This window comes from Terrapene carolina, unplaced genomic scaffold (assembly GCF_002925995.2).
Source record: "Terrapene carolina triunguis isolate 2854851 unplaced genomic scaffold, T_m_triunguis-2.0 Scaffold67, whole genome shotgun sequence".
NCBI lineage: Eukaryota > Metazoa > Chordata > Testudines > Emydidae > Terrapene > Terrapene triunguis.
In genome coordinates, this window is record NW_020664418.1 from 5,236,213 (window position 1) to 5,306,430 (window position 70,218).

The 70,218-nt window shown below is 50.6% G+C and overlaps 3 protein-coding genes across 4 annotated transcripts in view; 2 read left to right on the forward strand and 1 right to left on the reverse strand.

Annotated features, from left to right (window-relative positions):
- Positions 1 to 4,606: 4,606 nt before the first annotated feature.
- Positions 4,607 to 41,868, reverse strand: LOC112117220 (protein PML-like). Of its 2 annotated transcripts, none has more exons than XM_024215139.2 (9): positions 41,745 to 41,868; positions 38,628 to 39,112; positions 33,421 to 34,001; positions 32,180 to 32,241; positions 26,511 to 26,597; positions 25,022 to 25,277; positions 21,706 to 21,758; positions 6,355 to 6,502; positions 4,607 to 5,489 (listed from the first exon to the last, which is right to left on the reverse strand). In XM_024215139.2, the coding sequence occupies exons 1-9, from the start codon at positions 41,748 to 41,750 to the stop codon at positions 4,915 to 4,917; spliced, it is 2,253 nt and encodes a 750-aa protein (XP_024070907.1). In that variant the 5' UTR covers positions 41,751 to 41,868; the 3' UTR covers positions 4,607 to 4,914. The 2 variants fall into 2 exon arrangements, with proteins under 2 accessions (XP_024070907.1, XP_024070906.1); XM_024215138.2 differs by having other exon boundaries at positions 33,421 to 34,004.
- A 9,011-nt stretch (positions 41,869 to 50,879) lies between these two features.
- On the forward strand, positions 50,880 to 60,725 carry STOML1 (stomatin like 1). The gene is made up of 6 exons (XM_024215147.1): positions 50,880 to 51,057; positions 51,766 to 51,872; positions 56,262 to 56,465; positions 57,043 to 57,237; positions 58,070 to 58,328; positions 60,074 to 60,725. Exons 1-6 carry the CDS (start codon positions 50,910 to 50,912, stop codon positions 60,274 to 60,276), a joined length of 1,116 nt encoding a protein of 371 aa, XP_024070915.1. The 5' UTR covers positions 50,880 to 50,909; the 3' UTR covers positions 60,277 to 60,725.
- Positions 60,726 to 68,758: 8,033 nt separating this feature from the next.
- LOC112117222 (protein PML-like) overlaps positions 68,759 to 70,218 on the forward strand; it is a 23,203-nt gene continuing 21,743 nt past the window's right edge. The window contains exons 1-2 of the mRNA XM_029910733.1: positions 68,759 to 69,234; positions 70,217 to 70,218. The exon at positions 70,217 to 70,218 is cut by the window's right edge and continues 579 nt beyond it. Of these exons, the coding sequence (XP_029766593.1) occupies positions 68,759 to 69,234; positions 70,217 to 70,218 (478 nt within the window). The remainder of the gene's footprint in view (positions 69,235 to 70,216) is intronic.

The following is a 70,218-nucleotide window of genomic DNA, read 5'->3' on the forward strand; positions in this document are numbered from 1 at the left end:
TCAGAGGTAATTTCAGCACATCAGGTGAGAGTTCCAAGGGGGTCTCTGTGACCAAACCCATCACACCCAGCTTCTGGCAACAATGACCTTCACGTTAACTCATTGGGGTTATCTGTGCCTCTCAACAACTTTAATTTTGGTTCAATATTCATTTTAATCAGCCCCAGGAAGGCTAGGCTGGGCCTGCTAATGATTTATCTTGGGTGTTAATGCATTGCAAATGAGGCCTGCCATCTTCTCCCTATCATGCCTCTTCCCATCCCTGATCTTGGGCCCGATCCTTGAACTCCTGAGAACCTTCAACTGCTACTGATTCCAGCATGGCATGGGGGCTGCTGGATGCACTTGGGACATCCCAGCTGTGTTCTGTATTCCACTTGGGGGTACTTCTCTGAAATATCCATGATGGCTCAGATGGGGCTACCCCATCTCCTTCCCTGTTCCCCAGCTGCTGGCTCTCTCGTGACCTCTGTTGCAGCCAACAACCAAGTGTGCCTGTCTCTGTGCAATGGAAGGAAGTGGGGGGGGGGGGTCATTGGCTGTGGTTTGAAGCCAGGAAGGACATCTCACTGCAGCTGGGCAGTGGCTTGCTTGGTTTGCTTTAGTGTTTTATTTCTCTACACATGACTCTGTTTTCAGTTCTTGTTAATACTCATATTCCCCCCCCCAGTGCTGATGTACTGCACCCTTCCCTCTTGCTACCGCCCCTGCTCTGCTTGTACATGCCAGTTCTAACCTTCAACACTGCTATTCTAGCCCACTCCACCCTCCCCACACACAGCTCTGCTGCTGCCCCTCAATCTTGACCTGCATCTCCCTGCCATTCCAGCCCCAGGTGCTCTCGCTGCTGTGCCATTCCCCCTCAGTGCTGACCTGAAGGCCTGCCTGCTATCCCAGTCCTGGACTCCACCCTGCCCCCAGTTCGGCCAGTGCATCTCATTCTAGAGCTGGGTGGGAAATTGCTCTCTTTGAGATTTTAAAAAACAAATGTTCCCATCCCAAACTGGGATAAAAGCTGAAACCTCACATTTTTCCATGACCTGATATTCTGACAACAGCTTCAGGGCAGGTCAATCAAAACATTTCATTTTAACCGTTTTTTGAAATGTTTTGGTTTGATTTCAATCTTTTACATTTTTAACCTTTTAAAAGAACATCAGAACAGCCATACTGGGTCAGACCAATGGTCCATCTAGCCCAATATCCTGTCTTCCAACCGTGGCCAATTGCCTGCATGCCCCCAGAGGGAATGAACAGAATAGGTAATGATCAAGTGATCAATCCCCTGTTGCTCATTCCCAGCTTCTGGCAAACAGAGGCTAGGGACACCATCCCTGCCCATCCTGGCTAATAGCCATTGATGGACCTATCCTTTTAGTGTAAATCAACTAACATTTGGAAAAATCGTTTCAGACTGAAACTACACTTTTTATTCTGAAACTTTTGTTGAAACCATCCCTTTTCCTGCCCACAATTTTGCCCCCGAAGTAGTGGCGGAGCCCCCCTGCAATTCCCACCCTACATTTTCCCATCCGCACCCCCCGCTCTACCAATGCACCTCCAACCTAGCCTGCAGCCCCCCTGCTATTCCTGCCCTATACTGACTGGATGCGATCTCCTTACAGTGCAATATTCTCCCAGGGAGGGGATCCCTGACTGCAATCCTGCAGACCATCCTACCTAGCTTTCTCTCCTTCCGTTAGAGAGCAGTATGACTTGCATTAAGGTGGTGCCTAGAGGCTCTAACTGAGATGCGGGCCCCATTATACTGGGTGCTGTACATACACACTGAGACAGTCTCTGCCCCAGAGAGTTTTAAATCTAAATAGCTATGACAGAGAGAGGATGGCTCATTATTTCCCCATTTCACAGCTGGGGATTTGAGAGATCAAATGACTTTACCAAGGTCATACAGACAGTCTGTGGCTGAATCAGGAATTGAAGCACGGTCTCCTGAGTCCCCATGCAATGTCTGCACCACACACCATCTTTCCTCTCTAAGCAAGTGAGTGTGGCCCACATTCTGCTCTTGATTGTATCAGAGGAATTCAGTAACTGCATAGATCTTTAGTGGAATTGCTCAGGAATTATACCTCTGTAACTGAACAGAGTCTGATTGGGGAGCAGGATAGACACTAGAAAAAACCTAATATGGGATAGTAAATCTCGTATCAGATGCTTGTTAATTTCAGAGAGTCATGTTTAGGGCAAGAAGCAGGTTTTTAAATGAATCAGTGCAAATAAAAATAGGAAACTGAGGGCTGTCTGGTTTACATGGCCCTTTACCACCCGTACTGTCCACTGTGGATCTGGCCTGGGATTTTCTCTAGGAGCTACTGTGCTTTGTGCCTCACTAGGATATGGACCAAGACAGCTGGGACCTAATCTGGGTCAGATCCTTGTTGGCTGGTGGATTGGCTCACTGTACTATGCAGTTCCTTCCACAGACTATCACTTCTCCAGGAGATGGCCTGCCCTTTGCAAAGGCTCAGTGATGAGTGCCTCAGTAGTTTCACAACATCTAATATATGACTCATCTAGGGTTGCCAACTTTCTACTCGCACAAAACCAAACACCCTTGCCCCGCCCCCTGCTCCGCCCCTTCTCTGAGGTCCCACCCATGTCCCACCCTTCTCCAAGGCCCCGTCCCCACTCACTCCATCCACCCCTTCCTCTGTCTCTCGCTCTCCCCACGCTACTCACTTGCTCATTTTCATCGGGCTGGGGAGTGGAGCTGAGGGGTTCAGAGTATGGGAGGCGGCTCCGGGCTAAGGAGGGGGTTGGGGTATGGGAGGAGGTACAGGCTCTGGGCTGGGGGTGTGGGTTCTGGGGTGGGGCCAGAAATGAGGGCTTCAGGGTGCAGGAGGAGGCTCTGGGCTGGGGCAGAAGGTTAAGGGTGCGGGGTGGGGGGGGATGAGGGCTCCAGCTTGAGGTGCAGACTCTGGGGTGGGGCTGGGGGGTTTGGAGGGTGGGATGGGGATCAGGGCAGGAGGTTGGGGTGCAGGAGGGAGTCAGGGGTGCAGGCTCTGGGCAGCGCTTACCTCAAGCAGCTCCTGGAAGCAGCGGCATATCCCCCCTCTGGCTCCCAGGCGGAGACGCGGCCAGGTGGCTCTGCGCGCTGCCCCGTCCGCAGGCACCACCCCCGCAGCTCCCATTGGCCGCATTTCCGGTGCTGACTGGAGCCATCAGGATCCCTTTTCAACTGGGTGTTCCCATCAAAAATTGGACACCTGGTCACCCTAGAGTCATCCAGGCATCAGCAATAAATGAGTCAGCCTCTCTGCTCTTCCTTAGCTAAACAGGAGAAGAGAGGTGGTGATATCCCTGTGGGATGGAAGGAATAGGGCCATGGGGTGGCATCCACTTCCCCCAGGTTTGAATTTGAAGCAAGAGCAGATGGGATCAAATGTTCATCCTGAAGAAACCAGCTCAGTGCTGGTGCAGTGCCATGGGAGAGACTCTGTGTAGAGATATGGCCAATGCCAGCTATGACTTACCCATGCCTGTGGCACTGAAGATAGAATGCAGCAGGTTTAGCCCTCAGAGCATTTGATCGGGCCTACTGTTTGAGCTGGCAGAGGCATGTTTCAGCCAGTGCTTTGCGACACTCCCCTTCAGCTAGGTCACGCTCCTCCTCAATCGTCTGGAGTTCACATCCAGAGCTGGACATCAGTCTGCAGTGACTTCTCGACTCCTGACCTGGTGAAATGCACAGGGGGATTGTGGGCATAAAATCCCAGCTCTCTAGGGCTGCCACTGGAGCTCAAGGAGTGTCTCCATGTGTATGAAAGCTAGGAGCCTCCCACTACCAGACGGCAATGTGATAGGCACCCAGACACCATGCTGATGGGCATTATAAGATGGATGGAGAAAAAGGTTTGAACCCATGTTCATTTACCATTCCATCCAACAGGGGGTCGCAGCAGCAAATGCTCACTAGCCAGGACATTGCAGGACCTACTGGAGGGTCCCCCTCAGAAGGTTGGTGACCACCGTGAGGCCTTTAGGCAGGGAAAGAGAGACTGAGGACCTACAAGGCCACGTCACCCATGTGGAGTAAATGTTCCCCAAGGTTCCCAGAAGAATTATCACATCCTGTGGCGGGTGAGGCAGGCTCTGCAGGCTCACATCTTTGCAATCAGCTGCTTCCTCATTCCAGGTGCAGCAGATGATGCAAAACACAGGTCCTGAGAATCCTGTATGTAGGGAGGTAGGATAATGGCTGGGACTAATTGTACAAGAGAGACACCAATATGCCAAATTTGGGAACAGGCCTGAGAGCTTGATAAAGGTAATCACAGCTCTCTCTGGCTCATACTGTCCTCCCAGGTAATGCCTCCTCTGTCTCTTTGGATGACAAAGGAAGATGCTATCACTCCCCTCATCTAAAGAGAAGAAAGGGGGAGTGGGGTTACATGAATATTTCAATTGAATGGCAGTCTGTCTAGGGGGAAAATGGCTTTTGCTGATCCTGCCAGATTTCCAAAGGTGTGTGTAGCAAATAGGCCCCTCTACAGTTGTGACATGAGTTAGATTACAACCAGGAACATCTTAAAGACTCTCTTAGTTTTAAAAGTAGTTTAATCATACATGACAGATAGAGCACTAGGACAGTCTGGTGACTGACATGCTAAAAGCACCTAAGGATAGGGAGCTCAGTAATGGCCTCAAGCTGCAGCTTGTTGCACTCTTGCTAGGAAAAGGGAGAGCTGTTTTTAGCTGTTTAGCAGCTTCTTCCCAGGTGCCCATCGGGAATACAGAGCTCGATCCATAGCACAGATACGCTGACAGTTGACGGCACCAGTAGAAGCAGGTCGACCGTCAGCAGCAGCACTGAATAATAATATAACTTATCACTCAGAGCTTCAGGCTGATCACGGAGAGACCTGAAGTCACTGGCAGCCCTCTCTCCTGCTATGACTCCTGCAGTTCACAGAGGACCATACTGCGCATTGCCAGAGTCTTTGCGGCAGACCTGGTGAGCAATTTCTCCTGCAGCAAAGGCTGGAGGGAAGTGTAAGATTCGAGGTTGCAATGAGAGAGTACAGGCCTCGGATCTGGATCTGTGTGGATCTCCAGAAGTTTACACAGATCCCTTAGGGCCTTCGCCGATGCCAGAGCGCTGCTGTCGTTCAGTGGCTTCTGCAGGTACATTCTCACCAGGTTCTTCATTTTATAAAGACCAAATGTGGGAATCTTTTCCTTAATTAAGGGCAGGGTGTCCAGGTAACCACAGACAGTTGTGCAGAAGTCCCATTTCTTGGCAAAAGAATCCAAGGCTTTAAAGAGAACAGTGAGCTCCGATGTCCAGAAGTTATATACAACTAAGACGGGCTTGGGAACAGAGCGGAGGTAGCAGAGAAAGTGCTCTAGCCCTGTCTCAAGGGAGACGCCTTGTGAAATCAAACTGAGCACAGACTCTGGGGTTTGTATCACAGCCTTAAAGCTGTTTTCTCCATTTGCTGCAGCCAGCTGAGTGATCATCTGTGCTGGAGTAGGAAAATGGCAGAATCAGGAACTTTAGAGACATCATATAGCATCAGTAATGCAGAGAGAACTGGGATATGAGGAGCTGAGAGAAAGGGGTCAGAGGGCCCAGTGATCTCTTAGTTCTTGTCAAACTCTGGTATTGTAGGGACCCCCTGCCTACTAGCTGGAGATCTTTGCCTTCTGTAAGTGATGCCTGGGTGTAAAGGCAGCATTGGGGGAGGAGGTTCCCAGCTAGTCCATCCTGCTGTCTCCTTTCCAAGCAGATGAGAATGCTTGTTCATAGAGCTAAGCGAGGTCCTGATCAGAGAAGGCTTAGATTCCAATTATTTATTCACCTGATGTAACACACTAGCAAAGTGTGTTTCTTTGTTCCTCTAGTGGCAGGCAAATATAAGAGGATATCAGCCCTGCTGCTGCCTCCTGCTAATGGAGTTAGTCCTTTAGTGCAAGTGGCAGGGGCCTGTGCTTTGGAGCTAGATGGCTCAGGTTCAGTGAAGACTCAGCTATGGTCATTACAATAGTCATTGGGTTGCTCTGTAAAGCACTTTGTCCCCATAGTGATTGGCACTATAGAAATATCACGGGTAGAAGGATAAACAAGGGGGAGTGGATCTGGGCCTAGCCAGAGAGTGAAAGGCTCAGGATTTTCTTGATGCTGGGGGCTGATTTGTTTGAAGCCCTGTATGACTGCACGTGTCTAACCTGAACTGGATTTGGAGTTTGTAGGAACTCCAGAAGGAAGATCTGCTCTGGATTGGTTAATAGCAGAGCAGGAGCAGGAGCTGCTATAGAAGCTCCTATCCCCTGCCCATACCACGCAGGTTATCTGCTAACAGAGATTCTCAATGAGCAAAGCAGACTCACTGTCTTTGTTGACCTTCATGTCGAAGAACACCAGCGTGCTTCCCCCAAAGTCAGCGCTGGCCACGACCCCAGAGCCTGGCGCACTGCTTTCCCATTCGAACTGCAGGTATGAGGAGGAGTCCTTGCTGCCCTCTAGCACGCTGGAGAGCTGCAACAGAAAACCAGAGAGAATGCACCATGCTCCCAGTAGTGCCAAGAATCAGCCGGGTTCACCTGCACTAGGAGGAAGCCCTGTGCATATGCTGAGAAGTGGAAAAGGAGGCTAGGCAAAGGTGGCTGAGCCGGTGGGTAGAGGAGTGGCCGAGTTTAAAGTCTGTGCTCTAATGCCTGTCTAGGTAACCACCTTGACACTGGTGTGAGCTTGGGACCGTCCCACCCCCCCCAAGGGAAAGGAGAAGGAGGAGGCAGAAAAGTCTTGTTCCATGGTCTTGTCTGATTTCTCCATACTCATCTCTAATGCTGTGGGAGCCAGATGAAAAACAAAAAAGTGGATGGGAATGGATGATGCTTCCTTTTCATATTCTTTTTCTCCAGGTTTTCACTGGCACCTCACAATTTTGAAATGTCACCTGACGTGAAATATGTTGACCTACTTTGCAGTTGTTTGAAAAATGGGGGCACATATTTTGAAATGAATGAAAAAATTCTCCATGCTTTATTGTTTTTTCTTGGTTTTCAGCAAAATTTGAAAATGTTTTGGGCAGAATTTTGAGACATTTCTGATAATTTCTCCTCTCTCTTTGTCTCTCTCACCCTCTTGGTATTTATGAAGCACTCAGACTAAGCACTGTAAGGCTCTGTACTCCTTGGACAAATGCAGGGTTGCATCCTATGTGACATTCTCCAATCCTCTTTCCATTACAGATGTGCCTGCACTTCTGCCATTCTGCTTGGGAGACTAGTCTGGAGTTTAATAGATCTGCAGCTTAGGAAATTGTTGTGTCTTGTAAACACAATCTGCAAAAACCACCCTGTTGAGTCAGGTCCCAAATAATTGTGGTTACTAAATATATCTTAACAGGCAGGGCTACACTCCACACAGCTGGCTGGTTGGGCTCTGGTGGCTTCTAGAACATGGTGAACGCCACTGGAGGGCTCACCAGTTATTTAAAGGGACACTACCCTTTTCCAATAGACTACAGAAATATTGCCTGCTGTCCAGCTTACATAATCTTCTTCTGCTCAGTTTCATTTAATTCATGCGAGTTTATACCCCTTGAAACAATTCTTCTCTCTCCTTTGCATACTAGGAACACATTGTATGTCAGGGCTTGATTCTGCTCTCGCTTACACTGGTATAAATCAGAAGGAAGTTCATAATCAATGGAGTTACCCAAGGTCAAAAGCACTGTGCTGACTTTTCCTTTCTATTCACAGCAGTTGAGAGGCTAGGTCTTGCTGCCACTCCCCTGGAATGAGAAATCAGTTGTTCTGCTTCCACTTTTCCACAGAAGGTATCCTGCGTATGAAAGATCCCAGAGTTTGTGCCATCAACTGCCCACAGCAAACTAGCCCTTGCTGCATCATATCTAAACAGAGGTGTGGGCCAGGGGTCAGACCCAGAGCTCTCGAATTCCTATCTAGGGTCTGACACTGGCACCTTGTGTGTGCTGGGATACAACTGCTGTCCCTTGCTGTGTCTCAGTTTTCCCACCTGCAAACGGAGAGTGATGGCTTTAAGCACTCTACTGGGCTGCAGGAAATGTGGGTTCAATTTCTGGTTCTGCCATGGGACTGCAAGGTGACATTGGGCAAGCCACTTCCCTCCCATCTGGACAATGGAGACACTGATACTGACCGTTGAGATCTTCTGCTCTCTATATAGTCATCAGCACCACCCTTCTACAGAAGGGGAACTGAGGCACAGAGAGATGTGATGTGCCCAAGGTCATGCAGCTGGCCAATGGCAGAGCCACAAACAGAACCCAGCTCTCACAAGGGGAGAAGGGATAAATACCAGGGAAGGAAAGGCGTTATTTAAGTTTAGGGCCAATGTTGGCATAAAAATGAATGAATATGAAATGGCCATCAGCAATTTAAGGCTCGAAATTAGATCAAGATTTCTAACAATAAGAGGAATGACAATCTGGAGCAGCCTCCCAAGGGGAGCAGTGGGGGCAAAAAATCTAACTGGTTTCAAGACTGAGCTTGATAAGTTTATGGAGGGATGGAATAATGAGACTGCCTATAATGGCATGTGGCCCATCAGCGACTGCTAAGTAGTAAATATCCCCAATGGCTGCTGATGGGACAGTAGATGGGGAGAGCTCTGAGTTACTACAGCAAATTCGTTCCTAGGTGTCTGGCTGGTGCATCTCGCGCACATGCTTAGGGTCCAACAGTCTGCCATATTTGGGGTTAGGAAGGACTCCCCCCTCCCCCACCCAGGTCACATTGGCTGAAGCCATGGAGCTTTTCGCCTTCCTCTGCAGCATGCAGTCACTTGCAAGTTTAAACTAGTGCAAATGGCAGATTCTCTGTAACTTGAAGTCTTTAAATCATGATTTGAGGACTTCAGTAGCTCAGCCAGAGGTTCAGGGTCTATTACAGGAGTGGGTGGGTGAGGTTCTGTGGCCTACAGGGTGCAGGAAGTCAGACTAAATGATCACAACGGTCCGTTCTGGCCTTAAAGTCTATGAGTCTAAGTCCCAGTCCAGTGCTCTAGCCAGAGCCGTAACCAAGGCAGGGCGAATGGGAAGGCACCCAGGCCACAAAGCTGCGGAGGCGGAAAAATGGGGCAGAAACAGAGGTGACATGTAAAGCCCCAGGTGGCAAGGCTTGGGCGGACCAGCCTCACGCACCAGGGTTAGGGAGAGAGTGCCATCTCCAGCCCCTGACTCTCCTCAGTGAGCCACCCAGCCTGTCTGTGTTAAGGTTGGGGGGGGAGGGAGTAGCAAAAATCTCGGGGGCATGTGACTGATAGCAGAGAAATTCCATTTGGGGTTGAGGTTGCCAACTTTCTAATCCCACAAATCTGAACACCCTAGCCACGCCCCTTCCCTGCGCCTTCCCTGAGGCCCCGCCCCGCTCACTACATTCCCCCTCCCTTGGTGGCTCACTCTCCCCCACCCTCACTCACTTTCACTGGGCTGGGGCAAGGGGTTGGGGTGTGTGTGTTGGGGGGGTGAGGGCTCTGGCTGGGGGTGGGGCTGGGGCAGAGGGGTTCAGGGTGTGGGAGGGAGTTCTGGGCTGGTGCAGAGGAGGTAAGGGCTCTGGGGTGGCGCTGCAGATGAGGGGTTTGGGATGCAGGAGGGGGCTCCAAGCTGGGAAGTGGGGTGGAGGGGTTCAGGATGTGGGAGGAGGCTCTGGACTTGGGCAGGGAGTTGGGGTGCAGGTGGGTGAAGGCTCCGTCTGGGGGTGCAGGCCCTGTGGTAGGGTGGGGGAGGAGGGCTTTGGGGTACAGGAGGGGGCTCTGGGTTTGGGGGGGGCTCAAGGCTGGGGCGCCAGGGGGGCTAAGGCAGGCTTCCTCCCTGTCCTGGCACCACGGACCGTGCTGTACCCCAGAAGCAGCCAGTAGCAGATCCAGCTCCTAAGCGGAGGCGCGGCAGGCGGCTCTGCGCGCTGCTCTCGCTCACAGGCACTACCCCCGCAGCTTCCTTTGGCCACGGTTACCAGCCAATGGCAGTGCGGAGCTGGTGCTCGCGGTGGGGGTAGGGAGTGCGGAGCCAGGACAGGTAGGGACTAGCCTGCCTTAGCCCTGTAGCACTGCCAACCAGACTTTTAACTGCCTGGTGGGCAGTGCTGACCAGAGCCACCGGGTGTTCTGCTCAAAAACCGGACACCTGGTCACCTTATTTGGGGGGGTTGCCAGATTCCATTTTATATTCCTGGTTTCCATTTTGAATAAGCAAGAGTCACTCCACCATTAGAAGCTGCAGGTCACAGAACATGAAAAACAGAATTGGTGGGAAAAACAAATTGGCGGGAAAAAGGTGGTGAACAACAATGCTAAAAATAGAAGAAGATCATACCACTGTCAGGTAAATAATGATCCCAGGCTAAAAATAGAATTAACAGTTTAGAATGTTGACAGCTGGCATGTGTCCAAGAAGGATCTGACAGGAAGGTATTGACAGAAGTGTATAGAAAGGATCTGACCGGTATAAAGGTCAGTGTGTCAGTTGAGTTGGATTGAGAGCTGGTGGGAGTCGAGAGCTGACGGTTGAGAGAGCTGGCAGAGAGAGAAGGAGAGCAGCAGAGGGAGCCCTGCCCTGCCACTGGAGTGCACAGAGAGAGAGAAAGAGAGATAAGAAGCAGAGACCTGAGGAGAAGAGGCAGAGAGAGAGCGTGCAGGACAGTGCAGCAGAGTAAGTTTATCAGACAAAGTTCTAGTTCTGGTATAGTATAGTGTTAGTGTATATGTGTGTGGATGGGTTTATAAAGATCTATTTGCGTGTGGTAATTGTAAAAGGAATTTATACATGTAGGACCTAAAAATGTATTTAAAAACTGGTGTCAGTGACCTGTGAACAACTGATCACCAAAATCAAGGTGCATCACTTAGCATCACTTTGTACTGTAAAGCAATATAGTTTGGGGTGCTCTTTAACTTGTGGAAGGGATTTGTGTCTTATAAGATCAATAAGGGATTTGTGACAGGGACTGGGTTTATAACATCTATAAGAGGTGTTAATATTAAGAAAGGGTGATCTTTAGCTTGTTGTGAGGAATAACATCAATAAAGGGTGCCTTGTTTAAAACACGGCTTGTGTCACTCATTTATCGGAGGGCTGTATCCATGCCCTCTAAGATTTTTCCTTAACCACCCTGGAGACCCATATCTAATGAGAACAGATTAGTCATCTCAGGGTACCCAAATTCTGTTTTTGGGGTATCAATCCCGTGTGCCCCCCACCCCAAACCCTGTCACTTGTGAGTGGAAAAAAGATGAAAAAAATTGGTAGGGGCACAAATATGCTTGCTCGCCTCAGGCGCTAAAATGCCCAGTTATGTCTCTGGTTCTAGTCCCTAGGCCATAATTGTGCCTATGTCCCAGGGCTGCTGGAAGGATTACTTAGGTACTATATGTGCCATGCTGTGAAGTTGAAATGTTCTCTGCATTACTGCCATGGTGGCTGCTGCTGACTGAAATTGAATTGAAATCTGGGGGGCTTCTGTGAGATTAGAATTCTCCTGCCAAATCTGAGGGCTCACAGGAAATTGTGGCTTCTGCTGTGCCATTTTTCAACTAGTGGAACAGATTGTTTGCTCAGTCAGGGAACATGAACTCAGCTCCCTGCCAGACAGGAAATGGAGGAGGCCTTGCATAAAAACCCAGCAGCTGGCCCCTCTCCCCACCAGTCACATTTCCTGTCAGTGCCGGAGTATCCCCAGTGTCCTCAGGAACGAAAAACCACTCAGGGAAACTCTCTTACTGTTAACTGTTGCTACAGCCCAGCCAAGCACATCTGCACATTGTTACTGTGTAGTAACACACAGAGATAGCCCCAAGCTGTGAAATTTTGGGGGGAAAATTTCCTAAAGTGCCTATGTGACTCAGGAGCATAAATTCCATCTACAAAAGTGACTTAAGAACCTAAACCCCACTGATTGTTAATGGGATATAGGCTCCTAAATCCAGGTCCCCCACGATATTTAGGTGCCTGCCATTGAAATCAATGAGAGTTAGGTGCCAAAATACCTTTGAGGATCTGGGCCTGAGTGACAAAAAGTCACTTCTGAAAATGGGACTTAGGCAACTTTTGAAAATTCAACTCCTGATTGGGATTAAGATCTGAATCTGAACTTTCCTAAAGTTTGGGGGTCGGGTTTCAGAGATTCCACGGCCAGAAGGGACCATTGTAATCATCTAGTCTGACCTCCTGTATAGCACAGGCCAGAGAACCCCCCCAAAATAATTCCTAGCACAAATCTTTTAGAAAAACATCCAATCTTGATTTTAAAATGATCAGTGATGGAGAATCCACCACGACCCTTGGTAAACTATTCCAATGGGTAATTCCTCTCACTATTAAAAATGTATGCCTTATTTCCAGTCTGAATTTGTTTAGCTTCAACTTCCAGCCATTGGATCGTGTTCTAGTTGGGCATTGACTTGGGGGTCCAGTTCCCCTGTTTCCAAACCAACCCACTGTTGATAATTTTGGGCAGGGGAGTTAAGGGGGAGAGAATCACCAAATGACCAAGACAGAGATTGAGACCAAGTAATCTGTGAACTACACAATCTGTATGTGAGGTCAGTTGTCTCTAGTTAGAGAATTCACAGCACACCTGGACTCTGTTGCTAGCCCATACACTAAAGGCAACAATTCTAGGTCTTAGCTTCTCCTCTTACACTACTGTTACACTGACGTAACCCCGCTGATAATGGTGGAGTTACTCCTGATTTACACTGATGTAAATGGGGAGATTCAGGACACAGTCATAAGAGGAAGTTACTTACCTGTAACTGGAGGTTCCTTGAGATGTGTGGTCCCTATCTGTATTCCAAACGTGGGTGTGCATGCCCGCCACACGCCGGAAGGTTTTCCTAGCAGTGTCCGTTGATGTGCACGTGCATCGTGCGTCGTCTTGTACTCCCAGCTGGGGCTATATTAGGCCATGTGGATTGACGCCACTCCAGTGACACTCTTAACACTGAGTAGTGCAGTCCACAACTGAGGGGATGGATGGCACACCTCTTCAAGACCCTCCAGTTACAGGTAAGTAGCCTCCTCTTCTTCTTTGAGTGATGGTCCCTATATTTATTCCAAACATGAGTAAGTACCGAGCAGTGATCAGTGTGGAGAGGGGTGTGAGGATGCGAGAGGCAGTGCAGTGTGTAGTATGGTGCATCCCACTGACGCATTGTCAGCCCCCCCTTGGGCAACGGCATAATGGGATGTGAATATGTGCATGGAGCACCATGTCGCTGCTCAACATGTGACTTGCCAGAAGACATCCATCAGGCAGGCGGATGTGGTTGCTTGCGCTTGTGTAGAGTGCACCATAATTCTGTCAGGCGGTGGCATGTTGGTTTGGGACGGAAGACAAGGAAATGAACAGACTGATTGAGGTGGAACTGCAAAACCAACTATGGGAGGAACTTAGCATGCAGCTGTCAATAAATTTTATCCTTGTGAAATACTGTGTGTGTGTGGGGTGGGGGTCAGCGATCATGGCTGCTAGTTCGATGACCCATCTAGCCGACGTTATAGCCACTAGGAATATTGCTTTCAGGGAGAGATGGGAGAGGGAGCATGTCGCCATTGGCTCGAAGAATGGCTTCGTGAGGGCAGATAGAAGAAGGGTAAGGTCCCATGGGGGCATGGGCTTAAGTACTGTGAGGAAACTGTTGAGGAGACGTTTTATGAAATGAATGGTGGTAGGGTGCGTGAACACGAGCTGCCATCCACGGCGGGAAAAGGCACTAAGTGTGGCCAGGTGGACCCATACAGAGCTGAGAGCAAGGCCCAACATTTAGAGTTTGAGGAGATAATTGAGGATGATAGGTATAGGTATTGGTCTCAGGTGATGGTGATGGTCATCAGGACATGAGGTGAAGCATTTACATTTAGCTCAGTAGTAGGTCCTGGGGCATGGTGCTGGGTGAAGGGGGTACAGACCAGGACCTTGGAAGGGTCAGTCCACCAGGTAAGGGAAGGCCAGAACCATCTTTGGGACAATGATTTTGGCATCCAACTGGTCCCTTGTAGGGTCTGTAAATGGAAAGGAGCCACATTTGGAGGCAACGCATGTGCAGACATGCATGTGATATCACATAGGTGCAGGCTGCCATGTGCCAGCGGAGGGAGAGGAAATGGCGGACCGTTGTGCGAGGGCTGCAGCGTAAGTCCACAACTATGGCTGTCAACATCCCAAAGCGGTCTGCTGGAAGGAAGGCCCATGTCACAATGGGTTTGAGCCGTGCCCCATTGAAACTGATTGTCTGAGTAGGTACAAGCACGGATTTCTCCTCCCAGGTAGGGTACATTAAGTGGCCAATGCAGAACATCGGTGCTGCCACTGCCATCACAATGCCGAATGGGAGCACTCCAAACTGTTATTGGTGTTGTCTCACCCGGAAACGGAGAAATTTTAAAGTGGATGGGTGACTGTCAATGTGGAAAGAGGCGTCCTTCATGTCAAGAGCTGCGAACCAGGCCCTGTGGGAAAGGGAGGAGATAATAGATGCCAGTGTCATCAGGAGCCGAAAATTAGGTATGGGGAGGTGCCCTCCGCCCTTCTATGAAAGGAGGAAGTACAGGGAGTAAAACCACCTGCCTGCGAAGGGAGGTCTCATGGGCTCTACTGTGCCCTTTGAAAGAAAAGCATCTGCTTCTTGCTGTAGTAGACATTGCTGGGAAGGATCCCCGGGAAGTGGGGGCAGTGGGGAGGAAAAGAAAGAAATTCTATGGAGTATCCTCCAATACCCAACGGTCCATCGTGATCTTGCCCCAATTGTGGGCGAACAGGGCAATCTGGTCCCCAGAGATGACCTGGGGGGCCGCAGGTGGCAACGGGGACGGTTCGCAGTTCTCAACCATGATGTCAAACCTGTGTCTTGGTTTGTTGGTGGGCCAGGGTGGAGGAGGTGGCCATGACAGACACTGTGGGTGGCTGTCACTGGGGTTGGTGGTGCCTACGGGTGTGTGTGTGTGTGTGTGCCGCTGATACTAGGCCAGGTAGGGTGCATATGGCTGGGGATGGAATGATTGGTGCTGCTGTTTGCGTTGGAGAGCTAGGGTATAGATCCCCATGGAGCACAAAGTTGCTCTAGAGTCTTTAAGCGAGTGAAGGGACTAGTCTGTTTTGGCAGAGAACAACTTGTCCTCGTCAAAGGAGAGGTTTGGACCTCCCGAGGAAAGCCGGAGGACTGCAGTCAGGAATCTTGTCACACCCATGGCAAGGGAGCGCAAAGACCCGCCCGTGGCATCGACTGCCAGTTGGAGGCCCACTTTGGCCACCAGGCACCTCTCTTCCACCAGGGCATTAAACTGTTGGTTCTTGCTAGAGCAGCATTGTTGTTGAAATCATACTTATCCAGCAGAACCTGGTAATTTGCAATTTGGCATTGCAGTGCTGCCAAGTAGCCCTTTTCCCCCAAAAGGTCTAGATGCTTGGCCGCCCAGTCTGGTGGACTGGACTTATGTGTGCTGGTGCACCCGTTCCATCGCTGCATGCATAACCAGAGAGCTGGGGGATGGGTGGGAGAAGAGAAAGTATGTCGCCTTAGTACTGGCCTGTCACACATTTTGGTGTGGATGTAAAGGAAGCAGGAGTGTGCCACACTGTCCGTGTGGGCTGAAGGATAGCATCATTAATGGGCAGTGCCAGCCATTACGGTCCCTGTGGTTGGAGGATGTCCTGCAGTTGATGGTGCTGGTCCTGGACCTCCTCTAACGGTATGCCCAGATCCTCAGCTACCTGCTATAACTGGACGAGATATTGCCTTTGGTCATCAGGGGCCATAGAAAGGGAGGAATGAGGGTTTCGTCAGGCAGGCCGCAGTGAGTCAGTAGGACCCCGTTCATTCACTGGCATGGGTAGCTCACACGCAAGCAATGGAGAAGGCAGGTAGGGCAGCTGCAGTTGCTCCATCAGGAGAAGAGGCTCCAAACATCTAGGAATCTGAGGGATGTTTCTGGAAGCATTGGAGAACCGAGGTGGTGTTTGTGGGGATGTTTGGACCGGTAGGTGCGAAGGCAGTGGGTGGATGGGCGGTGCGCGAGCTGGAGACCGGTCAGGGCAGGCAGATGCTGGGACAACCGGCAATATCACCAGATCCTTCTTGTGCTTCAATTCATTCTTGGTATGGGGAAGCTTAGCACTGGTGCAGCAGTTTTGGCACATGACTCCTCACCTAACCTGATCTGGCTCGGGAAGGGAACACTGTGCTTGGAGGCAGCCCTCAATGGGGACTTGCTCAGATGCCCATGAGAATGCTTTGTACCCTCATGTCTCGGCTCATCCTTGACCGTCGGTACTGTCAGATGGGAGGCGTGGGAAGCGCTGGGAGGAGCACTCACCACTGGTGATGGGCGCTGCAGTGACAGTTCCGAATCAGAGTGTGCCTGCGGTCTCATGGCCTCCTCCATAAGCAACTTTCTGAGGCGAAGTTCCCACGCTTCCCAAGTCCGTGGCAGGAAGGACTTAGAGATCTTGCAATGAGTCGTGATATGAGCCTCCCCACGGCAGTAAAGGTAATGCTGGTGCTCGTCGTTCACTGAGAACAAGTGAGGGCACAAAGCACAGTTTTTAAACCCTGGAATGTGGGACATAGTACCTGGGGAAGGGAAAATATACCGCGAGCGGGGTAAACAATGTCTAATTAACAACACTAACTACTATGTGTACTTACCATGCTATACAAGCAAACAACAAACAAGAACTCTATACAACAGTCGAAAGTGCTCTCTTAGTCAAAACCTGAGATCCCGGAGGAGCAGGGGTTTCGACTCCAGTAAAAGGCAGTAAAAGGGAACTGGCGCTGCGTTTACTCATCCAGCATAATATAGCCTCAGCTGGGAGCACAAGATGACATGTGGGTCAATGGACACTGCTAGGAAAACCTTCAAGCTCCGGTGCATGGCGTGCATGTACACCCACATTTGGAATACATATAGGGACCACCACTCGAAGAAGACTCTAAACTCGTAAGTACTTTGGCAATGGTCTCTTGACCTAAGTCTCTGCCCATGAGTTACTATTCATGGGAGGCAGAACTATTCCTAGTCCTTAGGTTCAGTCTGGATGGGGTTGGGACAGGACTTTCCCTGTGGAGGGTCCTTGGTGATAGAACTCACCTAGAGGGCATCTGTTGGAGTCCTTCACCAGCTGCTTACAGGGTGAGATGAGTGCCATTTATTTGAGCAGGCTTATCCTTACCCATGGCTTGGGTTCGCTCTGCTATTCTCTTATATCTGCTACCCCTTTCACTGCTGTTGATGGCATCAACTGACTCAGGGTAGTGGCCACCTGAGTCTTTGCCCATGTGCCTGGTCCTTTGGGCTGCTTGCTTCTTCCTTTCCATTGGCATCCCATGGAGATACCCACTGGGGGCCCCCCATCAATACAGCCAGACAGCAGCTCTTTACAAGGCAAAAGGGGCAGCTAGATTAATAATTGTCCCAATTCACTCTACACCTGGTAGATGGGATTTCCAAAGGAGTCTGAGGGAGTCAGGTGTCTGAATCCTTTGAAAAGCATAACGTGCTCCTGGATGTTCTTAGCCAGGAGTGCGGTGAGAGCGGGCTCTGAGCAACGGTTCTCAATGGCTTCCACGGCGAGTCAAAGCTCCTGACCTACTGAAGCTATGATGAAGGATAGATAAAAGGAGGATTCACGACGCAGACACCGGCCTGGGAAGTGTGTGCAAAGCATTGAACAGACACTACCCTAATTAATCCTCCCAGCACCCCCTGAGGCAGGAAGGGTGAGTATCATCATCCCCATTTGACAGGTGGGGAAACACGAATGAAAGGTGAAGTGAGTTACTCAAGGCTCCACAGTGAATCAGTGGCAGAGCCAGGATTGGAAGCCAGTCCCCTGTGACTCCAAACTCCATGCTTGTTCCTCCAGACCATGCTGCCTGTGGGAGAAAATGCCAGAAGGCGTTAGGGTTTACCAAAGGGACAGGGGTGCAGGAGGCAGCATTGGAAGAAGGAATGGCATGAGCATAAGTCCCTTGGTTGGATTGGATCCAGTTCCCATTTAGGCTCAGTTCACCACTGGAAGAAGGAAAGAGAAATTGCAAAGAAAACAGGTAAGGAAGATGGCAGTGGGTTGCTTTTAATTTTGAATTAGTTTTATTGAGTGTAACAAGAGTGACTTACATTCCCATTATGGCATTATTATCCCATACAAAAGCACCTCCATGTTACATTCCCCAAAACCATGGCACCCATCCCAATCTTATATCCAACCCCTTCCACTGAAAACAGGTCCCTCCCCACCCCATCAATTCAACTGCTTCTTTATTTCTAAGGACATCGGCCACTGGGATTTGCCGTGTGGTTAAATACATCATGAATCCTGTGGATTTTTAATATTGTTTTCAAAGCAGGGGGCGGGCGGTACCTTTTCAAAGTGTTACATGAAATTTTATCTACACAACTACTGTTAAAGTTTCAACCATACTGAATAGCTTATCCCCTGTCCCATGCATCAAAGATGGTCCCCATTTTTGTAGCCCTAGATAATTGCTAATGCTGATCCAACAGTAACAAACAAACTACAGAAAACCTCATTCGCTAATGTTTCCATGTATCAAAGCTCCAAGGGCTGATCCAAAGCCCAAGGAAGGCAATGCAAAGACTCCCACTGATGTCAATTGCTTTGCAGCACACCCTAACTTTGCCCTTGATCTGGGCCAATTCAGTTTGGAACAGACAATCTCTGCCATATTGCTTTATCTTTGGCCTATGCTAAAAATTCTCTTCCCTGTGAGGTTTATAAATTCCACAAGCGTCAGCCCCTAGAGTCTTTAATTAAAATATCGTTAAATATAACTTCCTTAATTCAGTCATCCTTAACTGATCTTGTAAGTTTCTTTATATGAAGCTATTTTGTCTGAAGATCTTAAAAGCTCTGCCTATTTCTTGAGCAGAATGGGTAAGTTCCTTCAATCAGAGATACTCATCTTTTGACTCTGACAGTGCGGCGTGTCATGGACAATGGTGGCATCGTTGACAAAGTCATCCTTAAAACGAGTAAAAAAACAGGAAAGTTCTAATGTGCGACACACAAAACTGCTGACTTCCAACATTCGAAACTTCAAACCATCTGAACTGACAGCCTGCAAACATAGCCTGTGGTTTTAAATCTTAGTGAGATCTAAAAACAAGACAAGTTTGAAGTTCCTGGGCCCAATTCTCCTCTCACCTACTCTGGTGTAACTCAAGAGTGAGTGCACTGAAACCAATGTAAAAGTGACAGAAGTGAGAGAAGAATTAGACCCTCTACATTTTAGTCACATTGAGTCATCTGAGAGCACTTTCTGATGGAGACTAACAGGAATTATTGTTTGCCTACTCCCCCACTCTCCAATAACTCACAAACAGCTCAAATGAAGTGGCTCAAACAATTCCCCTTTGGGCTGAGACAAAAACATAAAATTGAAGCCTGCATTTGTCTGTGTAAATTATGAGCCTGTGAAAGAGCAAGCTGGAAATCAGTCTTAACTAGATCACGTGCTACCAGCACCAATTATAAAAAATGATTTTCATGCATTTCATTCTGTAGTGTACCATAGCGCCACTATCCAAGTTAAGCTTGAAGAAACTAGTTCGGGATCATACTGCCAAATTCTGTAAAGGATACTTCCTCCTATTTAATTTTTATACTAGTGTCATCAATCAATAAAGAATAATACCAGAACATCTCAATGAGAATGATGTAGGAAGGTGCTTGAGTTCCAGAAAAAATACCAGTTGGGCAGAATTTGTGGGCTGGAGACAACTGGAAACATTAAGTATAGAAATGTGCAAAAGGATTTTTATTAGGAGATTTAGCAGTTCCCTTAGACTCCTTTGGAAATCCCAGGAAAGATGCAAAGTTTGGACCTGAATCCAGATCTTTACTTTTTTGGGGCCGTCTCTAATTAAGCGCTGATCACTTATGTTTCTTACAAGCCAGGAAAAGAAAACACTCACAAAGGAGGAAATGATCTCCTTGAGAGAGGGGGACATTCGCACAGATTGACTTGAGAGGGTCATTTCAGCAGCGCCATCTGCAAAGCTGTATTTAATGTGATGTGAGACCATTTCAAAGTACTTGCTGGCACATCCCCTGCAAGAGAAAATGCCTGAGACAGTTACAGCGGCATTCATGAAATATGTGGGTCCAGGTTCCCCACTGCCCTGCACCCTGGATAGTCAATTACACCTAGGCAGCGTGAGCGGAGCAGATCCGAATGCTATTGGTTCACGCCCACTTTGCCAGGTGTGAGTGACATCACAAGAGATGGTAGCAAATCCGGCCCCTGGTGGAGTCACTTAGCTCACCACGTTGGAGTTGCAGCAATTGGGCTAAGGGATATGAGTCCAGAGGGGGTTTGCCAACAGCTGGAGATCACCAAAGCATGGGTGAGGGCTGCCTGTGCTGGTTGTACTGGGAAGGGAGAGGGGACTTGCATTGCTTGTTCCATGCTCAGAGCCGTAGTCAATGAACAGGGCATGTTTGAGATGGGATGACACCTTGAACCAAATATTACTTGTGTGGCTCTCTGGGCTTCAGGGGGGTTACAGCAGGGATGAATTTGTCTCCTTTTGCTTTCTTTCAGTAGCATTAAGCGATGCATTTCTCCCTCAGCCTACGGCATTGTGCTTGGGTAAGTCGCACCCGTGCTTGCCTGTGACTTGATGTACAGTCAGCAGCCACCTACTTCTACTCAGGTCAGTCTCTGATACCAGTCTCCTGAGAGAGGCATTGCAGAATAACCATACCCAGTTCTCAGCTAGCATGGTCATCTGTAGAGTGCTTTACAAAGAAGGGCAGTAGTGTTATTCCTGTTTTACGGATGGGGAAACTGAGGCACAGAGAGCTGAAGTGACTTGCCCAAGAACACACAACAGACCAGTGGCAGAACCGGGAATAGAATCTAGGTCTCCTGAGTCTTAGTCCTGTGCCCTATCCGCTAGGAAACACTGTCTAGGAGCAGTAAGTGGATATGCCAAACACATAATGCCACTGGTGAAGGGGAGGCATGTGCTTATCTGGGAAAGAGAGAAGGGGTGTCTAGACCACAGGGAACATCAGCTGGGGGGAAATCCACAATTGGCTTCATTTTGGAAGGGATGTTAAGCAATCAGAAAGCAGCTAAGGACCTATCCTTGCTATTACAGAAGCAAGAGCTCAACCCATGGTGGTGCATTGAGAAATGGCATAGAGTCACTGAAGGAGAAGAGAGCGAGACAGCAGATGATGAGAACTCTTGCTGAACAAACATCAGGGTGGTGGAAGAATGTTCTGAAACATCCCAGCAGATTCCTTCTGCTGGAATCTGACCGAGTTATGGGGAGAGGAGCCAACAGATAATGTGGTTACTCATTCAGAAAGAGTCCCGGAGGAGAAGGTTAAATTTATACCTGCCTGATGACTCTCATCCAACTAAGGAGAGGTTTTCTTGCCGACACCTAGGAATCTTGAAAGGTATGTGACTGGCAGATTAATGTGGATCCTTAGGACATGCCAAACCTTTAGTGCATGGTCTCAGAATCCTCACTGAACCAAGTGGGGAGAATTGTAATGCTAAGGCAGGTGGCTGAACGTCCCAAACATAGCATGCTTGTGTTTCCATTCACTGCCGTTGATCTTACAAGAGGCAGCGTGAGCGGCAGCGACTCACAGCATTTTGGCACAATTGTTATTGCATCCCAGTTACTGTGGACCCTGGGCTCTTATTGTACTCACCACCGTGTCTTCGTCGGTATCTTCGGAACTGCTTATCACGATGCTGGAGTCTTCTGCAAACAGAAGACAGGGAGTCAAGTGCCAGTTTGAACAGGTGCAGCATGAAAGCCACCGAGGGCTTGTGCAGAAAGGGGCACAGGACAAAGGAAAAATTGGCAAAGCAACGTGGGTCCCTCCCCAGCCACACAGTGCTTGCCAAAGCCATATAAGGGCCACATAGTGGGCTGGTTGATGAGTGTTGCATTAGAGTCCTCTCCACTGGCTGGGGTATAGCAGCAAGAGCTTTTCCAGAGAGGCAGTTTCCTCTGTTGCTGCATGTGCCAATTTTCCTTTTCACCCCAGCTGAGATACATTTCACCTCTGTGCTGCCCTCCTGCCCTGATCTGCCACTCCTGAGACCTTCTGCTGCCGTTCCTTTCTTCCTTCCCTGGGTGTTGAGGCTGTGTAGTTGTGTCTCTCTGCATCACTGTCTAGCCACACTGAACTTAGCCTTTCCCATCTCCTCCTCAGTCAACCTTTTCAACTCCCTCATTATTTTCAGTCATTCATTTCAGAACAGTTCCCTGTTTGTCTGTACGTGGAACCAGGAAAGCCCAGATTACTAGATGTTGCTATAGATCATGGATTCTCTACCTGTGGTCCAGATCCCTGGCAAGGGGCTCATTAACAATTTGGGGATGTGGTGGGTGGGACTTCTCTTTATGGCTATACGGGAGAGGTCCCAAAATTATTGGAAGTGGGGGTGGTCTCTGAACTTTTGTGCTGTAATATGGGATCATGTCATGAAAGAGGTTGAGAAGCCAGCTGCTCCGCAATGACTGTAAAAGCTCCATCAATGGCCATTTGGTTTTACACGTTGAAGCTCCAACTCATTTGATTTTCATTGTGCTGCCGTGACAATTAGGGAACCCAACCCTTTACCCTGGGATAAGGAGTCTTGGCTAAGCACATGTCACTACAGCCTATTCAGACGCCTGCAGGCCAGCCAGGTGATGTTACCTGATGGCTGGGTACATGTGGAGGTACTAAAGTGTGATGGGGTGTGCAAGTCTCAGCCAATGCCAACACTGAAACCTCCTCTTGCTGCTAGCCTGTGTTTCCCCATCTGGCTCCACGGATGCCACTCCTCTCCCAGGGCCTGTTACCTGCTTGCTCACCCCTACCCTGGAAGTGTGGCCCCATCACTGCCTTCTCCAGCCCTCCGCCAGCTCCCCCACATTCCAGGATCCAGTGGGAAGTTGCCTCCCTCCATGGATATGGTCCATCCTCTCTGATGGACGTTGCATTTTTTCTCCTTCCCTCACCATTCCCTCTGCTTGTGGGCCATTGATTGGCTCTCTGCCCATGGCTGGTGCAAGAGCATTCTCCTCCGCAGCTCCTTCTAGCTGGAAAAAGCCTTTTTGTATCTTTCTGCCTTGCCAGCCTGTTCACCCAGAGGGGGTTGGTTCACCTCTCAAAAGAGGTCTCTATGGCCTATGGCCCTGATCTAGCAAAGATCTTAAATTTAAACACCAGGACTCAAATGAAGAGCTTTCTTGGATCAGGAGCTGTATCTCTCAGCTCTTCTTCTCAGGACTATGGAAAACAACATGGGAGGCTGCATTTTTAAAAGTATCCACCAGATGTCCCCCCTGCAGTCCCTGTCTGTCTGCCGGCTAGGACACAGATCTGGCTTGGAGGGCTGGGGAAGGGCCCAGTACTATCTGGGCAAGGCCTGTGGCTGCATTTTAGACTGGTAGAGCTTGATCCCTGGCTGGACTGTGCCTGCGCCTGCCTTGCCGAGCACTGTGGCCTCACAAGTCTGCTAAGTGGCCCCGAGAAGGTTCCCCCCCCCCGTGTGATACTTGCTGATATGGACCTCTCTCTCATACCCCCTCCATGCTGCCTGCCATAGTGGTGTGGGTGGAGAGGTGGGGCACCCAAAGAAGTATGGTCAAAATACCCTGGCTTCACTAACCCTGGCCTAGCAGTTGAAGCCCAGATCTTCAGGGGGCCTAACTCCCATTGATTTCAATGGAAGTTAGGTGCCTAAGTCACTTTGGGGATCTGGGTCCTGGTGCCTTGTGGCTGTTACAGGCAGGCGTAGCTCAGGGTGCTCTAACACACAGGGCTGGATGGGAGACATGGCTGCAGGAGCACCAGGGGAAGGACATGGGAAGTGGGAGATGTATTTCAACTTTGCTCACCATCCTGATGTGAACTCTGGGCAATTGGGACTCGACCCTGCAAGGTCCTGGAGGTGCTCAGTTACACAGCGCTTTTTCCCTTTCTCTCTCAAAGTGCCTTACAAAGGAGGCCAGTATCCATATCCCAATTTTACAGCTGGGGAAACCGAGGCACAGAGAGGGGTGACGACTTGGCCAAGGTCACTCAGAGCTCAGGGACAGAGCTGGAAACTGATCCCAGATCTCCTGGGTTTAGGGTGACCAATAGTCCCTTATTACAAGGAACGTGTTTTTTCATCTCTGTACAACAAGGTCAGGAGTTGCTGAGTGCTGCAAAAAGCAGCAAGAAATACCACTGGAGAATGGAGGTGAGTGCTGCTTAGTATCAGAGATTCTAGTTTTCCGTGATAAAAACCTCCCACAAAATTCTCTGATAAAAAACCATAAAAATCTGTGTTTTTCCGCAATTAAAAGGAAACACTGAACTGTAGTTTCCCTAGCCACAGTATAGACAGGTATCCATTGAACACAATGTTTGATTGATCTATTTACAATTTTTAAGCTAGCAGTCTGAGCCCTGCTGCCCAGGGCTGACAACCGGAGCTCTGCCCGTTCTCCTGATTATGCGAATTTTTGATTATCCAATCTGTCCCCAGTCCCAATTAGATCAGAGAATCGGGCTCCACTGCACATGTTCTTATTTTTTCACAAAATGTAAAACTAGAGATTCTCTGTAAAAACACAAATGTCATGTTTTTCCCTGGCAAACAGATTTCTAGGATCCCTGCTTCTTCTTCTTATTCTTAATTGATAATAATAAATAATAGCAGTAGGAGAGGTGAGATGGGAGTGCTAAGAAAACAGTTCCAAATATTTGTTTTGAACTACAATGCTGGCAACCCTAGCTGGGTCCCAGTCCTGTGCTCTATCCACTAGGCTGTACTGCCTTTGCCCTGCTCCTTACATGAGCACGGAAGATGCAAATTACAAAGCCAGAAATCTGGAGGGTGAGGCTGTGACCTCTGCTACATAATCATTACATTCCTTTCAGGACCCTTCTCGTGGCTACGTCTAGCTGCTTTGGCCCAAGCTCCCCTTTCCAGATGCCCCATTGTGATCTCCCCACAAGGCTCCCACTTCACCCTTCCTACCTTGATCTCTGGGCTCAGAGTGGGCGATTCCCAGCTCCTGTGAGAGCACAGCGCCCCTCGCTGCAGGAGCCCCTCCGCAGTTTCTGCTGGGTGTTGAGGTGCTGGGCCCAGGCTGCAGGTCCCAGTCTAGCAAGCCCTGGTCGCACTTGCTGGGGGTTCTCTCCAGCACCTTGGGCTGAGATTCAAGCTTCAGCACCTTGGGAGGTGTCTGGATGGCCTTTTCAGCTTGGCCTGGTTTCCTCTTCCCCGGGGGAGCCTGGGGAGGGAGAAGAGCCCCTAAGCAGCGTGGGGATGGGTACCCGCTCAGGGAGCGTTGTGGAGCAGGCTGACAATGTGCTGGGCCCGAGGTTTGCTCGGTCTTCTGAACACCCAGCCCGGCTGTGGGGGACTCTTTAAAATCCAATTACTGCTCAAAAGGTCCAGGGTAAAATATAAAGGGCTGGACTGTTATTGGGAAGTGAGGTCTCTGCTCTGTCACCCGGCTCCCTGGGTTTGGGCTCCGGATGTCACATGCTGCCTGCAGGGGGTGGGCGGAGTGGGCAGGGAGTGGGCGGAGTTATGACCCTCCTTCCCCCCACTCCACATGCTCCAGTCGGCACTGGCTGGGTGCCCAGGGCAGTGGGGGAGGAAAACTGCACCTTTCTCACGGCTGTGGTAAAAGAGAGGGGGCTATGGGAAGGACCGTGACGCCCTGGGGGTACTGCTCGGGCAGTAACCTGCACCCGCGACCACTAGCTCAGGGTGAGTGCAAAGGGCAGTCTAGCCCTACATGGTCAGAGTACTGAGTGTGAGCTCTTTGGGGCAGTGGCCATGTCTCTGTGCTGCGTTTGTACAGTGCCTGTGTAGTACAATGGGCTCCTGGACTGTGCCTGGGACCTAGAAGCTGCCGCGCTACAACCAGTGACACTCCCTTCTCTTCCCTGTGCACTTTACGGAGCGCTGTAGTGAATCTGGGGCCTGAGTGCCAGCCTCGCTGAACCCACAGGACAGACTCTGAGCAGGAGGCAGTTGCGCGAGCTTCCTCCACCCCACTTGCACCCCACCCTGCCCTGCAGAGACCACCAGAAGTGCTGGGTTTGTCCAATTTTTGGAGGGGCCCTGGGGGATGCCTCCAGCAGGTGGCGTAAGGGGCAGAGACCCCGATACTCCCCAGGGAGGAGAAAAATACCTCCATCATACCAGGGACAGGCTCCCTTATGCTTGGCTCTGCACATAGACTTAGGGAGACACAATCCCTGCCCTGAAGAGATTACAGGCCAAGAAGGCAGAGACTTACAGGGAGGCAATCAAATAGATACAACGTGCTGGTGTGAATCAGCATAGCTCTGACAACTTCTCACTACAGCCCAACCATCTGCCGTACCTTTTGGGCCAATTGTTCTGCCGGCCGCTGGGCTCCTCCCCCCCCCCCCGAGCTCAGGTCCCAATCGGAGAGGGAGGGTCATCGGCAAGCCAGAGCTCAATTTTCCATAATCAGCAGGAAACTTACTATGCCCAGGTGCGTCTCCTGGATGTTGCTGGTAAGCATGGGAACCGGGTGCTGCTCTCGAGTCCTGAGCTGAGTGAACTCCCCTGGCTGGAGAAAGCACAAAGGAGCAATTAAAAGGAGCCCTTGGCATTCGGGCTGATAAGGGCCAGTGCATATCTGAGGTCAGTTTCTCGGAGTTCTAATCTGGACATTACCGGGGCCAGATCCAAAGACCCTGAGGAGCTGCTTCCTCAGCTTGGGCTGATTAGTGGCCTGCTACAGCTGGGGAGAGAGAAAGGGAGAAGGTGCTGCGAGAGAGGCTGAGGAACCACTCAGTGCAGGAGCCTGGTGGGATGCAGCCCAGGTAGTTGGACCTCCAGAGGAAGAGGATCATGGGACATGAGTCTGGGAAACAGCTGACTTGAGTGGCAAGGTAGGGAGTGGTCCAGGGAAGCAGTTAGGGAATAAGAACATAAGTGTGTCCAGACAGGGTGAGACCAATGGTCCATCTCACCTAGTGGCCTATCTTCTGACAGTGGCTGGTGCTAGATGCTTTAGAGGGAATGAACAGAACAGGACAATTATCAAGTGATCCACCCGTCATTCACTCCCAGCGTCTGGAAGTCAGAGGCCGGGGATATCCTGAGCATGGGATTGCATCCCTGATCATCTTGGCTAACAGCCATTGATGAACCTATCCCCTAAGAACTCATCTAATTCTTTTTTGAATCCTATTATACTTGTGGCCTTCACAACATCCCCTGGAAACATGTTGTACAGGTTGATTGAGCATTGTGTGAAGAAGTACTTCCTTATGTTTGTTTTAAACCTGCTGCCTGTTAATCTCATTGGGTGACCCCAGGTTCTTGTGTTATGTGAAAGAGTAAATAACATTTCCTTATTCACTTTCTCCACACCATTCATGATTTTATAGCCCTCGATCATATCCCTCCTTAGTCATCTCTTTTCTAAGGCGACCACTCCGAGTCTTTTTAATCTCTCCTCATACAGAAGCTGTTCCATAGCTCTTAATCTCCTTTTGAGATGGGTGACCAAGTAAGATGGATTTATGTAGTTGAATTATGATATTTTCTGTCTTATCATCTATCCCTTTCCTAATGGTTCCTAACATTCTGTTAGCTTTTTTGACTGCTGCTGCACGTTGAGCAAATGTTTTCAGAAAACTATCCACAATGACCCCAAGATCTCTTTCTTGAGTGGTAACTGCTAATGTAGTTCCCCTCATTTTGTATGTACAGTTGGGACAATGTTTTCCAATGTGCAGTACTTTGCATTTATCAACATTGAATTTCATCTGCCATTTTGTTGTCCAGTCACCCAGCTTTGTGAGATCCCTTTGTAACTCTTCACAGTCAGCTTTGGATTTAACTGTCTTGAGTAATTTTGTATTGTGTGCAAACTTTGCCACTTCACTGCTTACCCCTTTTCCCAGATCATTTATAAATATGAAATCATTAGTCCTAGTACAGATCCTTGGGGGACCCCCACTATGTAACTCTCTCCTGAAACTGACCACTTAGTCCTACCCTTTGTTGTCTGTCATTTAACCAGTTGCTGATCCATGAGAGGACTTTCCCTCTTATCCCATGACTGTTTACTTTGCTTAAGAGCTTTAGGTTTGGGACTTTGGCCAAGGCTTTCTGAAAGTCCAAGTACACTATATCAGCTAGATTACCTTTGTCCATATGCTTGTTGATACACTCAAGGAATTCTAATGATTTCCCTTTACAAAAGCCAGGTTGACTCTTCCCAACATATTGTGTTCATGTATAATTCTCTTCTTTACTATAATTTCAGCCAGTTTGCTTGGTACTGAAGTTAGGCTTACAAGCCTGTGGGTATGTCTACACTGGCAAGTTTCTGCACAACAAGGTATACCACTTTTATTAAAGTATTGGAATTAAACTGCTGTCCAGACTGTGCTCTTTGTGACGGTGGAGCACATCCACATTAGCAGCTCTTGCAACGGCAAAGAGAGCAGTGCACTGTGGTAGCTATCCCACTGTGTAGCTAGCTGCAGGGTGCTTTGGGAAGGGTTCGCAATGCTTCATGGGGCAGGCACAGCATCACATGATGCAGGTTTCCCAATCCCAATGTTCCATGGGCATCCTACTACATTGCCAGCTGCTTTTCAACAGAAGTGGGGGGTGGAGTGGGAGAGTGTGTGACAGGGATTGTGTGTGTGTATGGAGGGGAGGAGAGACAGTGTGTATTGAGGGACAGAGAGTGTGTCAGCTTGCTGTCTTGTAAGTTCAGGCAGCGGCAGGAAGGAACAAGTTCTGAGGCAGAGGGAGGGGGAACCCCCGCCATCAGCCCCTGCCTTCCTCCCAAGCTCTCTGCACAGCAATCTGTCTCTGTCTCTCGCTCTTTCTCACACACAGACACATACACCTGCCTCTGTGTTCAACAGCACGAGCGTTCCACATCAATGGTTTGCTTTGTGTCCCAGAGCAGATCAGCACAGCATGCAATGGCTGTCAGAAACAGAGCTTTGAAAGGGGAGGGGTACATGTCTCCAGGGCAGCCAAGTTCAAAACAATGAGCAGAGCGGTCATTTGAGGGATTATGGGACCCTTCCAGAGGCCAATTGATTGCTTTCTGCACTGTAATGTGTTTACACTGCCAATACAGCGCTGGAGCCTCTGTGCTTTAAGGCTTAGGACTCTCAGGTTATGTCTACACTACCCACGTTGCTGTGGCAGCGCTGTGACATGCGCTGTGTAGACATGCTTTATTGCCGGGGGGAGAGCTCTCCTGGCGATAAAAAAATCCCCACCCCGAACGTGGCTCCCGGCGATAAAGCACTGTCTATACTGGCGCTTTTCAGCACTAAAACTTTTGTTGCTCAGGGTTTTTTTTTTCACACCCCTGAACGACTAAAGTTTTAGCACTGAAAGTGGCAGTGTAGACACAGCCTCATCGAGGTGGGTTTTTTGCAACACTGCAACTGAGGAGTTTCTGTGCACTAAGTGGCTTGGCAGTGTATACACCTCAGGAGTTACACCGCAGAAAGCTGCTTTATTGTGCAGTAACTTGCCAGTGTAGACAGGGTCTGTAATTGCTAGGATCACCTCTGGCGCCTTTAAAAAAAATCTGTGTTACATTAGCAATCCTCCTGTGATCTGGTACAGAGGCTGATTTAAGCATTAGGTTACATACCACAGTTAGAAATTCTACAATTTCATATCTGAGTTTCTTCAGAACTCTTGAGTGAATACCATCTGATCCTGGTGACTTATTACTGTTAAATTTAAAAATTTGTTCCAAAGCCTCCTCTACTGATACCGAAATCTGGGACAGTTCCTCAGATTGGTAATCTAAAAAGAATGGCTCAGGTGTGGGAGGCCACATCCTTTGCAGTTAAGTCCGGTGCAAAGAATTCATTTAGCTTCTCCACACGGGGCTTGACTTCCTGGAGTGCTCCTGTAGCACCTTGATCATCCAGTGGCCTACTGATTGTCTGGCAGCCTTCCTGCTTCTGATGTACTTACGATTTTTTTTTGCTATTAGTTTTTCTGTCTTTTGCTAGTTACTCTTCAATTTTTTTTTTGGCCTGTCCAATTAAACTTTTACCACATTTTTTACTGTGTTGTTTAGCCGTGGTGGCACTTTTTTGGTCCTCTTACTGTTTTGTTGTTGTTGTTGATTTGGGGTCTACATTTAGTTTGAACCTCTCTTATGGTGTTTTTAAATAGTATCCATGCAGCTTGCAGGCATTTCACTTTTGTGACTGTTCCTTTTAATTTCTGGAAGCCAGCTGCGAGAAACCAGTTCTAAATGCTTCAAATAGGGTCCATGGACTGGAAACAAGAGGAGTGGGTGGGTCTGGGTTCCCCTACACACCCCAGCAGAGGGGTTAAATGCTGTGGTTTAAAGGGGTCTGAACCCCAAGGGGCTGGAGACAGCTGACCCTTTTCTATAGTTACCAGGGTCCTGCGTCACTAGACATTTCACCACCCCTAGAGGGAGCGACCACTAAAGATTTGGCTGGAGTCATAGTGAAAAACTACCAGGCACAGGGCTAAATGGTGATTGGCTGAACAAAGGGGGCATATGTGCCATAGTACCTGTTCAACTGTGGGGAGCGCATGCTGCTGCAAGCAGCCCTGGAGAGGTCGGGAATAACAGGCTGGCACAGGCCTCAACTTGCCCCTGCCTCAATTACAAGAAGAGGAGCACAAGTCAGCATCATGAAGTGTAATGCTCTGGCCTGGGCTGTGCAGGAGGTCAGATGAGATGATCTAATGGTCTCTGCAGGCCTTAATCCTATGGGTGACATTCTGGCCCCACTAAAGTCAATGGCATTAGAATACCTAGCTGCTATGTGGTGCTTTTCATCAACAGATCTCAAAGCTCTTTACAGAGGAGCATTATCCCCATTTTACAGATGGGGAAACTGAGGCACAGAAAGAGGAAAGTGACATATCCAAGGTCACCCAGCCGCAGAACCAAGAATAGAACCCTAATCTCCTGAATCCCCATCCAGTGCTCTATCCACTAGGCTACACTATCTCTCCTTGACACCATGAAGGCACGATGTCACCTCATGGACCACCCATCCAAATGTGCTTCTCTGTCTCCTTAGTTGTTTATATAGGGCCACCATTGGGCTACAGCGCTTTGCGAAGCACAAAGCCAGGCCAGGCTCTGGTCTAAAGGAAGTTACAGCCTCCATGGGATGTCACCACCTCTTTGTGTGGCCTTTCTAGGGGTCCCAGCTTCTCCTAACTGACCCTCTTCAGTTTGTTTTCAATCAGATCAGTCCATGAACTCCCTCCTTAAACTGACTCTATCAGCCCTTCAACTCCAGGGCATGCACTCTCTTTCTGTCTCCTGGATGCTTTCTCAGACGCTGCCTGGTGTGGGTCTGTAGCCCCTTGACTATCTTAGGCCTTTCTGCCTCTTTCTCCCTCTCTGTTCTCTCCTCATTATACCGGGTCATTTTCTCTCTTGGTCACAGGTGTGGCTGCCTGTCTCCAGGGTTGGCAGTTCTGGCAGCCACCTATGCAGGTGTGTGATCAAGCTTATTGCCTGTAAGCAGGAAAGACTCTCCATTCCCTTCTGCCTAGGCTCAGTATGGGGTGTGTGACCCCGTTACAGAGACCAACCAGTGAGAGGTGGAGCAGGCAGAGCAGCGGCTGGCCAGCGAATGGGGGGTGGTGACAGAACGGGGTGGGAAGAAGGGATGTGGAAGAAAAGAGGGAGAGGTCTCTGAATGTGGGCAGAAGGGGGGGGGGGGCTCTTCCAGATGAAGGTAGAAGCATGAAACAGACCTGTCCCCAAGGGTGGGAGACGGGGACAAAGACAGAATGTCATGGAGTAGAACTGCACGGTGGTGAAGGTCCCCGGGGGATCTCTGTTATTAGGTGTCTGGACAGAATCTCACACACGGGCTTCAGCACAATGAGGTGCCATGCTCCCCTCCTTCGGCCTTTCCCCTGCTAGCACTTAATGGGAGGGACACGGCAGCCACGCTCCCATCAGTGCAGAATCGCGTACCCTCCGCACTCCTAGTCCTGCTCAGCACTCCTTACCCCCCATCATGCATGTAAACTAAGCCAGTGCGGCAGGTGGGAGCAACTACAGAATCAGCGCCCCCCAAGCCCTTGGCATGGCAGGAGCCCTCCCCTACCCCTTTGATAAGGGCAAACGCAAATAGCTCCTCTCACCCAGTCCTTAGCTGAAGACACTTCAGTCACTGGAGCTGCTGGGGCAGCGCAGAAGGCAGCATCTACGAAGGAGAAAGATTGAGCTGGGCGGGGCTGTTCTCAGAGGCAGTGAAAATACTCCTAGATTCCTGGTTACAGTGTCAGCAGAGTGTCCCCATGCCCTGCAAGCAGCTGAGCTGGAAGTGGCCTTTGCGAAAGGCTTGTAACTCTAAGATCTGGCTTGCTTCTCATTCTGATTCCCTATCCCTCATCAGAAGCCCAACTGCTAGCTTCTGGATGAGCAAGGGACGTAGGTGCCTGCGATCTTAGCCGGGAGTCCAGCAAGCAGAACCACAGCAGTAAAACCAGCACGTCATAAAATCCTGGCTAACAATCTTCATATCTGCATGGGGAGATGGGGCAGAAACCACTGAGTGATGCTACCAATAGCCCAACCTCATTGCTGATGGAACTGACTGCAGTGGAGTTACACCAGGGGTGAATCTGGCTGCCTGCTTTCGGACAGAGCATAGAGTTGTCACCTGACTTGCAGTGATGTGGGAATGGCCTCAACTGGAGGAGGTGGTCCTGAGTCCTTCAAGACACTGAGGCCCTGCTTTTGGGAAACAGCTTCCTATTCTGAAGGGGCAACTCCTAGCTCTTAAGTCATCCAGCTAGCTGACGGGCGGGCCCAGTCGTGTTGGAGTGCTATGGATTGCAATCCCAAAACTGGAGCGCACAGGCTGGATTCTCCATTGTCCTGCACCTCAGGCCATCCTTTACATCAGTAGGTGCAAAAGGCTAGGGAATCAGAAAGGGAGCTATTGTCACCCACTTTGCACTGGTGGGAATGATGGACCCATGGCATGGGGCGATGGGGAATCAGGAGAATGGGACCGAGGCTGAACCCTGAAAGTTAGAGCACCATTAGCTGAATGAGGGTCAATTATGCAAAGAGGGAAAGAATTCCTGGACTCTTGAGAGACACTGATATTTTGTGGGTTTTAATGTAGCTGCCCCAAAGTGTAACATCTTCCTCCGATTTCACAGGGAGCATTTTGCAAGAGGGAAAATAGTTTGCGCCATTTTCGAGGTATAATAATTAGTAGTTAGCAAGGCAGGGCAGGGCAGGTGGTACAATGAGGACCATCTAGCATGCCAATCAGACATGGCATCATGCAGCCATTCCTCCAGCCCACCCAGCACCACCTTATCTCACTCCAGCAGGAGCCACATAGGTCAGGTCTGTGAAAGCGTCTTACCTCTCTCCCCAGTCACTCTTTCAAACAGAGCCTGGAGTTTGGATTTACACTCGGCGAAGTCTCCAGCCTGGACACTAGCTCCCACTGCCAGAGGCTGCAGCTTCATGAGCTCCTCTAAGGACTCCTTGATGAAGGGGTGCATGTCCATCACTTCCTGGTCCGATGCATAGAGATGCATCTTCTCCACTAGCTGCTCACCAGCCCCCATCCTTTTGAGCACAGCTTCCATCTGCTTCAGCTTCCCCTCCAGGTCCTCGTTCCGCAGGCGGTGCTGCCTGTCCACCATCTCCAGCAGCTCCTGCTCCTTCTCTCGGATCAGCTTCACCATGTGTTCGACTCTCTTTCGGATCAGCTCCTGGTTTTCAGTCCTCACCTGGTCTATGTGGTCAGCTTTGCCCTTCAGGCTTTTATAGACATCTTCAAAGTGGGCCTTCTTCCTCTTCAGCTCTTCGCTCAGGCTCCCCAGCTCCTCCTGCCGCCGCTCGATTTCCGTCTGGATGTTGCAGTAGAGTTTTGAGTGCTCACTATCCAGGAGCGCGCAGGAACAGCAGAGAGGCTTTAAACATCCTCTGCAGTAGATACTACTGATGCAAACACAATACAGTTTAATTTGAATGCATCCTAAGAAGTCCATCTTCTCCACAACCCACTGCTTGGGCTACAGTTGGGGCTGGGGCAAGGCCTTTGGTTGGAGCCACATTCTGAGCCTCGTGATTAGAGCTGGTTGGGATTTTTTCAAATAAATTTTTTTTAGTCAAAAAATGCCAATTAGTCCCAAGTGAAACCGTTCACAAACAGGATCGGTGTAAACGAATTTCATGACTCGGCAAAATGTCAAGCAATGTTTCAAAAGGGTTAGTTTCAACATTTTCAAAATGAAAAATTCTGGTTTTCTGGTCCAAAACAATCTTTAAAAAAAAAATCAAGCTAATTGCAGTCAAAAAAGAGAGAGCTTTATAAAACGAAAAAAAGATCAAAAATTAAACAAAATGTTTTGATTTACGCAAACAGAAACCTTTTCTGGTTTGGAAAACTCATTGAGATTTTGACTTTTTGTCCCGATTCAGGATGTGGAAAAAGTTTTGAACTCTCGAAGATTTTAGTGGGATGGGAAACCATTTCCCACCCAATACTATTGTGATGTGAGGTGCAGGGGAAAAGGTGAAAAGTGGAGGAGAGGAGAAGGAGAAATAAGATCTCCAAAGTTTCCCACTGGCAGCCAGATTTATGAGGGTTGATTCAAATATTTGGCCATTGGCATATCCCTAACCAAAGCATTCCCTACTGGCACATAGAGAAAAAGGGCAGAGACATAATGGGATAATAGCTGCATCCTATGGAAATTCCCTTCCCATTCTGGGGAATTCCTTAGAGATTCTCTGGGATAGATCCTCCTCAGCTGGTGTTAATGGGAATAGTTGTGCTGAAATCAATGGAGCCATGATGATTTACACCAGCTGAGGATGATGCCTTCTGTTTTTCAGGGAGTCCAGAAGAGGGACAGTCTCCAAAGAGAAGATGAATGAAGAAAATTTGCAGCCCAGCATAGCCACCCAGGGGCTGGAATCTACAAGGTGATTCATTAGGAGCTGTTTGTAGAAGTTGGCAATTCGCTCTTGATGAGAAATGGTATGTCCCTGCCTCTCTGATTCCATTTCTCCTCCCACTCAACTGCTTGTAGGTACCAACTAAATTAACAGCCGAGGCACAGAAAGGCTAAGAGACTTCCCCAAGGTCACACACAATCTGTGATGAAACAGGGATTTGACACCCACCCCCAATCTCCCAGGCCCTAGCCTAGTCCCCTAAGCACTGGACCAGCCCTCCTTGCAAGGACATACTGGTGCAGCTGCAGGAATGGTACTAATGGTGTCAGCTGCAGCATACCCAGGGCTCAGTCACTACTTTCACCATGCAGGTTATGCTGAGCAGATTTCCATGACTTGGTGGTGAAAATGGCTTAGTCCCATCTACCCTAATATTTTAGCACTGATTTCAGCTGCACTGTTGCTGGCAGTCATTGGCCCAGCTGCACCCAGTGAGTAAGGGAGACAGAATATCCAGGATGTCCATGCAACACATGCTTCTCATTTGCAGTAATCTCACCGGGCCAGATTCTGATCTCCGTTACAGTGGTATAAAGCCAAGCGTAACCCATCAGTGACAATGAAGTCATTCTGCATTTATAATGGTGTAAATTGGATCCGATTCTGGCCCATTCTGAGGTTAAAACCGTGGAGTCTGGGATACAGACACCTAGAGCCTGAGGAAATCTGAGGCATGCAGAGAAATGTGACGTGAGATTCTCTCTCCTCTTGCCCAGTCTTGTTTCTTTTCATGCCCGTCACTTTTCAGTTTGACGACATCCCAATGAATCCCACCCCGAAGTGTGATTTAAAATGCTACAGGCAACCAAAGAAATAGGGCTGGGCAGATGGGAGGAATAATCAAACCATTGTCCTCTAAGAGAACCAGGGATTTAATTAGTGATTGGTACAGGCAGCAATAGATTACTATACATGTGTGTTATAGGCATGATCGGCTGGTGAAGCTTCCCCTCGGTGAGGCTAGCTCCCTGTCCCGCCTCTTCTGCCTGTGGCCTCACCCACACTGCACCCCAACTCTGCCCCAGGCCCACCTCCTCCTCCCCTGCCGCAGGTGTCCCTCCTCTCCATCCCCCCCTCCTCCTTGCCACTTGGGCCCCTGCCACTGCTCACCGGTCCCTCCTTCCCCCACTTCCTGCTCAGTCCCCTTGCCGCTGCTCGCCAGTCTGTCCTCCCACCTCTTGGCCCCCCTGCTCGCCCTATGCAACCCTCTTCTCTTTCCCCCCTCCTCCCCGCTCGGCCCCACAGCCACTATTCACTGATCCTGTCCCCTGTCCCCACTAGGCCCCCCCCCACCTCTGCTCGCTAGTCCCTCCTCCCTCCCCCTTCCCTTGTCATCTCCCTCCCTGTGTGCATCCCTCCTCTCCTCCCCCCTCCCCACATGCTCCCCCTTCTTCCCACACAACCCCTGCCCCTGCCACCCGCCGCATCCCTCTTCCTATTGGAGGTCGAGTTGGGGAGGAGGAGGGACTGGTAAGTGGCGGCAGGGGGGCCCAGCAGAGCAGAGAGGAGGAACCGATGAGTGGCGGCAGGGATCACCAGAGAGGGGGGCGGAGAGTGCTGGAGAGGAGCAGCTAGGCGGAGAATGCTGAGCTTTTATATGAGCCATGCAAGTTCTGGGACAGCTGAGGATGCGGTATCTGCTACTCAGCTTCCTGGGTTCATCAGTATTCTCCCTGGGGAGTCCCAGGGACCTGGGAAGCTGAGTAGCAGATACCAGCTCCTCAGCTGCCCGGGAACTTGCATGGCGCATAATAAATAAGCAAACTCTTCCTGCGGAAGCCCACTCCCAGCAGGGAGGGGAAGAAGTGGAGCCACCACAGCCCAGGCTTCCGGTAGCAGGATCAGCAGCAGCTGCGCCAGGGAGGTTTTTGTCCCAGAGCCCTAAATGGCCCCCTCAAGGATTGAACTCACAACCCTGGGTTTAGCAAGCCAATGCTCAAACCACTAAGCTATCCCTCCCCTTCAAGGTCCCTGCAGAAGAGCAGCCCTGAGGCACTGTTAGAGGTGCAGGGGGGATGTGAATTTCAGCCTGACCCCTGTCGCGATCTGCTGACACCCTGAAGCAAGGGTGGGAATGTGCAGAGGCCACTTGAAAAAGAGCTGGCCTCATTTTACAGATGGGGAAACTGAGGCACAGGAAGAGGCTGTTGTGACGTTACACCCCATATTCTGCATAGAAAGATGGTTATGATATGAATACGGCATAACTAAGATATACTTTATTCAAGATGGCTCATGTAAGATACCATTAGAAAGGTTATGATTTACTGAATGTGATTATCCAGTTTGTATGCATGTATCATTTCTCTATCTAAAGTTAGGAATATTGACTATGTAACAATTACATCTGTGTGTGTACATGGGAGGAACACCCACCAGACAGTAGGCAATCCTCCTGAATGACCCATTTGAGGAGGACAATAGAACTCTGAAGATACTAATCTCCCACCTTCCTGAGGTGCTTCCTGGGATGCTGATTGACACTACAAGGTCAGGTGATAACGTCACCTGATGAAAAATACCCCCTTGGACACTGCTGGTACTTTTCCACTGTAGGTGGATGGGGATCAAACAAAGGATTCCTGCCTTAGGTAAATCCTTTTTAAGGGCTGGGGAGGAGGTTGATCTTGACTCTCCTCCATTGCCTACCCAAGAAGAAGGACTGCTGAAAGTACCTGAAGGGACAAAGGAACTAACCTGAGGGGAAAGGGAGGGGTGAGTCCAGACTGAGACAAGGGTCCAGTCTGTAAGAAGAAATAACTGGAACTCTAAGCTACAAAAACTCTGCAACTTACCTAAAATAACATTTAGAGTGAGAAATTACTTTTTGAAACTACTCTCTTTAAGATCTTACGCTTAGTATGTGTATTTTGTTTTATTTGCTCAGTAATATGCTTTGCTGTGTTTGCTATCCCTTATAATCACTTTTATAGTTAATAAATTTGTTTTGTCTATTATTAAACCCAGTTTGTGCAATTTCTACCTGGGGGGGGGGGCAAGAAGTTGTGCATATTTCTCTTCACATTGAGGGAGCGGGCGAATTTTTATGAGCTTACGCTGTGCAGATCTTTCTATACAGCGCAAGACAATATTATTTTGGGTTTATTCCCCAAAGGGGGTGTGCACGTGAGTGCTGGGTGAATCCTCTCACACAGAGCTGACTTCAGTCTGTGTCTGCAGCTGGGTGTGGCCCAACCTCTGTGTGTGTGTGCTGCAAGAGGCTGGAGAGCCTAATTCAACAAAACAGGGAGAGGGAATCCAGGCTGGTGGAGCAGGAGGGGCTCAGTGAAACCCCAGTACATCAGGTGGCATCCCAGAAGAGGGGTCCAACACATCACAGCTGTGACTTGCCCAAGGTCGCATAGTGGGTTAGTGGAAGAGCTGAGAATAGAACCCAAGGGCCATATTCTTGCTACATGACTCAAGTAGCTCCTGCGGAAGTCAATGGGCATTACCTTCATATCTTGGTGCAAGAAGAAAGGGTCCTAAGTTCCCTAGACTCCCAGGCCTGGCCTTCACCACAGACCCTCCCTCTCAATACCCTTTTCCAATGTGCTCACAACTTTATGGGAATAAATCATAGCAGGTTGATGTTCTTACCTTGTAATGTAGTTCTGGTCATTGTGGGTGGGATTGGAACAGAAGAGGATTCTGGACTTCCTTGCTCCCTCCAGAAACTGTTTGGCAGATTCTGCCTTCAGCTCCCTCACCTTCCTCGTTTCATGGCTTTTTTTCTTTGAGAACCACTGGTGGGCCTCAAAGCATCTGATACAAAAGAATTCCTCACACTCAGAGCACCAGAACTCGGCCTGATCGTTGCAGAGGTCACAGACCAAGTCGCTGCTGCTGACAATCTTCTGGTAGGTGCTCAGCTTGGCCTGCAGATTGGCGAAGAGCAGGTTGTCCTGGTCTGGGATCCCACTGACTTGTGGGATGGGAGCCTGGCAGATGGGGCACTGGCCAACGGGCTTGTTCTCTTCCAGGCAGTTGGTGCACAAAGTGTGAAGGCAGGACAGGAGCTTGGGATTCCTGGGTTCTTTCCGGCACCCCTGGCAAAGCAGGAACTGAAATTCTTCCTCCATCACCTTTGGGAGAGAGAGAGACCCTGGGGGGTCACCAATGCTGTGCTGCTCTGCTGAGAGACCCAGTGAGTGATGGGGGAGGGGAGCGGGGAGGAAAGATGTCTCTATGTAACAGTAATAATATTCCAAGCTAACCATGTAGTGTATTTTTTTTTTAAATCCCTTCTATCCATTTTAAATTTGCCACCTTTCAATTTCCCCAGGCATCCCCTTGTTTCTGTGTTTTGAGGAAGAGTGAAGGGGAACAAAGGGAACTATGAAGTGTTGTGCTGTGTGGTATATGGCCTGTATGATGGGATGGACCAGGGCTAGAGGCACCCTACTGGAGGCTGCAGGATCCTGCCCCTGAATATTACACTGTAGCGAGGCGGTGGGATACCCCACAGCCCCGCTGAGGGCCGAACCTCCCCTAATACCAACGTGGGCGGAGCCACCGGGTCCGGCGCCCGCCCTTCAGAGGTTACGGCCCCGACCCGGAAGTATAAAAGCCCGCCTGCAGAGCTCAGTGGAGCCCACGCCGGCGGAGAGAGCAGACGTCTCTGGCCGAGCTCCCGCTTGGGAGACAGCCGCAGGCCGCGACTGGCCTGCTGACTTACCAGACCTGCCAAGCTTACCTCTCGCCCGCTACCCTGAGGAGGACTGGCCAAGCCTGCCCCGTGCCAGCTACCCCGAGGAGGAGCCGAGCCTGCCCTTCACCCGGTACCCTGAGGAGCCGATGCTGGTGGAGAGCACCGAGGACACTAGGACGGCCCAGGTACCATACGAGGGGGAGTGTGGAAGTAGCCCGGGGGCAGCCGACCCCAGTCTGGCTGCTGCACTGCCAAAGCCGATGTCAGTGTGTTGCGGCCAGGATCCCCACTGACAGCAGCGGGTTTCTGCCGCTGCTAGGGCCCCGGGCTGGGACGCAGTGGAGTGGGAGGGCCTGCGTCCCCCCTGCCACCCACTCCTTGGGTGGCAGACTCCCCCTTTTCCCCTGGCCTAGAGAGGCTGGGACCTGCTACAAACCCTGACCCAGCCCCTGCTTAAAGACCTGGGTTTCTGCCTGACTGCTTGATTGTTGCCCCGCTCTGACCTAGGGCCTGGGCTGCTATAGACATTGCCTCAGCCCCTGCTTAAGGGCCTGGGTTTTCCGAGCTACTGACTCAGCCCCTGCTTGAGGGCCGGAGCCCCAGACTGTGTGATTACTGCCCTGCCCTGATTGAGGGCTCGGGGCTCTTTTCGGACCTATTGGCTCAGCCCCTGCTTACGGGCCTGAGCCCCCTAACCGTGTGTCCGTTATCCCAGACTGCCGCCGGGCCAGGACTGCCGGCAGACCAGAGCGAGGCGGTGGGATACCCCACAGCCGCGCTGAGGGCTGAACCTCGGCCGAGACTACGAACAAACATATGAGTGCATGTAGTACATATTGCAAATTCATGGCCCTCAACATCATGCAAACTGGCTTATTACAGAACACTGCACGCCTATCTCTCCTGGGTGTCCCCACTGCTCAAGTATAAAACCTCACCACGGGAGATTATTTTATCCAGTCCTGGGAGGCAGGGAAATATTATTATCCCCATTTTGCAGATGGGGAACTGAAACACAGCGTGGTTGAGTGACTCGCCCAAGCCACCCAGGGGTTAATATGCAGAGATCTCACAACTCCCCAACTCCCACAAAACCATCTCACCCCTCTTCCCCACTGTGTCTGCCAACTAGTCACCAGCTATTAAAGCAGAGGCTGGACTCTGTGTGCCCTGGATAAAGTTTGGAGGAGGACTCCAATTATCCCTTAGTGGTAAGAGATGGAGGAGAGCCATCTCTCCCAGCAGAAAGGAATCTCAGTCCAGGTAGGGCTGTGATGCTACCTCTCAGCACGAGCATACTGTCATGCCACGTGTGAGTCTGTCCACCTCTGTACTAAGATCTGTTGGAGGGGCGGTGTTAGTGTCAAACACCACATGACATATGTTAGTCACTTAATGCACTGCTGAAAGGCGCTCAGATACTATGGCAATGAGCACAGCATAAGAATTAATATAGAATAGACACAGCAACAAGTGCAACAACAAGTGCAACAAATCCTAGGGGGTGTTGTGTGGGCCTGTTTTCAGAGGTGTGGGCTGCTTTTGAGACCCATTTCAGCTTGTGGTTGTTGAAAAATCTAGCAGCCAGTTCCTGTTGAAGTCAGTTGCAATGCAACTTTGTCAGGTATTTGGGATATCAGCTGGGGAGGGAAGCAGACAAGTAATAGAGGAACATGCACAAGTAGGATGCCAGCTCTGAGAGCTAACTCCATGGTCCTATCCTGGGCACTAGATCCAGCCTCCTCAATATTTCTGGGATAGCCCCAAATTCACGGCCTGCCTGCCTCATGTGCAGGAAGTTAAGGGGACCCTCCAGAAATACAAGGGTGCATGAAACCACAGCATTTTGCCCTCTCGCATCATGGCACAACGGTGTCACAGGACAGTGATGTGCTGAGGCTGTGCCACAATGCTGATGTGTGCCCCCCAAAGTGGGTCTCTCCCAGAAATGGTCTCCAAAAAGTGGGGAGCTGGGGTTGTCTCATGCAGGAATTCCCCCACCCCCTCTGTGTAGCTGGGAAACAAATGGCACACTATCATACAAAGATGAGTGAAAGATAAAATACCTGCATTGAGAGCGGATGCACAGCCAGCTCCTGCCACAGCTCTGGGGACAGTCTATCTGCTGCTGTGGCCAAGGGAGAGTAACAAGGAACTTCCTGCGAAGCAGAAGTGCCACAGCTAGTTTCATTTTCTCTGTGTGACCTGCAGGGAGGAGGAGCTGCAGGAAGTTTCCACTGCTGCCAAGGAAGGCGGTACAACCTAGTGTTGGGGGAAGGGAGCAGCTGGCTGCAGGGCCTGAACAGGCCAAGTTCCCTGTTTGTAGGCTGCCTGTGCTTGTGCCTGGGCCCTGCCTGGGATGCCAACATGTCAGTGCGCAGCAGGCTCATCCCTAATGAAGCCAGTATGGTACCGGCCGCTGGGTGCAGTGAGGTCTGCAAGGCCCTGACTTGCCTGTGCCTACGGTTACCATAAGTCTGGGTTTTCCTGGACATGACCTCTTTTTTTTGATCTGCCCATCTGTGTCCGGGAGGATTTTTCAAATAAGAGGCAATGTCTGGGATTTTTCCTTGCAGAGCAGACCTTGCAACTCAGAAAGAGCTATCTCCATGCCCCGATTGTTCCCTCCCATACATCCGCAGCTGCCAGCAACATAAATTGCTCCCTGTCAGAATTTGCTGCCTATGTGGTACTGAGCATATAACCTGCCCCAGCCTGACCTGCCAGGTAAGCAGAGCTGCCATTGCCTTTCAGCTGGCCTGCCTGTCCTGCCGTGGGGCCTCAGAGCCTGGCCAAGAAGGGTGACAGGGCCAGGCCCTGGCTCCGCACCCGGATGAGAGGCCTGCAGGGAGGCACTGACGGGCTGGCGCTGTGTCCTGGGCATGCCCTCCACCTTGAGAATGAGACTGCAGGTACCCCCTCAGTACCCCCTCCCACTACACATGCACCCCCAAATACCTCCCTCCAAGTACACACCCACCCCTCCAGTTCCCCCTCCCTCTTCCCCCTGGTAGTGTCCTCTATTTTGGAACTTGAAATATGTAACTCTACCTGTGCCCATGCTTGCTGGTCAGACCCATGTGTGGCAATGAGAACAGATGGCTGTGCCCCATCAGAGTCCCTCCATCCACCGGGGGGATGCCAGGAGTCTGTGTTTGTCAAGTGTCCTGCTGCGCTCAATCACTTGAATCTCCATCCTATGTGCTGGGGATGCTGGGCACATACATGCCAAGTCTCACTCATTGGGTATAATCCTCACTCATTAGCATGCTATCTCTTTCTCCACCCACATTCCTAAGCTTATCTTACTCATTTTGAGTAAATAGATAATATTTTTACTCAGGCGCTGCAATAAACAACAATACATCCGGGCCCTCAGGCACTGGGCCTAGTGCTTATAAAACTGCTTTCCAAGCTCACCTACTGTGGTAACTATGGAGACTACAGGCCCGCCTTGAGAGGAGGCTATGCAGGAGGGGTGTGTGTGTGTGAATATTTGACAGTTAAGAAAATGAGTTTGCCCAAAAAACAAGCAGGACTTTTGAAAGTCTGCGGGTTCTGCAAAATACAGTTCAAAATTTAAGCCACACTGGACAAATTCATGTCTTCTGGGATCTCCAACCATCCAGGTTTTTATTCCAACCAGCAAATAATTGTTAAAATCCACTGGTTTGCATTGGCTCTTAAGCAAAATAAGCGGTCATGGGATAAGAGGGAATGTTCTCTCATGGATTGGTAACTGGTTAAAAGATAGGAAACAAAGGGTAGGACTAAATGGTGTTGGGGGCCACTGGGCATAGCTACCAGGTAACTCGGGAGAGTGGAAGGCCAAAGTGTCGATGAAGCTCTTTTGCTCTGGGCCTATTTGAACCCCCAGACTCCATCTTGTGAACTCTCACCTACTTCTGGGCTAAACTGCTTACAGGCTGAAGTAGAAATGTAAGGGTCAGCTTTTCTAGCAGGCAGCTGCTGTAAACAGGCCTTGCAAGGCCGAAAGATAAGCAGGCGTATGGGAACTTTTCTAATTGTAACGGCTAGAGAAGGGAGGGGTGGGAGTAGTAAGAGGGAGTTAACAGACAAAAACTTACACAGAAACAGCTTGGGGTATAAAAAGGTAAAAGTTATTTGTATTTGTTGCACTGGATTTGAGACATGCTGGTCTCCTAGTGCCATTTCAGAGCTCTGAAATAAACTTGGCTTGCTTTCTCCCCTCGGTGTCTTTATTGGTGCTAAGCACACCGGGCCAACGGACCATTTGAAGTCCGCCTCGAGCCCTCAGGCGGTGACAATGGTCAGTTTTCAGAATGGAGAGAGGTAAATAGAGGTGTCTCCCAGGGATCTGTACTGGGCCCAGTCCTATTTGACATATTCATAAACAATCTGGAAAAAGGAGTAAACAGTGAGGTGGCAAAATTTGCAGATGATACAAAACTACTCAAGATAGTTAAGTCCCAGGCAGACTGTGAAGAGCTACAAAAGGATCTCACAAAACTGGGTGACTGGGCAACAAAATGGCAGATGAAATTTAATGTTGATAAATGCAAAGTAATGCACATTAGAAAACATAATCCTAACTATACATTTACAATGATGGGGTCTAAATTAGCTGTTACCACTCAAGAAAGAGATCCTTGGGTCATTGTGGATAGTTCTCTGAAATCATCTACTCAATGTGCAGCGGCAGTCAAAAAAGCAAACAGAATGTTGGGAATCGTCAAGAAAGGGATAGATAATAAGACAGAAAATATCACATTGCCTCTGTATAAATCCATGGTACGCCCACACCTTGAATACTGCATGCAGATGTGGTCGCCCCATCTCAAAAAAGATATATTGGAATTGGAAAAGGTTCAAAAAGGGCAACAAAAATGATTAGGGGTATAGAACGGCTTCCGTATGAGGAGGGATTAATAAGACTGGGACTTTTCAGCTAGGAAAAGAGGCGACTAAGGGGGGATATGATAGAGGTCTATAAAATCATGAGTGGTATAGAGAAAGTAAATAAGGAAGTGTTATTTACTCCTTCTCATAATACAAGAACAAGGGGCCACTAAATGAAATTAATAGGTAGCAGGTTTAAAACAAACACAAGAAAGTATTTTTTTACACAATGCACTGTCAACCTCTGGAACTCCTTGCCAGAGGGTGTTGTGAAGGCCAGTACTATAACGGGGTTCAAAAGGGAGCTAGAAAGATTCATGGAAGATAGGTCCATCAATGGCTATTAGCCAGGATGGGCAGAAATGGTGTCCCTAGCCTCTGTTTGCCAGAAGCTGGGATTGGGTGACAGGGCATGGATCACTTGATGATAACCTGTCATTGGCCACTGTCAGAGGACAGGATAGTGGGCTTGATGGACCTTTGGTCTGACCCAGTATGGACATTCTTGTGTTCTTATTGCATGGAGAATTCTCACCTGCCCTAGACATTAGTATGAGCTAGGACATTGAAGTGTTTCAGATGCAAAATTAAGCAGTGTACATTTAAAAAAGTTATTAAGTGCTGGTTGGATTAAAAGCCTGGACTATTGGATGTCACCAAGGAGCAAAAAAGAGAGTCCCTGTAATAAGCAATGACCTGACACACTCCTGGAAATTCTTACTCTTTGAGGCTGTAAATCTCACTATTAAGGACAGCCAACCCTTGGTATCTCTGTGGGCACCACTACCTAGATTAAGGCAAACCCCAGATAGGGTTGCCAAATTTCTAATTCCAGAAAACCGAGCAGCCTTGCCCTGCCCACTGCCCCGCCTCTTCCCTGAGGCCCCACCCCACCCCTTCCCAAGGCCCCGCCCCATTCACTCCATCCCCCCTCCCTCCGACACTTGCTCTCCCCCACCCTCTCTCACGTGCTCATTTTCACTGCAAGGCCCAAACAGGCATATTTATTGTTTTGACAGATGTGTTATGCTATGTTCAGGTTTTATTTGTTACAGGACGCTAAAGCTGGCAGCAAAATAGTTAAAAAAGGTAATTTTTAAAAAAATGAAATTTCACAAAGGTTTTCATGATTCTTTCCCTCCCCTCTTCCCATTTTTTGTAACCAGCTCCATGTTTTTTGTTCACTAAAGTTATTGTAATTTTATCTGTGGAATTAGGACCACACATTATCACAGCTGCAATGGGTCCATTAAAGGCCCACTCCTGAAGCCCAAATACAAATCCATAGAGCACAACCACAGAAATGCACATCTGTCCAGACACCTAGATAAATAAATCTGTAGAAACTGACGTCCACACCTACCTGCAGATACACACGTGTATTCATGTGTACACATCTAGTATGCACTAACACATATGCTTCCACATTATTTAATGTTACAATTGTTGTTTAGTGCCTAGAGACCCCAACTAAGATCAGGGTTCTGGGTTGGTAGGTGCTGGACATACACATAAAAAGAGAGAATCTGCAACAAAGAATTTATAATGTAGCTAGACAAAGGTGGGGAGAAATGTGTGATACATTGGCCCTTCTGCAATTCCTAGTCAACAACATTCACTTTTTAAGAAATAATACATAACTTCTAGAGTTCCTGTCTCTTTTAAAAACTTATGAAATGAATACACACATATTTTATGTCATCAATTTTTTTGTGGCAAGCCAGCAAAAGGAATAAAAATCAAAGAGTTAGGCTGCAAATTTTATTCACACAGATATACACACATGCGACAATACACACACCTCCCTACACAAAGACACACAGTCTCTTGCACACATATAATGCATGCATGCACACACTTGCCTACACAGACACACTTGTTCGTACACTTTTCCAGGGGTTGCCTAAATCACCCAGCTGGGAAGGGAGGAGGGTGGGCTGGAGGGGAAAAGATGGGGGTGGGGGTAGAGGAGAGAGGATGGGGAGGGAAAGAGGCCAAGGATGAAAGCAGGATGGGAGTGAGAGGGGGCAGTGAAGGAGAGAGGACGGGGTGTGGGGGGGTATGTGCGGTGGATGGGGATGCAGGGGGAGGCAGAAGGCTACAGGTGTATGAGGATGTGGGGGGACACAGGGGTGTATAGGGACATAATAGGAGTGCAGCAGTCTATGGAGGTGAATGGGGTGCAGAGCTGTGGGGGGTGAGGAACATGGGGGTGGCAGCTCTGGGAGGTGGAGAGGATGGGTGGGAGAGCACTGAAAGGGGTACAGGCCTGGGATAGGTAGGTTTGGGGGACAGGATGGGACGGGGGAGGGATGCAGTGAGGGGGGCGGGGAGGGGATAGGGAAGGATGCAGTGAGGGGGATGGGGGTGCAAGGGGGTTGGGACAGGGAGGGATGCAGTGACGGGGGATGGAGGTACAGGGGGGTTGGGACGGGGAGGGATGCAGTGATGGGGGTGTGGGGATGGGACTGGGAGGGATGCAGTGAGCGGGATGGGGGTGCAGCCCCATTCCCAGCACTTGGAGATGGTGATACACATACTTCGAACTCCTGGATGCCGGCGATGGGGTGACAGACAGACCGTGGTTCGCCACAGGGCACGCAGCGCAACTTGAGCCTAGCCACACAAAGAGCGCGAGGAGAAGAGGGACGGGCAGCAGTGAGAGAGGCGTGTGCCACGTGACCCCTCAACAGCCACCTGCTGAGCGCTTGCGAGTTGCGCTAGTTCCTCCACTGCCCTGACCCAGCCAATGGGAGCTGCGCCTGCGGGCAGGGGGCGGGACAGCATGTGGACCCCCCTGGCTGCCCCTAAGACTAGGAGCCGGACATGCTGGCTGCTTCCTGACCCAGGAGCTGCACAGCGTGGCAGCTAGCAGGGAGTATGTCAGCCCTGCTATGCGGCACGGCGGCGCCGCCAACTGAACAGCCAACGGCTCGGTCAGTGGTGCTGACCGGAGCCGCCAGGATCCCTTTTTGACTGGGTGTTCCGGTCCAAATCCGGACATCTGGTCACCCTAACCCCACATGAGGCCCATTGCCCTTCCCCCATGCTGGACCTCTGGCCTCATGCCATAGGATGGGCACCCCCAAAAGAGCTGTTTGTTGGGCCCACTGCCAGCCCTCTGCCTGGAGCACTGCTCCTGCTGTGTGCTCAGGCTGGGGCCTGTCCCAGAAGAGGGATGACTTAATCCCCACCCAGTGCTCTGCGGGTGTGGGTAGGGGGGGAGCCTTGGGGGCAGCACCCCAGCAGAACAAAGCCATGACAAGCAGCAGGTTGGGGATCCTATTGGGCAGGTGTTGGCCTTGTTTCCATAGAATTTAACCCCTTCTCTACAATGGGGTTCAGGCTGGGGGTGAGTGGGTCCTTTGTTTGATAGGTTTGTATCAATCCCAGTGTCAGAGCCAGCCTCCACCTGACCGCCCAATCAGGACCCTCTGCCAGTGCAACCCCGCACCTCCTTGCTACAGAAACTCCCTGATTCTCTTCCCACGGCCCAGCTTCCCCACACCCCAGCCTCCCCGTCCCATGGAAAAGCAGAGAGAGACAGCTGAGGAGCGGCTGCTGCCTCACACCAGTGCTGAGAACCTGGGGCTGGAGTCTCTCCCCATAGGGCCGTTTCAGGAAACAAGGAATGGGTGGTGGTGGGGGGGGGGGGGGGGCCACCCACGGGGGGGGGGGGGCATAGGTGACCCCAGGGGGTGATTTGGCAACTGAGAAAAACCTTCCCCACCCACAGCCTAAATCCCCTGTGCTGGGCTCCTAGTGGATGCTACTCACCCCACACCCCAGGGGCTGCCCTTGGGGATCCCCTCCTCTCTCATTAGATTTGTTGACAATGATCGCCCCAAAGGGAAATCTCCCTCCCAAGGACTTTCCCCCCCAATCCCCATCCTTGCTGGTCAGTGCCAGCCTTCAGAAGGGGTCCCCGCAGCACAGCGAGAGATGAGCTCCTGGAGAGATTCTATCCTGCTGCTGCCTCTGGGAAGGTCGAAGGGAGGCCGCCCCATGGCAGATGAAGCTGTTCTGCAGCTGATGAAGCAAATCTCCTTAGGAAGAAAACCTTCCTCCTCCCCTGCTCTGCAGCCAGTACTGTTCTCAGTGCCCACATGACATAGAAAACCAGGAAGTGCTACTGCGCCAGCATCCCTGCCTGGAAGGAGACAGACCAGATCCACTGGCAAGGGCTACAAAGGGATCAGCTGGCGTTGCAGAGGAGACACAAAGCAGATGGAGACACCCCCTGCTCCAGCCTGGGAAGGATTCTCTCCAGGGGAAGGGATTGGATCAGGGTGGTGGGGAGCGAGCCCTTAATGTTGCTCTGTGATGGCTCACCTCGGATTAGCAATGATTTCTGATCTAAGGCTTAAGAATTGCCCTTGGCCTGGTATTGAAAAGCTATGGTGTTGCTGTTTGGCATTTGACTGTCAGGTGTTTTGTCTTTATTTATGATGCTGATGGGGCTTTGAAATCACCCAAAAGCCCTGCTGGCTAGCTACAAAAGCTGTGTTTGAGTGTAGAAAGCAAGCAAGCAAGGACTATATTCTGTTACCCCTCTGGCCTGCAAAGGCCCCCTGAAGGAGCCATCGCGTGACTGGATTTCTCAGATTCAGAGTCGCTTGTGTAAGCAGAGTCAGGATGAGCTCTACCCTGACATCTGGTGGTGAATTATGGCAAGTGTGGAAAAGAACTCCAGGGGCTGATCTTGTTTGCATAGGCACACCCACTCGCCTGGCATGAAACACAGCAACTGAAAGTGGTTACTTTGGCTGGTGTGGGAACCCCAGTTTCTCTATTATTGGGGCAGGAAGAATAAAGTTTTGTTACCCTGATTCTGTGAATCAAGGCCAGTGGAACTGTTGTATGACAGAAGGACTGAGTGAGTCCTTCACCATTACCTAAGTAGCACTTGCTTGACAAGGGGCATGGGTTACAAAACCCAGTGATTTGAGAGAGGATGGGGTCAGGTATTTGTACCTGATGGTATGGGCCCCCTCCAAGGGTTTGAAACACCAATTGCACTGCCTCCTCTCTCCACTGTTGAATGTCAGAGCTAACTTTGACTCCCTTAGGAGTCTAGTTACAGACTGCTGAGCTGAATTCACTTTGGGCCAATGGTGCACCAGCACTGGCGCTCCCCTATTATACTATGAGCTGAAATCACAAAAGAGCTGATGTCATTAAGAGCTGAGATTGCTGAGTGCTGTATTAACTAGTGGGGGAGCCTGAAGCTATATTGCTCAGCAGCTGGCGGAGCAATTTGTGGGGATGACTGGAGGAGCAGCGAGCGGCGTGGAGCCTTGCGGGGCTGGTTGGAGTGGCCCAAGGAATGGCGAGCGGAGCTGTTTGCGGGGACGGCTGGAACGGCTCACAGGTCGGTGAGCGGAGTGGAGCGGAGCAGCTTGTAGAGCGGAGCAGTTCATGGGATCGCAGGAAAGTGGACTGGCTCGTGGTAAAGGCTGCAGCGGAACCCCCATGGAGAAACAGACGGCTGGCCAGCCTCGGATCACGTAAGGTGCCCCTTGACACCCTGCGTGCCCCCCCCTTTTACTCTGGGGCTGCACTGACCAGGGACAGAGACTTTGGGGGTTGTTGGACTTTTGGGACTTTGCGTGGTTGCTGGACCCAAGAGACTTTGGGGGTGTTGGACTTTGGGGACTCTGGGTGATTTTTGGGTCGCTGGATTCAAGAACCAAAGGGAAAGGACACAGCCCAATTTGCTGGGGTGGGTTTTGCTCATGGTTTGTGTTATGAATACTGTTTGTGGTGTTTTTCCAATTTTATGCTGATGTCGTTTACCTCATGTTATTAAACATTTTCTGCTACACTCAGACTCCGTGCTTGCGAGAGGGGAAGTATTGCCTCTTAGAGGTACCCAGGGGGGTGGTATGTAATTGTCCCAGGTCACTGGGTGGGGGCTCGAGCCGGTTTTGCATTGTGTTATTGAAACGGAACCCCTAGATACAGAACCCGGCCCTTGTTGCTGCCAACTAGATGGGCAGAAGGGTTACACTTGTAAAGACTTGATTCTTTTTTATGCAGCATCTTGAATCATTCTTGGTATCTTTTTTCCCCTGCTCCTAAACAGCTTGGGTGTGCAGGGATTTTTACATTAACCTGCAGGTAAGAACGGCACCCACTTGCAAGATTCAAAGAATCAAGCAGGACTGTATGGCCGTTCTTTGAGCTAATTGGATATTGATGTTCGTGGGGAGTGAGCTAATCATTTGTTCAGACTGAGGAACTAGGAACTGAATGCTGCCCTGGGGACTCCCACCAGCCAGCTTACCAGCAGGATGTGCAGGGGGAAGGGGTAGAGAGATTATTGAAAGGCTTAGGAGGTAAACTGGACCATGTTCAGCTGGTCTGGATATCAAGCTCTTCCACTGGGGGACTTTGACCGTTTCCAGCAGTCCAGCATTGGAGTCTATGGATCTCAGAAGAGCTTATTTTGCTTTGGGCACATGCAAGACCCATGGGACCAGGTCCCGCAAATGAAAGGTGAGTACAGGACAGGGAAGCAAGGTTTCCTTCTCTGCTGGCCCAAGCATCATCAGTCACCTTGGTGGTTATAGCCCCTGCAAACACTGGCCTCTCCCTCACGCCAGCCTTACGCAGGGTGCAGCTCCATGACTGCGCTGGCGTTACTCCTGACTTGCACTGGGCTGAGCAGAATAAGGCCCTATGGGTGTTTCATTTGGGGATTCAAGGGTTGGAAGAGTCCAAGAAGGAGGCAGGCTGGGGGAGTCCAGTCTGGGGATCATTTCCTGTGGCCCTCAGTGAATGCTGTTAGGCGTATGGATGTTCACTGATCATGAGCAAGAGACCCCAGGCCAGATGCTGCTCTGTGTTGTGCTGGTGTCAATCTGGAGTCGCTGCACTGACTTCAGTGGATTGAGGCTGGTGTAACAGAGCAGACTGAAGCTGAGGCAGCCCCTTCTGTCTCTGGGGCGGTTTCCAGCTTATGGCATTCCCCTCAAGAACAATGCTGCTGAAGGACACCGGGGCAGAGCTCTGTGACCACGGTCATTGGGTGGATCCATGAGTTGCCTACGAGATCCCAGCATTGGTTTCTGTGGTTTGCTGCAGGTGTGTCTTGAAACAAGGGAAAGGCCATGAGCCTGAGACCAAGCTGTGGGCGATGCTGAGGGACCGGGAGCTGCTGCTCTCTCCAAATTCATTCCCTGCCCCTCTCTTTCTCTCCTACAGGTTCCTCCCAGGGCTGGCTGTCATGGATTTGCCATGGGATTGTCACGTCTTTGGCCTTCCTGCTGATGGTCATCACCTTCCCCGTCTCCGGATGGTTTGTCTTGAAAGTAAGTGGGAAATAATGCCTGGTCCTTCCCCCTAAATCCAGATGGTGGTGGGAGGGGGAGAGTCTGAGGAAAGGCAACGATGCCCTTTTCACTGCTTGGAGTGTCCTTAAGCAGCTGCATGCTCACTGCATTGTGTACTGCTGCAGCCTTTCCAGTGGGCACCTATGGCATAAAAGCCAACTGATGGGAGCGGCAGCATTCTCTCCACCTCAGGCCAACCCCTTTGCACTGCCGATAAGACCCAGCTCTCCAGACTAGAGCCAACCCACCAGCTAGTCCATAGCGAGTCTAACATCAGGAGTTCCTGTAGCGCAAAGGCTGACACTGGTGCACACAGTGCTCTCTCTGCATTTCTAGGGCACCTTTCCCCTGAGAAGCAGAAAGGGCTTTGTAATCATCATGAATGAAGCCTGGCAATGCTCCAGGTGTGAATGCAAGAGGCTCTCCTGGGGGACTGGAAGGGTGGAGAGTCTTTATTTTCTACTATTAAAATTTGTGTAAATGTATATTCAAGGTAAATGCAGCTGCAGGCTACAGGCAAGTTGTCAGTGCAGCCTGTGGCATCTCAAAATTGGGGATCCCCTGGTCTTGAGAGGTGCTGCATACCCTTGACTCCTGTTGACTCCAGTGGGAGTTGGAGGAGCTCAGCTTGCCTGTAGTGTGTATCATCTGGCCATGGGATTCTGCTCAGCTTACCGAGTACTGAGTTTACATCTGGGGTCAAGCAAACATCTGGGGTCACCTGTCAGAGAAGGGTATACCTCGCAGGAGGGGCCAAATGACTTTTAGAGATCTCAGTAGTTTTTCATTTTCTCCCAGTTGATTCGAATGTAATGAATCATGGCCAGATGCAGCAGAGCCCATGGTTGTCCTTGGGGATTGAACCCATGAGCTCCACACCAGAAGCACAAACCCTTACTGTTGGTGCAAAAGGATGAGCTCCATTAGCTATATCGTGGGGCTCTTATGTTTGCCAGAGCCAACCACTAGAGGGAGCACCGTGCATTAAGCCCGGGCATTGTAGGGACAGAGAAATGACTTTTCTTAAACTGCCCAATGTGTATTTTTCCTCCTGCCTATTTGGTTTAAATGTTTCCTTTCCAGATAGTCCCTGCCTACGAGCGAATGACTGTATTCCGCTTGAGCCGGATCCGAGCCCCCCAGGGGCCAGGCATGGTCCTGCTGTTGCCGTTCATAGATCACTAGCAACTAGTAGACTTGAGGACAAGATCCTTTAATGTGCCACCGCGTAAGGTGAGCTACATCCATTTCTAAGGTGGAGGATTTGCTATGTTATGGGGCAGCTTCTCCAATGAGCCTGGTCATCCATTGCAACCCTCTTGAAGAGATCAGGGTATAGACCTTTGCAAACTTTCCTAGTGAAAGCCACATGTTGAATCTTGCATGCTTTGGGCTTTCATTCCAGTTGTAAAATTGTAGTACAGATTCACAAACCTTTTAGATGAACTGAGGCCAAATATCATGAGATGGCAGGCCAGGTTTTCCTTCCGCACAGCCTTCCAGGGGGCATGCTGAGCCAAGATTTTCAAAAGCAACCAGTGGTTCTGGGTGCCTGAATTTGTGGGTGTCCAAGGTAAGTGACACCTGCTTTTCCAAAAGTGCTGACCATCCACCTGTGAAAATCAGGTCCTTTTCAGGTATCTCCAGGTAGGCACCCACAATCACTACTCTTGTAGAACTTGGCTGTGATTTAGACCAGCCCAACCTTGATGGTTTGGGCCAGGTTGGTGTTTATTCCAACTCAAAATGAAATGGGGGGTTGGGATTGAGCCATGGACAAAAGACAAATGTTGACGAATGTCTCATCGACAAAAAATATTAGTTGCAAATCCGTGTGATCTGAAATTGAGATGATGTTGTTAATGTAACCCTTCTTCCACGTGGAGCCAGCAGCAACCAGGGCTGGGTTCAATATCTAGGAGTTCCTTTCCATCGATGCAACACAGAACTGGCTCGAGCCCCGCCCCATAACCTGGGAAAATTACGCACCTGAGAGGCAATAGTTCCCCACTCGCAAGCACAGAGTTTGAGTGTTAATGAAAGGAGGGAAGTCACCGAATATTAATTAGATAAAATGCCACAAGCGGGATTCATAATCATAAAACTGTGAGCAGGACACCCATCCCAGCGTGCGTGGGGCAGTGCTTTCCGCCTCATGTTCTTGAGTTCTACAACCAAAAGTTCCTTTTCTGTGCCCCTCTCTGCTCCCTCACCATACCCCACTCACAGTGGTTGTCCTTGGTCAGAGAAGACCCAGGGTTCAGAGGTGCATCTGTGTGAGTTCACCTCCCATCTGGGGAAGAAGGCACCTTGCTGGCCGCCCCATCGGCCGTGGTTCCTCTCCACTGGCCGTCCCGCCAGCCGCTTGTTCTCACTGCCTCGCCAGCCGCTTGTTCTGCTCACTGCCTCGCCAGCCGACTGTCAGTCACCTTCTGCTGTCACTTGCCTCTCTGCTGTGACCTCTGCACACCAGTCTCTTAGTAATTTTCAACTCTGTGCAGAACACAGTCCCACCCCAACTGATATCAGCTCTGATCGAGCCTTTTAAATAATAAAGAGGCTCCTAATGAAGCCTATTTAGCGCTTTCTTTTAACAGTGCGGAGGAACAGGTTAAACCAGTCTGGGGAGGACCCCTAGGGAGGGTCCACATCTCTTGGCTGGGACACCTGTCCCCACCCCTCTTACTGTCACAGGGCTCTGGCATTCGAGCCCCTGGCTAAACAAGGTCCTTTCAGCTGTGGGTGACCCCCTCATTTGGGACAGGTTAAGCGAAGTTCTGTTCCCTTTTATTCATACAATAATGACAACATTGGTAACAGCATTTCACTGCCCCTGCATTCAGTACTAAAATGATTTGTAACCCAACACCAGCCAAAGTTGATTACTTTGAGCAACACACCACTCTATCTGCTTGATATCTAAGCAGAGCAGGCGCAAACTGTATTTACATGAACACACCTAAAGGCTCTCCCCCTCCCAGCTAGCTGTCAGGGAAGAATTCATTGAGACCCTGCTTACATCGATAATAATAATCATGTTATTTATGACAATGTCTAAGGGCCAGCCAAGAATGGGGCCCCATTGTGCAAGAAGTGGACAGCCACAGAGTACCAGATGGCCCCTGCATCTGTGATCTTACAATCTAGATAGACAAGACAGACACAGGGTGAGGGAGGAGGTAGAACTTGTCCCCGACCCCCCCACCCCCATTGGTGCTGGGTGACCCTGTGAGGGCGTAGCGTTCGGGTCTGGACAAGTACCTTAAAGTTGATTCAGATACTCACCCAAGGCAGCAAAATTCAGCCAGAAGGCTCACGCTGACAGGTTGCCTGGTGAAATCTTGAGTACTTCTGGTGTCTGCTTGGGGTGGAAACTACACAAGAGGAGCCCTTAGCACAGTCTCTTGGTTACATTGGCATCTGGTTCCAGAAGGACCAAGAAGTGCCATCAGTAAGGCCCTACCAAATTCACGGTCCATTCTGGTCAATTTCATGGCCATAGGATTTAAAAAATCATAAATTTCATGATTTCAGCTATTTAAATCTGAAATTTCTCGGTGTTGTAATTGTAGGGGTCCTGACCCAAAAAAGGAGTTCGGGGGGTGGTGTGGTGGTGTCACAAGGTTATTGTAGGGGGGGGGTTGCAGTACTGCTACCCTTATTTCTATGCTACTTCTGGCAGTGGTGCTGCCTTCAGAGCTGGGCAGCTGTAGAGCGGTGGCTGCTGGCCGGAAGCCCAGCTCTGAAGGCAGAGCCATCACCAGCAGCAGCACAGAAGTAAGAATGGCACAGTATGGTATTGCCACCTTTACTTCTGCGCTGCTGCCTTCAGAGCTGGGTACTTGGCCAACAGCTGCAGCTCTCCAGCCACCCAGCTCTGAAGGCAGCACAGAAGTAAGAGTGGTAATACTGTGACCCCCGTAAAATAACCTTGTAACCTCCCTGCAACTCCCTTTTGTGTCAGGACCCCTCAATTTGAGAAACACTGGTCTCCCCCGTGAAATCTGTATAGTATAGGATAAAAGCACACAAAAGACCAGATTTCACGGGGGAGACCAGATTTCATGGTCTGTGATGCATTTTTCATGGCCGTGAATTTGGTAGGGCCCTAGCCATGATGCATGAAATGAAGGAGAAGGAGTTAACTCATTTGGGTTTTTATAACTCTATAAATAAGATTTGGTTTGACATTTGTGGAGGTTGGTTTGTGAGGTTTTCCTATATTTTGTTTTGCCTGTTTAAATGAATCGGGGAAGCCCCACTGGTCAGGAATCAGAGTTTGGGGGATAGCAGTCCAGATCTTCCAAGGTATGTGGGCACCTAACTTCTATTGAATCAGGCCCTCTTTGTTAATGCTGCTGTTCACAGCTGACCTCCAAGGATGGAGCTGTGATCTCCATGGGGGCTGATATCCAGTTCCGGGTGTGGGATCCAGTGCTGTCTGTCATGATGGTGAAGGATCTGAATGCAGCCACCCGAATGATGGCCCAAAACGCCATGACCAAGACCCTGCTGAAGAAGAACCTGAGGGAGATCCAGACGGAAAAGCTGTGGATTGGGGACCAGCTCCTGGTGAGGGTTTGCTTATGACCTTGGGCCCTGCTCCTGTGCTGTGACATGGGAAGTGAAGCACCCCATTGCAGTCTGTGCCTCACCAGCTGCAGGACCTGAATCCCTAATTCTCTAGCTATGTAACACACGGAAATAATGACCAAGGAGGGAAACTATAGCTGCTGCACTCTGAGTCTACCCCCAAGGGACTATGTGGATTCTCAAGGTTTCACTGTGTCTCAGAGCCAGAGGTGTGCTGGGGTGTGCAGGATGCAGGATAGGGTGGAGATGCAGCCCCTATGGGGCAGTCTGGGGTCATTACAAGTGCACAGGAGAGAGGCAGGCAGAATGCCTCAGGGGGAATCAAGCGAAGGGCTACCAGGTGTAAAGGGGATAAGGCGGATACACAGAGGACACCTCAGGACTACAAGGAGGGAATGGAGCATGCTCTGGGGGCCTCTCTTGTTCCATGCAGCCTGCTCAGCCAGAGCTCAGAGTGGAAGGGATTCTTTCCATGCTCCATTATAGTCTGTTGCTTTGCACTTACCCAGATCTGACTGGGATGTTTTTGCTTCTTGCTTTGCTGCTTGTCTTTTAGCTTGAAATCAATGACATGACCAAGTCTTGGGGCCTGGAAGTGGATCGGGTTGAGCTGATTTTGGAGGCAGTGCTGCAACCCTCCCAAGAGAGTCTGTCCGGACATCTAACCATGACACCCCCGATCCCTGGGTTTGAAGGACTAGATAGCACCATTCAGCAGCTGGCTGCTCACTTCTTTAGCAACAGCATGGCGGTGGCAGCAGCAGCTAGTCATGAGACAGGTAACCAGCCTGGCTGCACCTCCCTCTCCCATGCCTGCTACGTGCTCTGCTTTTATCCTCAGGAGGACAAAACAAGAAGTCCTTGCTTGGCTTTTAAACAGCCAGGATGTCTATAGGCATCAGTGGATGAATCTGGCTCTCAGACCCCAGTGGGACAGACCACGTCTGTTGTGGCAAAGTTTTGCCAGAAGTGACCGTAGAGCAGCAGCTGAGAGTCATGGCAAACTCCCATTGTGAGAGGAGGGATTTAACTGGTATCTCTGAGGCTGCTGTGCAGTGAGTGTTGCCAAATGTCTCTTCCATGGTCAACAGGACAGGAAGAAGAGATTAAATGAGGACTGTCTATTTCAGTACTTCTCAAACCCTTGCCATAGTATATGGGCACTTCACAATCTATTGTATTTAGCCGCACAGCCCCCATCAGAGGTTGGGCAGTGCTATTATCCCCAGTATACAGAGGCACAGACAGGTTAAGAGACTTGCCCAAGCTCAGACAGGAAACTTGTGGCAGAGCAGGGGATTGAAGCTGGGTCTCCTAAGTCCCAGACTAGTACCCTAACCACTGGATCATCCAACTCTTAGAACAGGACTCACAATACCACTCTTCTCTGTTTTTATGTTGTAGCAGGTTAATATAATACCCCGATACGATGGGGGTTCGCATGCTATACATGTGGCCGATAGAGGATGGATGGACAGGAAGGACTAGGGGACTCCTTTCTGACCGCTCATCAGAGCTTTACTGGACAGTGGCTTGTGGATCCCTGCCACTCTTGGGCTGACAGTTAACTTCATCCCAATCAGCCTGGTGCCCCCGATCCCATCTTTACACCTTTGTCCCCAGCAGACAGCGTGGTGACAGTGAATGAGGCAGAACCACCAGCTCCTACCATCACCACCACCAGTAGCAGCAACAGGAGGAAACCTAGCCCTGAGGAGTTGCTGTCAGCTGTGGAGCTGTTCCTGTCTGAGTCCTTGGTTGGCGCAGTTGGAGCTTCCTACCAGTTCAACATCATACTTCTGAGTGGTGCCCGGAGCACCTACTTCATAGATCTCACTGCAGGTCACTGCCATTTATTCTCCCTGTGTTTGGGAGGCACTTTGGTGGGTGAGGACTTTGAGCTGTGTTGTGTGTGGGTGCAAGCGTGTGCATGCTCTTTATTCTCCACACACAGAGCTGAACTCATTAGTAGAGTTGGTTGTAAAATGCGGGGTTGGGGGAATTCCTTGGAAAAAGTCAACTTTTCAGTGAATAATTGAAATATTTTGGTTCTGAAATGGTGCCACTTGGGAGCTGTAGTTTGGCGGGGGGGGGCACCTCAGTTTCTTCTCTAACACAAGCTCCTGGTAGTATTCGTTCTCTGCGAAGGTGTGTAGCACCCCATGGGTCAGCCAGAACTCGCAACCAGGACAGCCTGGGTATAATCAAGGAGGCTCCCTGCTCTGCTGTGTAAACAGAAACAGGACGCTGAGCAGGAGATGGGACTAGAAGCAATCCAGGTTGCAAGGGGTGGTGATATCTCCTCCTAGGCTCCAGAAGATGAACCTGACCAGGCTCAGAGACTGTGTCAGGGGTCTGGGCGCTGACAGCCCAGCTCAGTGGTTAGAACTGGGCTGAGGGGGCAAAGGGTCAGAGCCCAAGTCAGGAGCCAGGAAGAGGACATGGGCTGGAGCACAATCCATCACAGCTGGGGGCCCAGCATTGAGCAGCTAGCGACCTGCTGCTGAGCTTAAAAACAGGCCTGCTGACTCTTTTCAGGCAGCCCTAGCAGAACCCATCAATCAGCCTGGAGAGTACTCAGGCCCAGTGGGAGGTGCCTGGTTCTGACAGCTTGCTGTGAGGTCTTTGAGCTGAGGAGTTGTGAGCCAGGGTCTGAGGTGAGATCTTATTAAAGGAGACAAATTTACTCTGATTAGCTTGTTTTTTTGGCTTGCACTTGTCCAGATCCTTTATGAGGAATGTTTTGATACCAACTGGGGAATATAAGATAGAGCTAACATGCAGTGTCACATCCAGCCACAAAAGGGTACACAGGGATGGCACATAGCTTTACATTTCCCATGATACCACACTGTTCCATGACCATGCCTTGCATGGCAATGATGCATCATGGGAGATGAAATCCAGCCTGGCTGGCACAGGAAGAATAGGAGCATGAAGCGCCTGAACTACAACTGCTATCAGGCACCGCAGCAGCATTTCCAAATAGAAGTATTTTGGTTTTGCAGCTGAAAATATTCCAGTTTTTGGGCACTTGGTGGTTCAACAAAAAATCAGTTCTCTGTGGAGAGCAAAAACCCAATATTCCTTCAAAAAAAAATTTAGATGGAAAATTTTACATACAGAAATTTGTCTCCTGCCCATCTCCATAACGAGCAGTGACTGTGGTGTGGGATTGCTAGTTGTTGTCCACCTCTAGCCCAAGGTGGCAGGAAGACGATCCCCTCCAATGGCTGCTTGGCCTAAAGCACATTGTCTGGGTGAACTCCACTTCCTAGCTGACGGGCAGCCATGTTGCTCAGTAACCCACCAGCATCCTAGACATTAACTGGCACCTTTGTTGGTGCCCTCAGCAGAGAGGGTGTGGAGGAGGACATCCCTTCCCATCTGGGATGCTACTGGAGCAGTGTAGGGAGAAGCTTGCCCTACTGCTGGAGGGAGGGGACTGTCCCCTTTCACCAGCGTTAAATTCACTTCATTAAACAAACCAAACACAAAGGGCCTCTGGCTTCCCCAAAGTTTTAGATGTGAAACCCTGGTACTGATCCCCTCTCTCTCTCCCTCTCTCATATATCCATGCCCTGCAGGCAGTGGGCGGATTGGCCTTGGGGACGCTGAGCGCAACCCTGATGTGATTCTGGAGATGACGGAAAATGACCTGCAGTCTTTCTTCTCAGGTGAACTTCATCCTCTGAGTGCCTACATGAGTGGGAGGTTGCGTGTCAAGGGCGACCTGAGTGTTGCCCTGAAACTGGAGGAGCTCTTCAAGGCAATGAAACAACATAGATAGAGAAAGAGAATGTGTGTGTGAGTGTGCGCACGCATATGTGCATGTGTGAGAAGGCAGGAGAAGCGAAGAGTCTGGCAGGAGAACCATCTGATTGTGAAGGGTGTGAGGATTCAAGCTCTTCTATTCTTTATTTCATGCTCTGGGGAATTGATCATTGCCCAGGGAAGCAGGAAGACAAATCCCCTCTTTGATGGGATCCCTGGGGTGCAGCCTGGGACCACTGTACCCCCTTAACTCTCCAGCCTGGGCTCTCACAATGCTTTGCTAATGACAAGTAGCAAACTCCTCTAGGTGCTGTGATCACTCAGCGCAACTGCATGTGGAACCCCACACGCAGATAGATTGCATGAATGCTCCCAGAGCCACTCATGAATCACAGAGAAAGGCACCAGCCGAATCACCCCAGCTCCTAGCACTGTAATTCAAGAATATACCATCTTGCACTGCTCAAGACGAGCAGTGCAAGTTTATTAATTGGTTTGCCACTTCAATGGAAAGTGGATATACACCAGCCTTTGCAAACCTGAGCAGATTTACCAAACACTTCAAGCAAATTCACTGGTAAAGATAAACAGTAAAAGAAGTTTATTGACTACAAAAAATAGATTTTAAGTGATAAGCAAAAAGTCAGAGTTAGTTACCAAAATAAAATAAAATATAAGCATGCAGTCTAAACTCTCAACTCTATTAGAATGGGTATTATCTAGATTAAGCAGTTTTTCTCACCCCCCTGGATATTGCAGTTCATAGTACACAGGTTTCACCCTTGAAACCTTGGCCAGTCTCCTCTGTTGGAGTCTTCAGTCTCCTGAGCATCCTTGCTGCTTGCAGCATAGGTGGGGGAAGGAGAAAAGGCCAGGCATGTTGCCCTGTGTTCTGTTTTATACCCTTAGTCCATGTGCTTGGAGAACACAAGTCCAGGCATGTCTGGTGGGCATTGCTGACAAGGTTAAGCAATTCCACTGGTATGGCCTTATGCAGGTGAGTCATTGCATTGTAGCTCCCTTGCTAGACAATGGCTGTTGATGGTTGTTCGACACTTGCCTGGGCGTTGGTTATCCCCCTGGTTATTGTCTCTGGAGAGCTAGTATCTGGGAGCTTCCCAAACCCACAGCATATTTTAGTGACAATCATACAACACAATTCTCATAACTTCATATGCACCAATGATATATATATATATTTAGATGGAACAGTGGGTTTCAGCAGATCGTAACCTTTCCCATGATACCTTACATGGCATGCTTTATGTGCAATATCACAATTATATACAAAATGATTAATATGTGGGTTATAGGATGCTCCCCTGGGGTGTAGAGTGTGACACCTGCTAAACAGGAGTGCCCTGGGGGAGCGCAGAATGATAGTGCCAAGAGGTCACATTGAGAACCCAGCAAAATCCACTTGGCACAATGCTCTGATGATGGAGGTTGTGTACCAGTGGGTCAGGCCTAAGCAAACTTCCGAAGGGAAGTGGTGGATTCTGCAGCTCTCAGTGCCATCTCAACAAGCCCAGAAGCCTTCCTGGAAGATGTGGTTTAGCCAAGCACAAATTGTTGGGATCAGCACAGGTGTACCTAGGTGAATTCTCTGGCGTGTGTTATGCAGGAGGTCTAATGGTCCCTTCTGGGCTTACAATCTATGAATCAGCTCAAGAAGAGGAAAAACATCAGGTGAAACGCTTGATGCACAGCTGGGTTTCAACCCAGGCTTTTGTTTTTGTGGATGCACATGTTAGTACAGAACCTCCCCACACCATTGGAATTTGTGTTACTCCCTAATTGAAGTCTACAAGAGTTTCGTATCCCCTGAATGTGGACATTTGGACAACTAAACCCTTAAAATCCCATCCATCTTGCTGGGCATCTTGCCCTGTCAGGTGAATTCCATTGAGTGGCATTGGGTTCCTGTCAACAAAAGATAAACCACTCCCTTCCAGCAGGAGAGGTGGAATTGCAGTGTTCCAGGACTGCAGCTAGTCATCTAACTACTTGATTTGTTGATGCAAAGGGATGTTTAGGTCTTGTCCACATGGAACATTACTGCAAGGCATGGCGAGGTGTGACTCTACAGCACACTAGCTTGCCACAGTGCAGCATCCCTATGTGGACACTGCTATGGCGCATTAAAATCTCAGAATGTGCGTAGATTCACACCCTGGCTTGCCATGCAGTAACTTCCACATAGACAAGCCCTGTTCTCTAACTGCTGATTTTTGCACCCACGATTTGCAAGTGAAAAATGGTGCCTTTGAAAACAAAAGCATTTCTAAAACTTTGGGCCACAGAATCTATACAGGAGGGGTCAGAGAAGGAGATTTTGGGAATGTCCTAGACTAAGGATCCCTAGAAGTTCTTGAACTTCCCTGTACATGTTGTTAGAATTCAGTGGTTGGTCTAATTTGTGCTTCAAAGTGATTTGCATGCTTTTGATTAGCTATATATGTGGGTGTGTATATGTGTATATGTACATATGTTTATTTTGTAAGTTCCTCTAAATTAATTCTTGATCTACAATAAACATGTTACATGTACCTAGCTATCTGAGTGTGGTGGTCTGATCATTTGTATACATTAAGAGGATAAAGCACTGGGCTGGGACTCAGGAGATCTGGGTTTACTTCTGGCTCTGCCGCTGATTTTCAGGTGTCCTTGGGCAAGTCACTTTGCATTTCTGCCTCAGTTTTCCCATCTGTAGAATAGGGATAGTGATACTGCCCTCCTTTGTGAAGTGCTTTGAGATCTACAGGTGAAAAGCCCTACATGAGAGCTTGGGATTACTAATGAACACTTTTTGTGGTATCTGTAGCTATGTAACTTTGGTGTACTGTGGCTTTAAATTTCTCTAGCTCTACTGTCTGCCAAGATGCATTGCAGAGCTCATGCTGCATGCTGGAAGCGGGAAATCCCCACTCTCTCTCTTCACACTTTCTCAGGGGAACAATCATTTGTTTTTTGTTGAGACAGGGGTCTCAAACTCAAATGACCATGAGGGCCACATGAGGACTAGTACCGCCCCCAGCAGCTCCCATTGGCTGGGAACAGGGAACCGCGGCCAATGGGAGCTGCTGGGGGCAGTGCCTGAAGCAACAGCAATACACAGACCCTGTGCCCCTCCCTTCCCCACGTTCCGGCCGGCACGGGGGCAGGGCAGGCAGGCAGGGAGCCTGCCCTTCCCCTGGTCCACGTCGGGCCGGAGCCCCTCTACGTAAATGCTGGGGGAGGGCGGGGGGGGGACCGCGAGGAGCTCTTGGGCCGCAGAAAATCACCCCGCGGGCCGCATGTGGCACGCGTGCCGCGTGTTTGAGACCCCTGGTCTAGGACGATGGGGCCCAGCGTGGTTGACCTCTGGGCACTTATACAGTAGAAATGTTTATTAATAATTAATGTGCTGTACACCAAGGATAGATGACTCCATTCTCCTGGCACCAAATCCTTTTAAAAGATACAGGAAGATGAGGACTTGTCCTACCATCAACGCTGAGACATCCTCAAGAGCAAGCTAGGCCTGCAGCAGACCACTCAGCTGGCAGCTGACACAGCTGTAAGCCTCCTGGTTCCATACCAGTGTCATGGCAAGGGGTGAGGCAAAAGCGACAAAGGAAACACACCCACCGTTCCTATAGAGCATGTCTTGCTCTAATCCATGATGTGAGTATATCCTGGGCAGGGCTGGCAGGTTCCCTAGCCAGGAACCTGATTGTTGCCTTAAGCACCAATCTTTGAGCAGCACAAAACCACCAGAGGCAAACTCTATAATCTTTAGTCAAGCAAAGAGCCCAGTGCCTTGATCAGGAGTTTTGCTATATAAGGAAGGTGCACTTTGGCCCATAACAATTCATTACAAAGCTGCAATAAACAAGGAGGTGCCCTTTTACTGGTGCTTTCAGGCCTGAACTCCTACAATCCCTTCTGCTGGCCCCGCTCTCTGTAAATAACCATCCTGTCCTAAAACAAGCTTTAGATTTCTTTTAAATAGCAGGCTAAAGCCCTACTGTGGCTGAAAGCAAAACTGCAATAGAGTAAGAGATTTATTCCCCTCCCCACCCCCCCTCTTGGGCCAAGATAGGCTAGTGTTAATCAGGAGTACCCACAAATGTTGATGGAGCTGGTCTGATGACACTGACGTAACAGATCAGAAATCTGGCCCAGTGAGATAAAAGACCTAGCTCTGCTCCTGAGCCATGTGCTAAGGGGAGGTGAGGATTTCATTGGCACCCATAGCAGCACTAGGCACCCAGCACAGCTGTTATTGTGTGGCGAATTCCATGCATGTTACACTGCGATTGAATCCCAGTCAGTGGGTGGGCCTCAGCGCCTGCCCCTTGTCACACATCTCCAGTGACCCTGGTAGCAACCATGAAATGATGACGTATGTTTGCATCTTAGGGCATGTAGGGTTACCATATTTGAACATTGAAAAAAGAGGACACTCCACAGCCCCCACCCCGGCCCCAACTCCACCCCTTCCCCGCCCCCATTCCCAGGGGCGGCTCTATGTTTTTTGCCGCCCCAAGCACTGCAGTCAGGCGACCTTTGGCAGCACGCCTGTGGGCGGTCCGCGGTCACGCGGATTAGGCTGCGTTTCTGCAGGTGATCTGCCGGTCCTGCGGCTTCGGCGTACCCACTGCCGAATTGCTGCCGAAACCGTGGGACCGGTGGACCTCACAGCGACCAGCAGGCCATCCCCCGTGGCTTGCCACCCCAGGCACGCGCTTGCTGCGCTGGTGCCTGGAGCTGCCCCTGCCCATTCCAACGCCTTCCCCAAAGTCCCCGCCCCAACTCCGCCACCTCCCTGCCCCCATTCCAACCCCTTCCCCAAAGTCCCCGCCCCGGCCCCGCCTCCTCCCCTGAGCACATCACATTCCCCCTCCTCCCCCCTCCCTCCCATTCCCCCTTCTCCCCAAGTTTCCCAGCTCCTGCCGCTCTCCAGCCCGTGCGCCCCTGGCTGGGTGCTTCCCACGCACAGCAGCAGCCAGAGCCAGGGGGCGGGAAGTTGCTTCGGGCCCCGGGCCTGCCCCCGAGCCCAAGCTGGGCATCCCAGCCCCAACGCGCTCCCACTTGCGAGGCTGCATCCCAGCCGCGGGCTCCCTCTCTGGCCGGGCTGGAGCAGAGAAGTACTGCGTGCATGGCCTGGGCCTTGCCCCCAGGCTCAGGGGGGCCTCTACCCTGCTCCCATCCGGACCCGGCGAGGCTGCGGGAGGCGCTGCAGCGCGGGCCCTTCCCGGGGGGAGGGAGCTCGGGCTCCCGAGAGCTGCTGCTGCGCGCCGAGAAACTTTCCCCTGCGCTCCACGGTGGGGAGGGAGCCCCGGCTGCATGGACCACTGGCGGGGGGCTCCTTGCACGGCCGGGGTGGAGGGGGGAGACTGAGGCTCTGCCAGAGCCGCGGGGGATGCTTGGAGGAGGGAGAAGTGGCCGCGGGTCCCATCTCCCCTGCACCCCCAGTTGGCTGCAGAGACGCCACCACTCTGCAGCAGCACTGGGGGGAGGAGGAGTTGCAATCCGCAGGCTGCAGTGAGCTGACACTCCAAGAGGAGAGAGGGGCAGTGGGTAGGGTTATCATACGTCCATATTTTCCGGACGTTTTTATATATTTAAAAAATCCTCCTGGAGGACGATTAACAACTAAAAAGCCGGACATGTCCCGGAAAATACGGATATATGGTAACCCTAGGAATCGATCCACATTAGCAGCTGTCCCGCCCACTCGCAGCCATGCATGGAGTGAGTACTGCAGGCAGCTTGCCCAGCGGCACCTCCCCTCTCTGCCAATGGGGACCTGGAGCAGAAATGGGGCAGTGAATTAGGCCTCTTAACTGTAAGTTAAAGTCCTTTCTGAGAGGCTCAACCCCCAAATGCTGATCTATGCACCCTGGAGCTTTGGAAAGCTCAGGCCTGGATCCAGACCCAACATGCGTGGCCTCAGGCTCATTATCTCTCTGAGAAGCTCTGTCTCTGGGAGGGCCGGGTGTTCTCAGAATGATCACCAGAGGGCAGGGCAGGAGGCGGCTGCACAGGGAAAGGGACTCACTACAGGCCAGAAACAGGAAGAGGGGTTATTTTCCCTTCTCAGAAATCGAAACTTACCAGCCAGAACCTGCTGAAGCAATTACTCAGCAAAGGAGTGCCCAGATCCCGCAGGTACAGTTCTGATAGAGGCAGGGCCTTGTGGACTATGGCTCTCTTGTCCCAGGGGAGCCCAGGCAGCCTGCAGACCCAAGTGAGCTTATTGCGATGGTCGGATCTTCCTGAGGGACTGGCTGGGATGTTTAGTGACATCTGCTACATGCAAAAGGAAAACGAGGAGCAGCAAGATGTGTAGGAGGCGGGGAGATGCCTGAGGACCCCGCCTCCCCACTGCAGGTGGTACTGTGTCCAGGACACATGGGAGGTTAGCATGACAATAGTGACCATGCAGCAGGGGAAGTGGCTGGGCAAAGGGGGAATAGGGCATCAAAGGGGGCAGGGGAAGTGAGAGACAACCTGGAAGTGGGGAGGGTCTCACAGCTCTGTGGAGTCTCCTGCTTGCAGCTGGGGGTGCCTGCCAGTTACCCAGCTCCGCCCAGGACTTTTGTGGGCTGTTTCTTCAGCATGCCCTTGTAGAGAAGAAGGGTGGCCCAGTGGTTTGAGTGCTAGCCTGTGTATCAGGAGACGGGTTCTATTTCCTGGTGCCCACCACAGGTTCCTTATGGGACCTTGGCAAGTTGCTTGACAAAGCCCTGGCTGGAATGATTTAGTTGGGGATTGGTTAGGGTGACCAGATGACAAAGATGAAATATCGGGACGCGGGGGCGGAGCAAAAGGAAAAAAAAAACAAAAATAACTGCCGGAGTGTCCCCCCCGCCGCCAGTGGCACAGCCCCATCTCGCTCCCCCATCCCCTAGCTTCCGGGCCCAGCCTGGGCTCCGAGCTGCCCGGCAGGGCGCTGCTCTGCGCTGGGGGATGCGGGAGCGGGGTCAGACGTGCCCCCAGTCACCTGGGCCTGTGGTTCAGCCCCTCTTCTTCCTCTTCCTCCATCCTGGGCTCGGGCTCCGCACGCCACGCCCCGGGCAGGCTGGAGCCGGCTCCTGGGGCGGTCCCGGCAGAGACAAGGAGCCGGTTGCTCGCCGCAGCTCCTGCCCCGCAGCGCTGCAGCCCGCCCCTGCGGGGGTCAAGGCCTTTGCTGGGGCCGTGTGCGCCCTGCGGTGCCAGCTGTGTCCCAGCCCGGGGCCTGGCCCAGTCACCCCTGACCCTGTGTGCCTTGGCCGGGCTCCTACTCCTGCCCCTGCCCTTCCCGCAGCCTTTGGGAGCCCAACTTGTGTGGAGGCGCTGGCTGCTTTGCACTCAGGTCTTGAGCTGAGCCCCCCCTCATCTCCCCTGGGGGAGCAGCCCCCTTGCCAGCCCCCCTTGCCCGCCTGGTGCCGGAGCTCGCACTCACCAGCTCTACGAAGGCCACCCCCTCCCTCCAGGCTTGCGCTGCCATACAGCTGATCAGCAAGCCTGGGAGGGAGGAGGAATGCCGCATGCTTGGGGAAGAGGCGGGGCCAGGGCGGGGATTTGGGGAGGGATCCAATGGGCAAAGGAGGGGGTGGGCGAGAGCCCCTCTGGGCTCTGCCTGTGCGCTGGAGCGGAGGGCAAAATTGCTTGTTTGTCCAGTGTCCCGACCGATGTTTGCGGGACAAACAAGCAAATATCGGGACAGTCCCGATAAAATCGGGACGTCTGGTCACCCTAGGATTGGTCCTGCTTTGAGCAGGGGGTTGGACTAGATGACCTCCTGAGGTCCCTTCCAAACCTGATATTCTATGACTCAGGCCCAGATCCTCAAAGGTAGGGAGGTGCCTAACTCCCACTGACTCTAGGGGGAGTTCAGAGCCTATTTGAGCATCTGTGCCACAGTTTCCCATCTGTACAATGGACATAACTGATACCCCACCTCACCATTGTAAGTGTGAGTGCCTCAATGGTTGTGAGGAATTGTTATAACAGGGGTGCAATAAGGACCTTAGAGAGATGGAACAAGGCTGGGCAAATGCATCTACAGTGGGAGAGGGAGCGTCAGCCCAGAGTCACCAAGCAGCACTCCCTCTTAGCCCTGCCAGAAGAGAGACAGCTTGGTGGGGAGGGGGTAATGTTCACCCTGGGGGGTGAAAAGTGAGGTGAGAGAGAAGGGGGGGAAGAGACAGATGTAGGAGAGGGAGGGGTTTCTTGGGATGATACCCAGCTGAGAAAGTAAAAGGTACTTTTCCTCTGTCTCCTCCATGCCATGCCCCCTATGCTGAGGCTGGGATAGGGGGTGACATAGGGTCACCTCACACCCCCAAGAGCATGCGACTTGCTCTGTGACACCAGAGCAGCAGTGGGAAAGCACCCTCAATGGGGTCCAGGACCTGGCCCATCAAGTTGCCTGCATATAGCATGTGTCGCCTCCCTCGCTGAGCTGCAAAACAGAACCATACAGCACTGGTAACCCCAGGCCTCAATCTCTCTCCTTTCCAAAGGTGATGGAGGAAGAATTCCAGTTCCTGCTCTGCCAGGGATGCCGGAAAGAACCCAGAAATCCTAAGCTCCTGTCCTGCCTTCACACCTTGTGCGCCAACTGCCTGGAAGAGAACAAGCCTGTTGGCCAGTGCCCCATCTGCCGCGCTCCCATCCCACAAGCCAGTGGGATCCCAGACCAGGACAACCTGCTCTTCGCCAATCTGCAGGCCAAGCTGAGCACCTACCAGAAGATCGTCAAAGGCAATGACCTGGTCTGTGACAACCGTGGGCAAGAGGGACAGTTCTGGTGCTCTGACTGCGAGGAGTTCCTTTGTGTCAAGTGCTTTGAGACCCACCAGAGGTATCTAAAGCGAGAGAGCCATGAGGCCAAGGCGGTGAGGGATCTCAAGGTGGGATCTGCCAGGGAGTTTCTTGTTGGTTCCAGGAAGCTCAGTAACTTGTCCTGTCCCAATCCAACCCATGCAAACCAGATGCTGAGGTAATGTTCACAACCTGATCTGTTTTCCGTGCAGTTGCACCCAAAGTCTCTTTCCAGGACCAGCTTTCTTTTTCATATGTAGGCAAAACAGTTCCTCAGCCCAGCCTGGGCTCCAGCTCCCAGCCCCGTGCCTTGGTCAGTCCTTCCTGCTTCAGGGCCTGCTGCAGGATTCTTCTGTCCGCACTTAGCTGAGCACCACCTCCCACCGCTCTCGTCCCAGAGGCTCCCATTCCCCAGCAGGTTCCCACTGCCACCCCTCCAGGGGACTCGCTCTGCTCCTGCTCCTGCTCCCCCTTCCCTCTTGACAGCCTGGCTCTTCACAGCCCCAGCTGCTGCCCTGCCCTGCCCTCTTAACTGGCCAAGCTGGAAGCACCTGTTCTAGCACAGGGCACTGGATCTACATCATTTAAAGGGGCCCACCACCCTGTGGCAGTCACTGTTGGGTGACAAATCATATTGGGCCAGCTGGTATCAATGGGCCTCGCCTCTTTAACTGCAGTGATTTACCCCAGCTGGGATCTGGTCCATTTTCTTTAGCAAGCAGATGCAGATTGGCAAAGAGGAAGTCGGAGGGAGGAATGAGAATGTCAACGCAGAGCTGTTCAGTCAGTCATAGGAGGGAGAGGTGGCTGGGAATCAGGCAGGCTCTCTCCTAGTTAAGGATGTTGCTGGGGGAGTGGGTTGTGGGAAGAGAAGGGGTGCTCTGCCTGGGGAATGATCTGAACTCCCCAGCAGGGAGCAATATAAGGAGGGAAGAAATGAAGGCCTTTATCTGAACAGTCAGTTGAAACCCAGCACAGCCAGACATCCCAAGTCACTCACTGCCGGGCATAATGGCTCTACTATTCGATATCCTTGGCCACTTTCCCATACTTCCCTTAGACGAAGGAGGACTGGCTCTGGGAAGGGTTTGATAAGGCCACCAGCAGAATGGGGTAAGAGTCGTTTAAATGACTGCTCTAAATTGTACTTTCATCAACAGCA

Coding starts and splice junctions, on each gene's coding strand:
- STOML1 (XM_024215147.1), top strand. CDS start 50,910: ATGTTCAGCTGGTCTGGATATCAAGCTCTTCCACTGGGGGACTTTGAC. Junction 57,238..58,069: donor TCTTTAGCAACAGCATGGCG/GTGGCAGCAGCA, acceptor CATCCCAATCAG/CCTGGTGCCCCCGATCCCAT. Junction 58,329..60,073: donor CTTCATAGATCTCACTGCAG/GTCACTGCCATT, acceptor CATGCCCTGCAG/GCAGTGGGCGGATTGGCCTT.
- LOC112117220 (XM_024215138.2), bottom strand. Junction 34,005..38,627: donor GACCAGAACTACATTACAAG/GTAAGAACATCA, acceptor TGTTTGCATCAG/TAGTATCTACTGCAGAGGAT. Junction 25,278..26,510: donor AGGAGACGCACCTGGGCATA/GTAAGTTTCCTG, acceptor CTCCCTCCCCAG/GCTCCCCCGGGGAAGAGGAA.